This window comes from Thamnophis sirtalis, unplaced genomic scaffold, assembly GCF_051295495.1.
Source record: "Thamnophis sirtalis isolate CommonGarterSnake01/CBP01778 unplaced genomic scaffold, rThaSir2_p1.2 scaffold_5, whole genome shotgun sequence".
Lineage (NCBI taxonomy): Eukaryota > Metazoa > Chordata > Lepidosauria > Squamata > Natricidae > Thamnophis > Thamnophis sirtalis.
Genome location: NW_028261385.1, coordinates 18543978 through 18600472, shown reverse-complemented (window position 1 = coordinate 18600472; position 56495 = coordinate 18543978). Strand labels below are relative to the sequence as shown.

Below are 56495 nucleotides of genomic sequence, written 5' to 3'. Positions count from 1 at the left end.
TAATAGGATCTTTGGAGCTCAAAAACATCATCCCATCAAGATAAACGTCTTGGGTGCCCACTTTTAAGCAATCTGAATTCAATTAGGCTAATTAGAAAACAAGTAAAGAAGGATTGCATTAATGTAGCTTTACTGTGCGAAACTCAGAAATTGTTACGAGACAAGCAGGAGGAAGAAAGAGGAGGGAAGTCGTGAATTTTATAAATCACTGCAGTTTATTCACAAATGCCAGAAAACCAGCAACTTGTTTAAATGCTTGCTCTTGTTGCTAATTAGATTATTACGTCTTCAAATAACAGATCTCATTAGAAGACTCTTAACATTCAAGAAATAGCATGAATTGGATCAATAGGAATGATACTTAGTCAAATTTGTTTAGATATAACATAGACGAAGATGAAGATAAAGAGAGGAGTTAGGTATTTCTTGCTTATGCATGTTTTAATAATATGAGGATTACTCAAATTTGTCAAATGGAATAGATTAACAATACTGTTATTGTAAAGTGGAGTAATATGAATGATACTCAGAACCAACTCTATTCATACACAATACAGATGTATATTTATATTCATGTATATGTATGTTTGTGTATGTATACACACACACACACACACATATATATGTACATATATATATGTACATATATATGTACACACACACATATATACATCATATATACATATATACATATATACATATATACATATATACATATATACATATATACATATATACATATATACATATATACATATATACATATATACATATATACATATATACATATATACATATATACATATATACATATATACATATATACATATATACATATATACATATATACATATATACATATATACATATATACATATATACATATATACATATATACATATATACATATATACATATATAATATACATATATACATATATACATATATACATATATACATATATACATATATACATATATACATATATACATATATACATATATACATATATACATATATACATATATACATATATACATATATACATATATACATATATACATATATACATATATACATATATACATATGTTATATTTGTGCTGATAAATAAATAAAGGGAGACTAGTATAGATCTATTTCAAGCTATTTAGCTCTCATCAGCTAGCCATACCCTTGCTGGGAATCGAACCAGCAAGGCAACAGTAAAAAATATTGGGTTTCTGTCTGGATGGTCTCTTGTGACGAGCCGAAGGATAGAGAATGGAATTGTGACCTTCCTCCCATATTTGGGCATACCAGGGGTTGTGACTTTAAATACATACATACATACATACATACATACACACACACACACACACACACACACACACACACACACATATATTACAACCAGGGGTTGTAATATATATATATATATATATATATATATATATATATATATATATATATATATATATATATATATATATATATATATATATATATATATATATATATATATATATATATATATATATATATATATATATATATATATATATATATATATATAAGGCTCTGATGAGGACACTGTGTTGGAGACAGAGATGGGGCCAGGGCTGTCCGACAGTTATCAGTTGCTTTTAGAGTTGGAGATCAGTGGGGCAGAAGAACAGCTGGAGCCTGTTCCTGATGTGCGCATGCACAGAGCTGCCAGGAGAAGGGAACAGTTAAGGAACAGGGGTCAACTCAGGAGTAAAGGCACAAGTGGACGGTGAATAGCTCCTCCCATAGGGAATAAAGAGGAGGGAAAGGGGAGTGGAGTTTGCAGGAGGCAATTAGTTCGCTTCATTAGTGTGAAGATTTGTTCCTGATTCTCAGAGACTCCTTGCCAAATATTTTCTTGTACAGTGTTGCAGTTTGGAAGATACCAGCCTGGCAGCTCTCCAAGCCTGATAAGGTTTGTGATTGTAAATTCACTCTTGAAAGACTGTTTGCAGGGACTTTGCTGGAGGTGAATGAGAGGATTTCACATTAGCTTAATAAAAAGGGGTTTTGTGTGTGAGTGATATTGCTTGAAGATATTCCAGTACACCATTATTGCTACTTTGTCATGCTGTTGTTTATAAGCAGTCTGTGAGATCTTATGTCAGCTAACAGTGGGATCCAGTTTCTTTAGCTTCTTTGCAGAACAACATTTGCCAACTGTTGCTGTCATCTCAATTCCGGCATTTTTCTTATTATTAGTTCTGTTGCTTAACTGGGCAATATCTCTGCAAATTGATGGAGCATAAAAGAGGTGTGTGTGTTTGTGTGTGTGTGTTCCAGCATAACTCTGAAACGCCTCGAGCAATTTCAACCTAACTTTGTACACAGATGACTTACTCTCTGGAAAAATATTGTGGGGATAAGACACCCCTAACATCCATCAGGGTGTGTGTTCTGTTAAACACACACCCTGTTGTGCCATAAATGGCTTCTACTGTACAGCGCAGTGGAGTTGCCATGGTAATGGCTTCACAGTACTCCACAAGGGGGCTCCCTGTGGTAAGGGGGAAAATCCAACATTAGACATTAAGTTTGGTCCAGACATTTTCCCCGTATAAATAAATACTTGGGCAACACCAGGTTATCAACTATCAACAGCTATCAGCAAAACGATGGTAGGAACATCAACATTTCAATGGGCTTTCTTGATGTCATAATATTTCATCCATTTATATTATAAATATCTTTGTGTTTATATGTATCCATCCCCAGACTGACATACACAGTTATTATTATATGGATACTGTGTAAAAAGAACACATGGTAAAATCAGAATGTTGTTACCCCATGGCTTTTGCAGTGATCCTCAAAAAGTTTCCAGAGGTGATAAAATAATTTGTAAAAAGGAGACTGGAAAGCACTGGTTAAATTTTTGGATTAGAAGTAGAGAACTGTTTACATAGATGCAGATAGCGACATGACGATGTAGATATATGTATACACACTTGTGAATTTTTCCTTACTTTATTTATAACTAAACTTCCCTGGCTGCCCAGTTGGAAAGATTCAGAGCAGATTATATTAAGACCACCATAAAAACAGGCTTACGGACCCCAAGCTGCCCAATTAGGACCAAACGCACTCATTAGGCAGAGTGTGCTGACAATGGGGAGGGAGGGGGGGGAAGGGTGTTAAAACCTGGGAAACGGGGAACAAGCTAAGATACCTTGGAAGCCTGCTTAAACCCACTGCAGCAATGCAAAGAAACATCCCACGCTGCAAAAGTTGGTTGCAGCTTCATCTGCTCTTAAGAAAAAAACCCGAATTCTAAACCAATCCAGCTGTGCATGAATCAGAAAATCAAGAATGTTTCCTGCTTCCCACCAGAAGGAAGAAGCAAGTGGAAGCAGGAAAAAGAAAACAGGATTTTGCAGAAGCAGGAACTGAAAAAAAAGCCAACACAATCCTAAATTGCATTAACAGAGGGATACAATCAAGATCAAGTGAGGTACTAATACCACTCTATAAAGCCTTATCTATAAAGCCTTAGTAAGACCACACCTAGAGTACTGCATCCAGTTTTGGTCACCGCACTATAAAAAAGATGTTGAGACTCTAGAAAAAGTGCAGAGGAGAGCAACCAGGATGATTAGGGGACTAGAGACTAAAACATATGAAGAATGGTTACAGGAACTGGGCATGGCTAGTCTAGTGAAGAGAAGGACCAGGGGAGACGTGATAGCAGTGTTCCAATATTTGAGGGGCTGCCACAGAGAGGAAGGGGTCAAGCTATTTGCCAAAGCACCTGAAGACCAGACAAGGAATAATGGATGCAAACTGATTCAACCTAGAAATAAGGAGGAACTTTCTGACAGTGAGAACAATCCACCAATGGAACAGAAGTTGCCTTTGGAAGTTGTGGAAGCTTCATCACTTGAGGCTTTCAAGAAGAGATTGGACTGCCATCTGTCAGAAATGGTGTAGGCGGGTCTCCGGTTTGAGCGGAGGTTGGACTAGATCAGTGGTTCCCAAACGTGGCAACTTTAAGACTTGTGGACTTCAACTCCCAGAATTCTCCAGCCAGCTCTGCTGGCTGGAGAATTATGGGAGTTGAAGTCCACAAGTCTTAAAGTTGCCAATTTGGGACAGAGCTGGCTGGAGAATTCTGGGAGTTGAAGTCCACAAGTCTTAAAGTTGCCAATTTGGGACAGAGCTGGCTGGAGAATTCTGGGAGTTGAAGTCCACAAGTCTTAAAGTTGCCAATTTGGGACAGAGCTGGCTGGAGAATTCTGGGAGTTGAAGTCCACAAGTCTTAAAGTTGCCAATTTGGGACAGAGCTGGCTGGAGAATTCTGGGAGTTGAAGTCCACAAGTCTTAAAGTTGCCAATTTGGGACAGAGCTGGCTGGAGAATTCTGGGAGTTGAAGTCCACAAGTCTTAAAGTTGCCAATTTGGGACAGAGCTGGCTGGAGAATTCTGGGAGTTGAAGTCCACAAGTCTTAAAGTTGCCAATTTGGGACAGAGCTGGCTGGAGAATTATGGGAGTTGAAGTCCACAAGTCTTAAAGTTGCCAATTTGGGACAGAGCTGGCTGGAGAATTCTGGGAGTTGAAGTCCACAAGTCTTAAAGTTGCCAATTTGGGACAGAGCTGGCTGGAGAATTCTGGGAGTTGAAGTCCACAAGTCTTAAAGTTGCCAATTTGGGACAGAGCTGGCTGGAGAATTCTGGGAGTTGAAGTCCACAAGTCTTAAAGTTGCCAATTTGGGACAGAGCTGGCTGGAGAATTCTGGGAGTTGAAGTCCACAAGTCTTAAAGTTGCCAAGTTTGGGAACCACTGGACTAGATGACCTATAAAGTCCCTTCCAACTCTGTTAATCTGAATCAGATGGAGGAGACGGTGAATCTTTTTAGGAGTAGCCTAAAGAGAAAATAAAGGGGCAAGAAGAAAGGTCTGGCACAAGCAATGAAGATAGCAGGAGTTTTTCAAGTCCTTCAAATCAGGAGCTGGGTGGCATTGGTAGAACGCCTTTTTAAAAAAGGAAGAAAGAAAAAAAAAACAGAGTTGAAAAGACAACATATTAGGAACATTGTACCAGCTATTCACTAGCACTACTGGATTCCCCAAATTACACAGCAACTGGGATGGGGCACAATGCTCTCCAGCTGGAGGCTTTGAGCATCCCTGATTGCCACTACAATGTAGATGACCTGCTGTTTGAAACCAGCACAAAAGGCATCCCCAAGACTTACTGGTTCAACCCCACCCCTTTTCAAAGCAGCCAGCTCTTTTCTTTTTTTTCCCCTCCCATCATAAAAACAGACCAGCCCAGCAATACTAGGAAGAGCAGGGCAACTGGTGGGAAGAATTAATTGATGGAAACAAAGCCTATTAGTCCTTTAACCACATGTGGGCAGAAGCTTAGGGGAAACACTGCCAATCTTGGTTTAGGAGAAGATCAACCAGGCTGGGATTTTCCAGAATAAAATGACCTCCCTGCCTGCCTCCAGCAGCAGTTCGTGGTTTACATGAGTTTCACTTTATTAAGTTTACTTTTTTTTACATTCTGTTCCCCCACCCACCCAGTTTTCTTAGTTGCCCCTAGGAGAAAACTAAGATGCATATCCAATTATTTTCATCCTTTTTCCTGATAGCAAACCGGGGTCTATGAGCAAAAGCCTTTCTCTGTTACTTTCCTGCCCATCGAGATAGAGTGCCCCAAATGTGGAATCTCTATTACTTGACTTTAAAAAGAATTAGGCAGGAGTGAAATTCAGCAGGTTCTGACAGATTCTGTAGAACCGGTAGTGGAAATTGTGAGTAGTTCGGAAAACCGGCAAATACCACCTCTGGCTGGCCCCAGAGTAGGGTGGGAATGGAGATTTTGTAATATCCTTATATCTTTAGGAGTGAGGCTTAGAATCTAAACAGAGTTAGATCTAGTTGGATGGAAACTTGCCAAGGATTTCAGCTCCATGAATCAGACTAAGAGAAAGCCATGATAACTCATTTTGGTGTTTTGCAAAAAAAAAAAAAAAAAGTTATATTAAGTGTGTTTATGTAGTCGCCAGGGACGTGGTGGCTCAGTGGCTAAGAAGCTGAGCTTGTCGATCAGAAAGGTCGGCAGTTCGAATCCCTAGTGTCAGCGTAATGGAGTGAGCTCCCATTACTTGTCCCAGCTTCTGCCAACCTAGCAGTTCGAAAGCATGTAAAAATGCAAGTAGAGAAATAGGAACCACCTTTGGTGGGAAGGTAACAGCATTCCGTGCGCTTTCAGCATTTAGTCATGCCGGCCACATGACCACGTCTTCAGACAGTATACTGGCTCTTCGGCTTTGAAACGGAGATGAGCACCGCCCCCTAGAGTTTGGAACAACTAGCACATATGTGTGAGGGAAACCTTTACCTATGTAATTGGGTAAAAATTGGGTTTAATTCAAAGGAGCTGTACATCATATACAGAGACACATAATTCTGCAGCATTTTATCAATCTAGATCAGGGGTTTCCAAACTTGACAATTTTAAGACTTGTGGACTTCAACTTTCAGAATTCCTCAGCCAGCCATTAAAGTTGTCAGGTCTGGAGACCCCTATTCTAGAAGGACAGAATATGGTGCCTTATCATTTTTGAATCATGCCTGTCTCGCTGAGCAACAAAAATCGTGCCTGACCTAACATATCAGGGCTATATCCCTTTAAAAACTAATTTGGAAGGAGTGCTTCAGAGTTTTTCATCAGAGGTATAGAGTTGGAAAGAATATCCAAATCATATTTTCACCTCTATACATCCGGGAGATTTTGGGGCTGAAATCCGCACATCTTAAAGCTGCCAAGGTTAAGAAACCCAACATTAAGAGTTTCTTGAAAAATGATCATTCAGTCTTGAAGACTTCCAATGAAGAAAAGCTCATGCACCTCATGGGCCAGCTAGTTCCACCAGCTTAGATAGCTCATAGGGTGAAAGAAGTTCCTCCTGAGGTCTAGCTCCCTGCTAAACAGTAGGAGTTTGAAGCTGTAGTCCTTTAATTACATTCTCAAAGCGATCTGCCAAATAGAATAGAATAGAATAGAATAACAGAGTTGGAAGAGACCTTGGAGGACTTCTAGTCCAACCCCCTGCTTAGGCAGGAAACCCTACACCACTTCAGTCAAATGGTTATCCAACATCTTCTTAAAAACTTCCAGTGTTGGAGCATTCACAACTTCTGGAGGCAAGTTGTTCCAATGATTCACTGTTCTAACTCTCAGGAAAATTCTCCGTAGTTCTAAGTTGCTTCTCTCCTTGATTAATTTCCACCCATTGCTTTTTGTTCTGCCCTCAGGTGCTTCAGAGAATAGTTTGACTCCCTCTTCTTTGGCCCCTGACATATTGGAATACTGTTATCATGTCTCCCCTAGTCCTTCTTGTCATTAAATTAGACATACCCAGGTCCTGCAACCCTTCTTCATAGGTTTTAGCCTCCAGTCCCCTAATCCTCTTTGTTGCTCTTCTCTGCACTCTTTCAAGAGTCTCCACATCTTCTTTATATCATGGCAACCAAAACTGAATGCAGTATTCCTAGTGTGGCCTTACCGAGGCCTTATAAAATGGTATTAACACTTGACGTGATCTTAATTCTATCTACCCCCATTTAAATATTTAAATGACTTTTCAAGTCTGTCCCTATGTTTGATATTTCATAAGAAGCTCAAAAGGAAAATCTTGAAAAGAGTAGCATTCCACAATAATATGATTGTTAAAAAAAAGCAAACATAGTTTAGGTTAAGTTAATAGAAGTGTGATTTCTGGATTTCTGAATCACAAAAGAGAATAGCTCTTTTGAGAGCCAAGGTGGCGCAAGAGCCAAGGTGGCGCAAGAGCCAAGGTGGCGCAAGAGCCAAGGTGGCGCAGTGGTTAAATGCAGCACTGCAGGCTACTGCTAGATCAGCAGGTCAGCGGTTCAAATCTCACCGGCTCAGGGTTGACTCAGCCTTCCATCCTTCCGAGGTGGGTAAAATGAGGACCCAGATTGTTGGGGGCAATATGCTGACTCTCTGTAAACCGCTTAGAGAGGCCTGAAAGGCCTATGAAGCGGTATATAAGTCTACTGCTATTGCTATTGCTATTGCTTTTCTGCTTTACACTGGCTAGATCCCATCTCACATACTCTGCATGTTTAAGAAAGAATGATGTAAAGGACATGGGAAAATTGCTAGAAATGGCAAAGAGGACAGCTGGGGAGAAGACCAAATGTGGAGGAGATTATTGTACTTTTCTAATACGGGAAAGATGGAATCTCCCCCCCCCCCTCCAGAAGAAGGGCAAAGCATTCCAGAATAAAAGACATAGAATGGGGGGGGGGGGGGGTGTCACAAGGAAGGAGTAAAAAGAGACCTGTTGATATATTGGTTCCTTTTCATCCAGTTTTTAAATTCATGTTTAATTAACCTGGGGCCCTTGCTTCTCCCAGAACTTCATTGTTTGATTGCATACATTTCGTTACTAAGCTAGGTAACATCTTCAGTGCTAATTTTTAACACTGTCTGTTTTTAATGTTTTAAACTTTCTAACCTTTCTAGTTTTGTTTTATGAGGTTGTAGGCCCACCTTGAGAGTGAAATGGGTCGCATAGAAATTTAATAAATAAATAAGTCAATAAAATAAGTAAATAAATAATAAAAACAGGGTCCACAATCTCAAGCCCAACTCTTTTTTACATCCATCATGGAACAGTGAATTTAGGTAGAGAGTTAACGCTTCCCACTCCTCTATCTCTGCAGAAGTCAAAGGCTTCTGCAGAGTTAGTGGGGTGGGGGCATCTTGACCAGCCCAGATTCATCTGCCCAGCTGAGCCAAAATTGCAGAAAAACACAATCTGGCTGACTGAGAATTTTTGAATATTTTCCCATCCCTGGGCACAGAATGGCCCCGTGTGACTCAGTGATTCAATCTCTTCTCACAATTAATTACACACACACACACACACACACACACACACAGACTCTGGATCTTTTAAACTTGCATCTTTGTTATGCTGTGAGACTATGAAAGCATTTTTTTGGCTGATATAAAATGCACCGCTTTTATTAAGAACTCTTCCTTTATTTTTTTCTCCATTAGAATATTTTCTCCAATTATTTATTTCTATGGGATGCTTACATTTAATATCCTATCCCGGAACGATTAGAGAATACTGGTGTTTTTTTTTAAGTTGCACCGGGTGTAAGGGAGGGGAATTAAAATCTATAGAAAACCCGCCTGTTTAAATATATATTATTCAAATTATTCTCCTATTCCACATATTTATAACTACCCACGTGGTCTTTGTCAAGGAGTTATTATCTCCGTAGGGATTTTACACCAAAAAAAATAACATTTTTCGTTTCCACAAGGCATCTTACTGTTTTGATTGCGAATTATTCTTGCAAGCATGATTGTGGTTAATCATCGGAGCAAAAGGTAACCTAAGCTCATTAGACAAAGAAAACTAACGGATGGAAACAGCTACAATTACGTTTACCTTCTGCTTCCCGCCGGGAATAACTCTAGAACGCGCTTATCGTCTGAGCATGTGCAGAGTGTCAGGGCCACACCTCGGGTTTCACAAGCCTGCTGTAGGTTTGGAATCGTTTTTCCTTTGTGCGATTCGCTGTCCTTCCGGGATCCCGCTTGTCTGGGTGGATCCCTGCTTGTCTGGGATTCTTTGAGGATCTGGAAGGGAAGAACGGGAGATCATAAAATCCTACAACCCACAACCCGAGCTAGGAATATTCTCAACCATTTTCTGATCGGAAAAATCCGCCGGCGGTACTTTCGGAGCGCTGCAAAATTGCTGTTTTCGGGGACTCCAGTTTTGGGGGCGTCCTCCGTCCTAGCGCGCTGGGAAAATAGGGCAGAAACGGAACCCACCCAAATGTCTCATTTTTTCATTCCGAAGAAAGGACTTTCTTGGTAGGTCAGATCTTGGGGAAAGGAATCCCCAAGGAACCTTTCTTTCTTTCTTTCTTTCTTTCTTTCTTTCTTTCTTTCTTTCTTTCTTTCTTTCTATTTCTTTCATTCTCTCTCTCTCTCTCTCTCTCTTTCTTTCTTTCCATTCCTCCCTCTTTTTCTACTTTCTTTCCATTCTTCCTCCCTTTTCTTTCTTCCTCCCTCTCTCCCTCCCTTTTCTTCTTTCTTTTCATTCCTCCCTCCCTCCTTTTTCTTCTTTATTTCTTTCCATTCCTCCCTCCCTTTTCTTCTTTCTTTCTTTCTTTCTTTTTCTTTCTTTCTTTTCATTCCTCCCTCCCTTTTCTTCTTTTTTCTTTCTTTTTTTCCCTTCCTAACCTCCCTTTTCTTCTTTCTTTCTTTTTTCTTTCTTTCCATTCCTCCCTCCCTCTCTTTTCTTCTTCCTTTCTCGGTTTCTTTCTTTCCATTCCTCCCTCCCTTTTCTCATTTCTTTCTTTCTTTCTTAAAATCATTACAACCAGGCGTGGGAGCGCGTAGCGGTTAATTCGTGCGAGCAATCGATTTAACACAGATTAAGAAGTTGCCCTTTAAATGAAATTTTAAACGGAGGCTTAAGCTACATCGAACTGTGGTTTCGTCCCGAGTGGAACGGGATCAAACGGTTGTCCTCCTCACCCAAGGTCGCTCACCTAAGGACTCACCTGTCGGTTACCGGGTTTAAAATCGGCTTTAAAATCGCGCCTTCGCTCTGCTAGGCGGTCCGTGAAGTGAAGTAAACTTTACAGGATGCGCTCGTGTGAAAGAGGCAGAGGCGTGAGAAATCGTTTATTGGGGGGGGGGGGGCGAAGTGGAAGAGAAGAATAAAATATGCTTGAAAGGTCACCTTTAATTCATCCCTTCGCCCTGATTATTACTCGTTGTATTTATGTTTTATTATTTGATTTAAATAAATGGAAAACTCAGGGATTCGGCGGCCCCTTGAGTCAGGCTGTTTGAGAGTAACTTCTGGGAAAATCCTCCGCGTCGCTCCTGCCCTTCGCTTTTTTTCTTAGCTCGGTGTCGGAAACCAGCCAAAGAAAAGGTCCAGAACTGGCTGGAGCTAATTTCTCGCATTGCAAAGAGCAACTTTTTTTTAAAGCTCCCTCCCCTAAAAAATGTCCGTCAAATAACAATTTATCTTTAATGTGGTTTTTTTAAAATATAAAAGTGAGGTGTTTTTTTGGGGGGGGGCAGGAGTCCCAAATCATTTTTAAAAAAATAAAAAATAAACTCGCTCTCCTTTCTGTTAATTTTTTGGGTTTACTCTGGCCAGGATCTTTCTCTTGCCCTCTAAATCAACTTATTGTGGGTGTCCCCCTCTCCCCGGAACAATCGCAACTGGAAGATAACGGATGGCCTCGAAGGAGAGGAGGGGGAGGAGGAGGAGGAGGAGGAGGAGGAAGAAGAAGAAGAAGGAGGAGGAGGAGGAGGAGGAGGAGGAGGAGGAGGAGGAGAAGAGGGAGGAGGAGGAGAAGAAGAAGAAGAAAGAAAGAAAAGAAGAAGAAGAAGAGGGAGGAGGAGGAGAAGAAGAAGAAAGAAAAGAAGAAGAAGAAGAAGAAGAAGAAGAAGAAGAAGAAGAAGAAGAAGAAGAAGAAAGGGGGTTACTCCTCATTCCCCCCCCCCACCGACCAGTCCTCCGATCCCCCCCCCCCCGCTTTCCCGGCGACCGCTTCCTCCTTTCCTCCCCGGCTGGTCAATTTCAGCGGGTCAATTTCCCTTTAGAGCGAGGGGGCGGGGTTTCTGCGGGAGGGCGGGGCCTGTCCTCCACTCTGGGCTCTCTTGCCAGCCCTTCCCGGGGGCCAAAAAGCCTCCGAGCTCAGTTTAGCCCGCAGGACAAGACCGGCGGGGGCGGCAAAGGCAGCGTCCAGGCCCAAGGCGGCTTGAAGCCCGGCATGCGCCTGCCTGGGCGAGAGCCCGTCCCGCCGGCTGAAGCGGGTGGCCCGACTGCCCGCCGCTCTCCTGCTCTCCGGGCGCCTTCGAGCCCCTGGGCTGAAGCGGCACCGCCGACCGCGCTCGCATCGGACGCCGAGCGGAGCCTCGTCCGTCGGGGCCGAGGCTGATCCGCCACCCAGAAGAACGCATCTCCTCCCGTCCAGCGCGTCGGCCTTTCCCTGGCGCGGAGATCGGGCGGGCCGGCGTCTGGGTTGCGCCCGGAGCCGGGAGGAGGCTGCTCCGCCCCCCGGCGCTCTTCATGCACCTGCCGCTTCAGGACGCGCTCCTGAGCATGGGCGACGCCGGGGGAGGCGGCGGGGGCTTCTCGCTGGCTGGGCCCCTGCTGAGGAGCCCCGTGCCGGGAGGTCCCCCGTCTCGTCTCCACAGCATCGAGGCCATCCTGGGATTTACCAAAGAGGACCCCCGTTTGGGCGGCTTCCAAGGCCAGGAGGGCAACGGCGGGGCCAAGCCGGGCAAAGAGGCGGCCGAGAAGACGGGCGCCGGCGGGGAAGGCTTCTCCCAAATGCCCGCCCAGGAAGCGCTGAGGCAGGAGCAGGCGAGCCCCAGGACGGGACGCTTCGGAGGTGAGAGGGGATGGGAGGGGGGAGAGAAAAATCATCAGTCCGTTTTCTGGCCCCCATAAAGCTTGGATCCCAACATCCCTAATTCCCAGCCCCCAGAATTTTGGGAGGTCTCAGGTGTGAAAGTCGCATTCTTTTAAATTCCCTTCTGTAACTCTGAGAACGATTGTTTCAAGATCAGCCCCTCTTTTCTATGGCCTCAAATTTATTCGTAAAAGAAATAATAAAAGTGGGATGAGCATGAATCAGTCAATAAAATTTTGCCGCTCTAAAGCTTATTTCCGTGATTTAAGCTTAACTGTAGCAAATTTGCTAGGGCTAAACTTGAATCACTGAAATAAGCTTTAGATCAAGTAATTTATTTATTTATTTATTAACATGTGTCCTGCCTTTATGACATTAATAGGGAAATCCCTTAGGACTGAGGTGCATATTCCATTTCTCATGCTTAACAAAAGGTGACAAATATTAAGCTAGCTTTGGTTGGGACACGTTTATAATAAAGGACTTTTTCATTACCTTGGAAAATCTGTTAGCGATGCTTTCCAGTACCTGCGCAGTCCAGATACATTGGACCTTCTCATAAAGTTTCCAGCCAGGGACGCAAGAGAGTTACAGTCCCAAAGGATCTGAAGACGCCACTTTGAGAAAAGCACTGATGAAGATGGATCCCTACCAATAAAGGAGAATATTTATAATTCAGGGTTGAAATGAGGAGTTCTTGGTGCTCTCTGAGCACTGATGATGGTATCTAGTTTGGGTAACGCAAACGTCTGCGAGAAAACAACCAACCTCGGAGAATATCAAGTAACCCTCAGGTTGATCCCTATTCTGTTGGAAACATGTAATCATTTCCAAAGCAGTTTTCTGGCTAAAGACATCCTTCCATTTTCAGAATAGCCTTCATGCTTTTTTGAAACTTGCCTGGTTCTCTGCTTCTCTTCCCCTATGGGCGCTGCCCTCCAATATGTGATTTCATCCAAAATGATCTGTCAAAAGAGCACGGAGCCGGTGCTCAGTATGTGGCTGATGGATCACGTACCCCAAAAGACCTTGCAGTTTTAATCAGCGTCATTTTTAATGAGCCACTCAGTTAAAAAACGAAGTGATTTTTTTTTTGTCCTCTGAGAAGAACTTTCTGCAACTCCTTGTAGGAAGGGATTTGAGGGAGCGATATATATTAAATAAGCGCATTCTGCATGGCCTTAGAATTCCCCCTTGGAAGTAATTGGATTAATCTCTCTTAAGATGTCGGTCAGGGCCTCCTAAATCTGTGACTCTCAGATCCTTGGAAATGAATGAGACGGACATATCAGTGATCTAGGACAGTGATCACCAACCAGTGGTCCATGAGAAAATCTTGGAGGACCGCAGAAAAATCATTTGAATTTTTTATATTACACTAAATACTATTTACCTTTAAAAAAATCATATTAGTGGTCTGTGGGATTTAAAATTATGAATTTAGTGGTCCCTGAGGTCCAAAAGGTTGGTGACCTCTTACCTAGGATGCCTTGGCTTTAGAGGAACAGTCTTATGGGGAAGTCATAAGACTTAGGATTACACTTAGTTCCCAGTTCAAATACTCCTGCTGGGCAAAGCCAAGGTCTTTTCACAATTTTGTCATGCAAACCACTTCATCCTTAGGAGCATCTGATGGACGACAGCTGTGAGAACCAGAAATTGGACTAATAAAGGAGGACACTAGGAGCAAGTTCGGAGACAATGGGTCCTTATGGTAGAATGATGCTGACAATCTTTCAATCTGGGGAAAGAAAAGAAATGGCTTGTGGTGTAGAATGACTGTAGGATTCAGCCCTTCCTTGTTTGAGAGGGCTTCAGTAGAATACCCAAGCAAGACTAGTATCTACAACTCCCGTTACTTATCCAAAGTAACTGAATTCTGGGTAGACCTGAGCAAGAGTGGGCTGTAGGCATGTCCAAGATCACAGATTAAGGGAGCAGGGGGAAAATGAACATCTAGTAGTAGAATATTATTAATTCCGATCAGTTGGTTTTAACATGGATGTTACGTCTATGGAGATTCTCAATCACCCAGGTCGTGGTTGTTACAAAGCGCTTTTTCCAAAAGGTAACTGAACTGGATTGTTAGTTTTTTGTTGTTCTTTGTTTGAAAACATTTCACTTCTCGTCTAAGAAGCATCTTAGATTCTAGCTGATTGGCGGAATATGGAAGGATTTATACACATAAATCCTTCCATTCCGCACCAGTCAGTTAGAACTGAAAAAGTTTCCTAGATGAGAAGCAAAACAGTTTCAAACTGACTCCACTCCCAAGGATCCAATCTGGTCGTGGTGATTGCAGCATTGGATCCTGCAACATTATCCTGGGACGCGTATATTTTTCCTTCGTTCGTGAAAACCAAGAAAGTTTAGGTGCCTTTTAGACAAAGCACCATTGGGGGACAAGATAGAATTTCAAAATAAATGGATAAAAGAGGAAGCAAAAGCAAAGAACTTAACATTTGCCTAATAGCAGAACAGGTTCTATCAATACATATTGAGAAAATGCTTGATAAGGCTGTGCAGTGACTTGATCTGAATTTCAAAAAGAGTTTGGATAGGATAGAAAGAGCACCGGTTGGCAATCCATTAAAATAACCGCATCCATTCCCAGTATGAGACAGTTCCTGGTGGGCAGGAAAGTGTGGCTTGTTTAAGGAATTGTTGACGCTGTGTTTGGACTCCTGCATAGCTTCAAGCAACTTCTTGAATTCAAATCCAAAGCACTGCACAGTTCAGCGCTTAATAGAAAATACACAATTTCCTCTTAGAAAATCACTATTTGGCGTGTGCATCAGTAGCTAGAGACTCTCATGTAAACTCTTCATGAAAGCTGTTTCAAATAAAACAAATAAGCAACTGAAGGAACTGTCTGGAAAATAAATAAATAAAAGGATGTTGAAATCAAGAGATTTTGTGTGATTATGCTTGGCATTAATTGAATATTCTGGTGTAAATCCACTCAAAGGTCGATCAAACTTTCCCTATTTCTCACTTCTCAGATCCCTATTGTACCAAACATTCGGACAACTGCTTGAGCCCTGAGCTGGCTGCTTGTAACAGTGACGGCAAACTCTTAGATGAAGATCAGCCCAAGAAGAAGCATAGAAGGAACCGTACCACCTTCACTACTTATCAACTACATGAGCTGGAGCGAGCTTTTGAAAAATCTCACTATCCTGATGTTTACAGCCGAGAAGAGCTTGCCATGAAAGTTAATCTACCTGAAGTCAGAGTTCAGGTGAAAGACACGCCCTTCCCTTCCCTTCTAATGGTGATCTAATAGCACCATGAAATTTAGAATTACTAACCTCTTTCTTCTTCCTTCATTAGAGCATTGCAATCCCACAGCAGCCTTTATTTTACTAATCCAATTTAAAGGCACTCTCTTTCTTTCTTTGTTTCTTTCTCTCTTTTTTTTTTGTATTTTGCCCCTCTGGAGCTAATTTCAGATTTGCACCCAGGTTAAATGGTTTGTAAAGGGATTTTCTCTAATCTGGTTGGTTTTGTGTTTGTGTGTGTGTGTGTTTGTGTGTGTGTGTGTTTTCTAACATTTCAGACTGTAATTATTAGTATTTGGTTTCAGCACCTGTAACTTATGGTCCTTCCACTCATGGCATTTCGAGCCCATAAAATCACCTAAAACCACACAGGCAAAAAGGCATTCATCTCTTGTTTCCCTTTCTGTAATACTCACCTTGTCCCAAATGTAAGCTTGTTCCATATTGTTTCTGCATATATTGGGGGATAATTGTATGTATCTAGCATGCCCTTTCCCAAATTTCCACATTTCTGCAAGCACTTTTCAGGAAGATTTGCCTGATGATATAAAATTCAAGGATTTCATTACAAAATTTGGAGAGCTATCAAAGCCCATGGATAATTGGGTTCTCATTCAGTGTTAATTTGAGCAATATAAATGAGGCTGGTTTGTGTTAAAATCGGATCCAAGTGAATTTCTTCCTAGCCCTACTATAAGCTGAAGTTTATTTATTCATTGGATCCTATAAATCTGGGGATGGAAGGAGAGGTCCAAAAAATGGACGATAGATAGAAGTTTAATGAATTACTTTTTGAATTAGAATATTATACTGTAGAAGACAGCATGATTAGTTGATATTCCACTTTTGCTTTTAGTGCTTCGTTCCTTTAGCTGTTATTTTTTTCCTTTGTTATTGTTGTTAGTTGCAAAGTCATGTCCGACCCATCACGACTCCATGGACAAAATTCCTCCAGGCCTTTCTGTTCTCTACCATCCCCCAGAGTCCATTTAATCTCACACCAACTGCTTTGGTGACTCCATCCAGCCACCTCATTTTCTGTTGTCCTCTTCTTCTTTTGCCCTCAATCTTTCCCAGCATTAAGCTCTTCTCCAGTGAGTCCTTCCTTCTCATTAGGTGGCCAAAGTATTTGAGTTTCCTCTTCAGGATCTGGCCTTCTAAAGAACAGTAAAGGTTGATCTCCTCTAGGACTGACCGGTTTGATCACCTTGCAGTCCAAGGGACTCGCAGGAGTCTTCTCCAGCACCAGAGTTCAAAGGCCTCAATTCTTTGGTGCTCAGCTTTTCTTGTGGTCCAACTTTCACAGCCATACATTGCAATTGGGAAAACCGTAGCCTTGACTATACCCACTTTTGTTGGTTGTGATGTCTCTCCTTTTTAGTATGCTATCTATTTTTTCCTGCAACTTCAAAATCAGGTTGCCTCTTTCTTCCAAATAATAAATTCTTTCAAATTTGCTTGGGGTTTACTTGAAGGTAGTTATTTAGCTAAATGTGGAACTTTTGAAGCTGAAATTAAATAAAAGAAAACAAGAGTGTACTTTAATCCCTTGCTGTTATATAGTACACCTTTTCATTCATGTCTCATAAAAAACTAATTATAACATAATTAACAAAGATCAAACTATCACCGTTCCCATTCTAAAGCAAATACATTTATACCCTTAGTACGAGCCTTTTGAACTGCTTGGTCAAATCACAAATAACTCATAAGTTGAACCATTAAGTCAAGTTAGGATAGTTATTCATTGTGCTTAGCCTGTAACTGCAGTGATTTGGGACAACTGTTCCTTCTTTCCATCAAAATTGGCATTTTTATTTATCTAGGGCAGCCCACCGATTGTCAAACAGAAAGCCATCAAGTACAGAGAACTGTACTGTCCAGCTGTTAAAGCTGTAGGACAATAGACATTTATAATGCTAACAGCTATGTGTCAACAAATATTGAACAAGACTGCCTGATCTAGAGATTGGAAATTAATTTTGCATGATATACTATAAAGATGAATAGATGCCTTCTTAGAAAAAGAAATGCCTAATGAACATACAAAGACACATTATATCAGATTACTAATGCAATATAACTTTTTACTAATGTAATATGATTTGTAAACTCTTAATTTGGGGTAGAGTCGGGAATGGAGCTGAGCATTTACTAACCAGATGCCCTTTCTAATGTAATTGGGAGAGCAAAAACATGTAAGAATGAGGTCTATGTTTGCATTACACAGGACAACAAGACTGGGAGAATTTCTCTTTTTTTAAATTGTTTATTAATTATTGTAATTGCAATAGTAAAAACTAATACAATTAAAAGAAGGGGAAAAGTGTAGAAAGAGTAAAAAGTGGAAAGGAAAGGGACAAACTAGAGAATAGAAAGTAACAAGTAAGAATATAGCTTAAAAGGAGGAAAAATACATTAAAATGTGATTTCCAACTTTCATCACAAGAAGTATTAACAATTTTAGCAATTTTTCACCTCCTCTTAATTTGCAACTAATGATCTCTTGATTCCATGTTCCACCTCAAATCCACTAACAAATCCATAAAACGTCATGATTTCAGTCTTGGTATCAGCAAAAATCCATTAAGGGTTGCCTTAATAGAAATAATAGCTTATTTATTTTAAACTTGGTTAAATAAACCAATTTTATATACCTTCCTTTTACGTCGAACAATCTTTAGTCCATTCAAATCATGTAAACAAAACTTGATTTATTTTCATTACTTTTTTTTAACCACTTCTCTCAAAACTTCACCCAAACTTTAAAAAATCTGTTTTGTAAATCCAATATAAAATAATTATTCAGGTCATTCTCTTGGTTTGTTACTTGTTACTTCTACTTTATTTTTAAAGTATCAATCAATTTCTTTGTAGGCCCAATTAAATATCTTTTCCATATCGTTCTTGGAGCTTATCCTTTCTAGATCCACTTTCAATGTCAACTTTTTCTCTGCCTTGTCAGATAAATCTTGCTTCCCTTTTGCCATTTCTTCCAAAAGATCTTTTTGCTATATTGTCTCCATATCTAAATAGAAGAAACAGGATTAGAAACAGTAACAGGAATTAAAATTGGAGATCAAAACACAATTGAGAAATGTGGCTCATACCGTTTTATGAGCTAGACATACAGAAGACTTCCAAGAGCTCATTTTAAAAAGCGAAAAATCCAAGATAAGATTAAATAGTTAAGACAAAAGGAAAAACAGGAATCGTTTTACCTATTTAATGAAAGCAAAAATGGGTTTATAAACTAAGAGACATTATAAAAGAAATTATTGTGGGACAGAGGAATGGCCACTGTCAAAAAAAACCTCAAGCATAGATTTAAGTAATGTTGCTTAGAACACAAAGTAGGCTTGAAATATTTCAGCCAATATGTAATTCAGGGTGTATATTCTTATTTGTTGGGGCAATGGATATGGTGAACAATAAATGGGACAATAGTTGTCTTTCATAGATTTTATATGAAGAAGTTTTTTGGGGGGAGGGTTCCCCCCTTTTAATCTCTATTGAATTTGTTTTAGAATGACAACGTCATGAGTTTCCTGATCAAAAGTGGTAAGAAGTCTTGTGAACAATTTTCAACTGAGACTTTTACATGGTCTATTTAATTATGGGATAGTGTGTTACTTGCTCTTCCATCGGGCACTTTAGTTTTTGGTTATAGTACTAAAAGCTCATATAGCATGGATTCACTCCTTTATAAGTAAATAATTTGCTCTCTTTTAGTCCTACAGAGTAATTTTTCTGGAATGCTACCTTTGTAATAGACTTTTGTGGAACTTAGTAATTAAGCAAAATTCTTCAAATTAACTATACCTAGAATGCCAGTGGTTTAAAGCAAAGATGTACAGACTTTCTAGTCTTTGTACTTTGTACATTTATGCTAAGACATTATTTATTGTCTGTTCACAACAATGTGAAATCATAGCTGTCGGTTCTTTAGCTTGTGTTGGCCTTCATATGTCTCAAGTACTTCCTATAAACCTAAGATGCCATAATGTATCAGTATTGTATATGTTCCAGGCCAAGTCATGTAGCCTTTTGCAATTAATAGATGGAAATTTTGTCAAAAATTTCCAAATTTTAAGGGACTTTTGGAGCCCCAGGACTTTATGAATGTTAACTGCTTGTTCTATATGTATACATATGTTGCACCAACATGTTGCATTTCCTGCTTTATGGCAAATGTACTGTAACATAGGGTATTTTCCCATCAAAGGTCTGTCTCTCAAGTAATTGTTTGATTAGAGAGACCCAGGTTTCAATCATAAGCTTATGTATTTGGGACATCATTTAGGATGGCTCTTCAAAAGGGAAAAACATTGACTGTGTATTTTATTTTATTTTATTTTATTTATGGTTCATATTTCTAAACCACCCATCTCCCTCAAAGAGGGACATAATCAATGTTATTCACTAGGCACAACCGGCTAAAGCTATTGCCAATTTGTCAAATGTCTATGAAGATTCTCAATCATCCAGGTCATGGTTGTCCCAAAGGTGCTTTTTCAAGAGGCAACTGGACTTTCTGTTTTTTCTTTGAAGATACTTCGCTTCTCATCCAAGAAACTTCTTCAGCAGCTTCTTGGATGAGAAGCAAAGCGTCATCAAAGAAAAAACAGAAAGTCCAGTTGCCTCGTGAAAAAGCACCTTTGGGACGTGGCAATTCGTCAGTTTTATTTTAATGTGATGGACAATAACACTTCTTAAACCTATATTCTGTGGTGGGGGAAGACTCCTATTAACCAAAATGTAATAAGAAAAATTTAAAAATAATAAAATCTAGTCAAAATTTAAATAAAACATCAGTCTGATTGATTGAAATAAATTTAAAGCTTTTCCTTCCTAAGCTTGATCTTTTTATAGACACGCAATCCTTAGCACACTGGTCTAAGCCCAAGCATAGATTTTAAGCCTTCTAAACTTTGTTCACCCCAGTTTGGGTTCATACGTAATATTCTCTGTGGCTATCCATAACACTGCAAAATCACCCACACATATCCGATCTCCATCAGGGCGCATGGCAATTTATAAAATATAAGATGACAAGACTTTGTCCTGAAGTTTTTACACTCTAGAATTCATCCCTCGGTAGACAGCAAATAAAGAGATCAGAAATAAGGAATGAAGAAGGAAGAACATGCTTGTTTTTGTATCTTCAGTTATTTATAGTTGTGCATGTTTGCAGTGGACGTTAGGAACAAAGGATTATGATGTTCTTCTACTTTCTCTCCTCCTCCAATTAATCCAGAAACGGCATTAAATAATCCGCTCACTATCAAAAGTGATCAGTGTAATTTTTTTTTAAAAAGAGAATTACTGGAAAATTTTGATAAACTTTACCATTCCAAAACCATTGACCAAAGTTACTTACTGATGAGATGAGCATCTATAGATAGATAGATAGATAGATAGATAGATAGATAGATAGATAGATAGATAGATAGATAGATAGACAGACAGACGTAGATAGATAGATAGATAGATAGATAGATAGATAGATAGATAGATAGATAGATAGATAGATAGATAGATAGATAGATGATAGATAAATGATAGATAGATAACAAAATATTGCTCCAAAGACTTCTTCCTTGAATTTTTGGGCTGGGGGAAACTTTTCATCTATCTTCAAGGTTACCCCTAAAAGCACCAGAAGTTTTTAAAGATAGGAAAGAAGCCAACTTTCCGTAAATTACAGTCTGAACTACTAAGTGCATACAACTTAGATTATTCAGGATTTCCCTTTCCTTCAGTCCGAAAAGTTCACTAGAGAAGCTTGGATGTGTTATTGTCTCTCTCGTGATGATTCATGGATATGGCCTAAAACACTTGGGAGATGTGTTTATCAGTTGAAAGTGAAGTCTTCCTCAGGTTTAGCTCAGTTCTTGGGGCTCCGTACTGTATTTTTTTAAAAAATCCCTTTCTTCTCCCTCTTAACACAGCAGTCCCCAACCTTTTGGGCGTCATTATTTCATGAAAGATATTTTTTCCACAGACTGGGGGCAGGGGGAGTTTACAGTAGGGTTTGCATTCCTATGAGAATCTAATGCCTGATGACCTGAGGTGGAGCTGAGGCTGTGCGGACTGGTTCCCTGGTTCCTAAAGGCCATTGAGCACTGGCAATCTGAAGCCCAGGGGGTGGGGACCCCTGTTCTAACACTGGTCTGTGGACCAGTGGCGAAATCTAATTTTTCCCTCCACCAGTTCTGTGGGTGTGGCTTGTTTGGGGGGGTCATGTGACTGGGTGGGCGTGGCCAACTCTTTTTTTCACTTTCAACTCTTTTTTTTTAGCTTTTTAAAGCATTTTCCCCTGCCGGTTGGGATGAACCGACAGGAAAAAAATGCTTTAAAAAGCAGAAAAAAGGCTTCTGACGATCGCGCGGCTCACAGTTGAGCTGCGTGATCCTCAGAAGCTTTTTTTTTTTTTTTTTTACTACTGGTTCACAGGACAATCGTCCCTACCGGTTCGGCCGAACTGGGAGGATTTCACCCCTGCTGTGGGTGACCCATCCGTGAGAATACAGGCAGCCCACAAAACCATGCCCCCTCTGGTCCACGGGAAACCTCTCTCCACAGAACCTGTCCCTGGTGCCCAAAAGGTTGTGGACTGCTGTTGTAACATGCACACCGTCATAGTAACAATCATTTAATAACAGTACGTAGTACTATTTTATGACGTGAATGGCCTCCTTCTCTGGCGTGTGACTAATTCTGAATTCTGCTTCCCTAGGTTTGGTTTCAGAACCGGAGAGCGAAATGGAGGCGTCAGGAGAAGCTGGAAATGACCTCCATGAAGCTGCAGGATTCGCCCATCCTCTCCTTTAACCGCTCTCCTCAACCGTCTGCCATTGGGACTATTGGTAGCAACCTGCCCTTGGAGTCATGGCTCAACCCACCCATGTCGAACAGTAGCCCCCTCCAAACTTTGCCTGGGTTTGTGTCCTCTCCGCAGAGTCTCCCTAGCAGCTACACCCCTCCTCCTTTCCTAAACTCTCCCCCCATGGGACACACTTTGCAGCCCCTGGGGGTCATGGGGCCACCGCCACCTTATCAATGTGGGACGAACTTTGTGGATAAATTCCCATTGGAAGAAGTGGATCCCCGGAATACCAGCATTGCGTCGTTAAGGATGAAAGCAAAGGAGCACATCCAGTCCTTTGGCAAACCGTGGCAGACAATCTGAACTGTGTTTGGAAGAGATCTCTTTTCTAGCATCTTCTATTGGACGGATAAAGAGAGCCATTGTTCTCGAGAGTGAATTTCAGGGTAGAAGTAAAATGAATGTTCAACAATTAATCAGTGGAACGACTTGCTCCATCACTGGAAGTGTTTAAGGAGAGATTGGACAACCATTTGTCTGAAATGATATAGGAGTTCCTGCTTGAGCAGGAGGCTAGACTAGAAGACCTCCAAGGTCCCTTCCGATTCTGTGATTCTGACAAGCCGTCAGTTGCCTCCTTCCATTTCCCACTTGTTAGTTCTAGGTTTCCTTTGGATGGGATTGTAGGATTTTTTTTAAAAAAATGATCTCATCATTTGATATCTTGGCTGGATAAAACAAAGACAATTGTAACTTTCCTAGGTGAATTTTGTAAACATTAAAGCACAGATATTTTTGCATTATAGTCTAAAATGGTTGACTTGTGTCTGAAATCATAACTGAATCTGTTGTAATGTAATGCATTCTGCAGTTTGATAATTTCTTCAGCAACTGTTAGCCAACTAGTAAAAGATATGGGATGCTTATCAATAGGGCGTAGGATGAAAATGTGGGTAGGGTAATTACTACTCCTTTTTTTTCTCTGCATATTTTTTTAATTAGTTTATAATATAAAATACAAAAGCAAACAATAGGAAAAATAGGGGAGGTGGAAAAGGAAGGGAAAAGTGTAGAAAAGAAGGGAAAAAGAAAAAAAGGCATTGACTTCCGATTCCCTCTGGTGCAATAGAACAAGATAGTAACATCAAACATCAACTTTTTACTTTTACACAATAGCAAATCTATCTAATTGGTAAAACCAAAAATCAAAGTTTCATTTTTTTTCCATCTCAAGCACAAAGTCCAGAAGCGGTTTCCAAGTAGAAATGAAAGTCATTGTGTTTTTTTCCCTTTAATCAAAGTAGTCAATTTGGCCAACTCTGCTAACTCCATCAAATTTTGTAGCCATTAATCCATTGTGGGAATCAAAGTGTCCTTTCATTTTTGTGCATAAAGTAAATTTGCTGTTGTCAACATATATAATGTCAAAATGCCAAGAAGTTTTTCCAAGTCCTTTTCCATTAAACCCAAAAGAAAACTTTCTGGGTTTTATCTTTATATTCACTTTAAGAATCTTCTGTATTAGGATATGAATCCTACTCCAATATTTCATTGCTTTATCACATGTTCATCATAAATGATAAAAAGACCCTTCTTCACATTTACATTTCCAACATTCATTGGAAATGCCTTTAAATATTCTTGACAACTTGTCTGGTGTTAAATACCAGTGATATCATCATTTTATTAAAAAAATCTTTTAAGATTATAATTTAGTATAAACTTTCAACCTTTCGTCCACACATTCTCCCATTGTTCAAGCATTACAATATATCCAAAGTTCCTTGCTCACTGAATCATACAATGAATTTTCCAAATTCAAATGTAATAATGTTTTATAGACCTTAGCAATAATAAGTTCATCACTACCATACAGTAGGATTTCCAATTCATTTTTAACAAAGTCAAACCCATAACACTTTTTGTGTAATTTTAATCTTACTTTAATTGTAAATATGTAAACCAATGGCAGATGTGTCCTTCTGATTCTAGCTCTTAGACTTGAGGATAGGATCACCAAAATTAAAAAATACTATTTGACCATAAGTCCACCAGTCTGGCTTTACCACCATTTCTTTTCTGAAAAATGCTTCCTGGGGGACATTCAAAAGAAGCATCTTTGTAGAAAACCTTCTTTTGTGTTTATTCCAAACACTTAGAATGGCACATCTAACAAAGTAGTAGTTAAAATCAACATTTACTTTAAGCTTGTCATACAATAAATAACCGTGCTATCCAAATCTTAATTCATGACCTTCTAGATGAAGTAGCCTCTTATTCTGGAGTAGTGGGTAACTACTACTCTAGGGTAGTAGTCTCTAAAGTGGGGTCTACACACCTCAGCAAAAGACAAGCTACTTGTGTGTAGAAAGTAAACCTCATCATTATGGTTCCCTGCACCATTCCATTTTCTTGAGAAGTAACAATTCTGCTATGTTCTTACTGGGAAAACTGCACTCTGTCCAGTTCTAGGTGCTACTTTTTAAGAAAGATTCAAAGGAACTGGAACAGATGCTGAACAGAGCAACAAAAATGACTTGAAATCCAGCCTTATGAGGAGGAAATGGTTAGGAGGAAGGGGGGACGGAGGGACTAAGAGTAAGAGGGGGGAGTAAAAGGAGGTGGAGGAGACCATCATTAGTAAATAACTCATTCCCACTGCATTCAACAGTTAGGTATCTTGACATAATCCCTTCCCTTCCTTCCTTCCTTCCTTCCTTCCTTCCTTCCTTCCTTCCTTCCTTCCTTCCTTCCTTCCTTCCTTCCCTCCCTCCCTCCCTCCTTCCTTCCTTCCTTCTTTCCCTCCCTCCTTCCTTCCTTCCTTCCTTTTTTCAAATAATATAAACACCAAGCAAAATCCAGGTAGAGTTATTCTGAGCTTCTTTCTCATGTCTTCCCATTTCTCGGGAATTATTTCTCATTTTTCTTCTAACAGTTCATCCGTTTGTTCATCCCCCTCCCCATTCCTTTATACCTCCTGAAATTCCAACCCTCTCTTTCACCTTCTTCCAACGCAATCCTTCTAATCCAGAGAGGGTTGCTAAATTTTTTTACTACCGGTTTGGCCCCACTCCTGCATGCGCTCCTGCTACATTTCTGCACATGCACAGAAGTGTCCGGGCGGGATGACAGCGCCGTCACCACTACTACTGGCTCGGCTGAACCGGGCTGAACCGGCAGCAACCCACCTCTGTTCTAATCCCTAGTAAAGCACCAGACCGGAGGTTCAACTTTCCTCTCTCATCACTCAAGGATGCCTAGTGTGTAATCCTCTGTCCTCTCACCCAGAGAAAAGAGCCCTTTCTTCTTCCTTCCACAAAAGTCCAATCACTCCCCTCTTACGCCTTATTTTAATTGTGATGTTTCTGACATGAATAAACAAGCATTTCTCTCTTTTGGGGGAAATCTCCCACTCTTGCCTTCTTTTGGCTTTCCTTCTGCTTCTTCCACCATCCCACACACTATAAATATCAGCTGATACATAAAATCAATCCCAGACGAAATCTTGGGACCACCTCACCTGTAAAAAACACAAAGCGATGGTGTTCAATCACACACCCTTGGATGCAGTGGTGAATTTTTTTTTTTTTTACTACCGGTTATGTGGGCGTGGCTTGGTGGGCGTGGCAGGAGAAGGATATTGCAAAATCTCAATTCCCACCCCACTCTCAGGCCAGCCAGAGGTGGTAGTTGCCGGTTCTCCGAACTACTCAAAATTTCCACGGAACCTGTCAGAACCTGCTGAATTTCACCCCTGCATGGATGCCATTTTTTTTTCTAATCCCATCTCCACAGATGTTCCTAATGCAAGTGATTCTTAGCTGTTCAAATCCAAGAGCCTGCTTTCAGATTTCCAAATGAATCTTGAAATGTATATTAAAAGTAACTCCCAGATATGAAAAATCCACATTTATAACCTGTCATTGTCAGATTGGAATAAAAACATTGGTGTGCTGGGAAGTGGTCTATCACAGGGACTAAGGTCAGCGCAATTAATAAAGGTAAAGTGATAAGGGGATTCTTTTTAAAAATGTGTAATTAAGACAGGGACATGGTGGCTCAGTGGCTAAGATGCTGAGCTTGTTGATCAGAAAGGTCGGCAGTTTGAATCCCTAGCACCATGTAACAGAGTGAGCTCCTGTTACTTGTCCCAGCTTCTGCCAACCTAGCAGTTCGAAATCATTTAAAAATGCAAGTAGAAAAATAGGGACCACCTTTGGTGGGAAGGTAACAGCGTCCGTGTGCCTTCGGCATTTAGTCATGCTGGTCACATGACCACAGAGACGTCTTTGGACAGCGCTGACTCTTCGGCTTTGAAATGGAGATGAGCACTATCCCCTAGAGTCGGGAACGACGAGCACATATGTGTGAGGGGAACCTTTACCTTTAATTAATGCAGGCCTTTGACTCCAAACTTTTAATCTCCTATAACTGGCATTCTAAGGAATTAAAGAAGTAGCATTTGGCTGACCACAGAAAGTTGTTTTGAAAAAAAAAGTTTGGAGACAAAAACAACTTTTATTGGAACTAGTTGGGCTGACTTAAATCAGGGATGTTTAATGCCATGTGCCTTCAGCTATACCTACAATTTTAATTAAAGACATTTTAAAAATGTTAATTTTGCACTCAATCTTGGCCTGTAAGAACAGGCAGAGGTTACATTAGACTTTAGAGCATCTTAATAATATTCAACCGATAATAATAATAATAATAATAATAATAATAATAATAATAACAACAACACTTGTTCCCAAGAGAAATTCCTAAAAATCCAGAAACAGGAGTCACTTCTCCCAAAGCCATCACAATTTGTTCAACAAAATGTTTTGCATTTTTTAAAAAGGAAAACACATACATACACATACACATACACATACATATACATACATATACATATATACACACACAGGTGTGTGTGTGTGTGTGTGTGTGTGTGTGCTGATAAATAAATAAAGGGAGACTAGTATAGATCTATTTCAAGCTATTTAGCTCTCATCCGCTAGCCGTACCCTTACTGGGATTTGAACCTGGGCTGTTTTACATGTTAGGCAGTTATATTAGCCTCTAAGCCACAAGCTCTCCTCCCTTATCTATATATTTACCCTTTTCCTATCTCCCATTTGGTCAACGTCCCACTTGGTTCAGCACCCCAAAACAGCTCTATTTTAAGAAGAAGAATCAGGCTGCACCCCAGAGGAGAACAATGTGAGTCCCAAATTTTCAATTTTTTTCAAAAAATTTTAGAACCTCTTCTTTGGTGTTGCCTGCTTTGTGAGAGTGGCTTGCCGGCCATGTGACTGTGTGGGCATGGCCAACTTGTAAAATGTGATGAAACTCACTTAACAACACTCTTGCTTAGCAACCAAAATATTGGTTCAGAAACTCTGGCATTGAAGAGTGCAAGTCTTAAAGCTGTCAAGTTACAAGACCCTTGCACCCCTAACCCTTTAGAAAAAAAACCCAGGGGTGTTCAAACTTGACAGCTTTAAGACTTGTGGACTTCAACTCCTAGAATTTCTCCTCTCATTCTTCACCTTGATGATGTGCGGACGGACGGGGGGAGGGAACTGGAACCGGTTCTAAACGGCACTGTAGATTTGTGGAATCTCTTCTATAGAAGAGGTTAAAACTGGCAGGAACCCACCCCTGCCCACCACCCACCCCCGCCTAGCATTTTGGAGACAAGAATCTGCATTTTGTATTTTAACTCTTTGAATAAAAATAAAAATTGGGGGGGGGGGGGAATTAAGAGAATCTGCCATAGATAAACCCTGACTGCCTGCCTTCTCCCGTAGGCCCATCCTTGTGATTTAGAAACTGTGTTTTACAATCCCAAGCCCATTATCTCTGTTACCACATTTAATGGGTCCAGAACCCTTTTAACTCAAACCTTCCCCTGCATTGCCCATCCATCCATCCTTCTCTCTCTCTCTTTCTCTCTCTCTCTCTCTCTGTGTCTTTTTTTTTTTTCAAACGAAGGGTACTTTGCAGGCATTCTGGAAATTGTGGCAATTAACGCTTCTCATTAAGGGAGAGAAGCTGAGCTCACAAGGCCCTGCATTGTTTCTCAGGGGTGGGGAGGGCTCCATAAAGAGTGGTGGGGGGACCTCCCCATTCAGCATTTCCCACTCATTGTGGTCAGACAAAGGAAGGCTTCTAATTATATTTTCACAATCTGTGCGTATCTTGAAGGGCCCCTGTCAAAAACAAGCCCGTCATCTTTGTTCAACTTTCATTCAGGGACCTTCTTAACCTTAGCAGTTTCTCTCAACATCCCTGCCTAAAAGGGGCCTGGAAACAATGGGGCTTCCATTTGTCGATTAGAGAACTTCTCGGGGCCCATCATTATGAGAACCACTGTATTTTGAAAACAGTCCCCTTCGCTGCCCTTCCTCTCCCAAGCCACTTCTCCCTTCTCCTTTCTCCCTGTAACCAAGTCGACCGGCTCAAGCCGCGGGCAGACAATGCATTATTTGGGATGGTTTGGAAACACACAAGGGGGGACGACAACAACAACAACAACAACCCGGTGAAGGACTTGAGAAAGGAGTGTAAGTGCCTTGCGAAATGGAGATGCAGGGAAGCCTAGTGGTTAAGGAAATCCTGGGCTCAACTCCTCACTTGACCTCAAAGCTCATGTTCAGCCAGACTCTTTTCATCCTTCCAAGATCTTAAATGCAAGATCTTGGAACAGCTTGTCTCCAGGAGTTGTGAATGCACCAACACTGGAAATCTTTAAGAAGATGTTGGATAGCCATTTGGCTGAAACGGTATAAGGTTTCCTGCCTAGGCAAGGGGTTGGACTAGAAGACCTCCAAGGTCCCTTCCAACTCTGCTATTGTATTGTATTGTATCTTGCGTTTAAAAAAAGAGAACGCAATCAGACTGCGAATGAGATGGGTGGTACCTAAATTTGGCAAACAAATAAATAAATAAAATGTTGGTCACACAGCTGCCGAGGCCCTGTTGACTTACTGTTGACTCTCTCAGAGGACATACCTCAAAGCAGTTAAGGGGGGGAAACTCATTGAGATTCTGGCGTTCTCGGCAACATAGCAGCCTAATAATTTTAGGCAAAGCTACAAGGACTCGAAAAAGGAAAAAAAACCACAATGTACAGTATGCTTCCAAAGAAGAGCAACTGGGCCGTGGCCTATTTGCAACCAGGCCGTGCGAGCGGTGGGCTGGTGTGCATGCACACAAACACACACACACACACACACAAACACAAACACAGTTCAACCTGTGCAAGTGGAGCTGCCCACTGCCCACATAAATTGAGTGGTGTACCCAAATGCGTGCCGGCCCACTGCTTGCATGTTCCACTCTTCCCCCACACTTTGCCGATCCGCCAAGCCACAAAAGTTGGGGACCACTACTTTAGAGAACAGGTTTTGTAAAATCTCAAAGTAAACTGGTTTGTCCAGCATCTCCCATCCATCCACACATAAAAGGCAGGAGGGGGAAGATGTAGCCTTGAAGGTAGAGGACCATCTGGGACTTCCTCTCAAATGCCCCACTGAATGTCCTATTTAATGAGATGACGGAGGGGGGGGGAGGACTAAATTAAGGGGCAATATTTGATTAACCTTCATTTAATTACGTTTTTATTACAGCACAATACACTCTAATGTTTGTCCTCATCTTATTTCCTCTTCTAATAGACATCTCATCTTTAAACACTTGTGTTCACATTAAGGGCAGGCTTTTAAAAGTGACATTAGCTTCATTGTTACCCTGATTTGCTTTTGTGTGGAAACACAAGTTCAAGGGCTTTTACCAGAATATCAATTAAATAAATGAATTACATGACATTAAATAAACCAGGTGATAAATAATTGACCTCAGGGTACTGGTAGGAAGTGAGCAGATTGGATCCTTTTGTAGCAAAAATCTTGCTTGTTGCCTGCCTTGGCTTGTTAATTACCTGTATGTAATGCAATAATTATATAATATACTGACCCCTTAGTGATTAATTTCTTCTGCATTTTCTAGCTGTTCATTGTTACACCATTAAAGGGTTATGTGGCTCCTTATCTACTTTATTGGAAACTCCCCCAAATGCTAAAAATTTTGGACATCAGCAACAACAGAAATTCAGAATGATTATTGTACTTGTTTTATTTAATTCAACATACCTCTTTGACTTGAAAAAGATTTTTTTAATCTTTCATATGATATGTGAAACTGTGTTCTAATGTTTTATTAAGTTCATTTTCCTTTGTAAATTGCTTTCAGAATCTTTCATCATTTTAGATATCTTGTAAACCATTCAAAGAATTTATAGCGTTGAACAAACAATAACACTAATTTGGAAAAAGCGAAGAAAAAAATATTTAAAAGGAACAATACAGAATTGTGAAAGTGAGCTTTTTTTTTTCTAGGTTTCCATTTTATTATTTATTAAAATAAATTTCATCCAGGACACACCACAAATAATAAAGGATTAACTTGTAGAAAAATTCTGGACCATCCTTGGAATGGTAAGAACAATGTGGCCTGAAAGAGAAAAATGAATTATATTTCTGGAATAAAAGACATTCCCCTTCCTTCCTTCCTTCCTTCCTTCCTTCCTTCCTTCCTCCCTCCCTCCCTCCCTCCCTCCCCTCCCCCCTCCCTCCCTCCCTCCCTCCCCTCCCTTCCTATCATAGGAAATAATCCTAGAGGTCATCTAATCCAACTCCCTCTTCAATAGCAATAGCAATAGCAGTTAGACTTATATACCGCTTCATAGGGCTTTCAGCCCTCTCTAAGCGGTTTACAGAGTCAGCATATCGCCCTCACAGTCTGGGTCCTCATTTCACCCACCTCGGAAGGATGGAAGGCTGAGTCAACCTTGAGCCGGTGAGATTAGAACCGCTGAACTGCAGATAACAGTCAGCTGAAGTGGCCTGCAGTACTGCACCCTAACCACTGCGCCACCTCGGCTCCCTCTTCAGAGCAGCATCCATTGATTAGAGCATTTCTGACAGAGATGCAGACCCTTTCTGAGGACCTTTATACCTTCATCTGGTGGCCTGTTCCACTGACTGAATCTCCTTCTTTAGCCACTTCTCCTAGCTTTCTATCACCTGAAAACCTGATAAAAATGTTAAGAGTCCTGTGGCATGTACTCTACTCAATATTTCTCTCCCAGTTGTGTAAATATTTTTATTCCTAACTTGCTGACCTTTCTTGATAGGTTTTAGGTTTATACTCTAAGGTGCCTTTTCCTCTTCTGATACTTTATTTCCGCTTATGATTCTTGTCTTAAAACATCATCACTTTTACCTTGCATCTGAATTATGGATATAACTGATATAGAGCCTTGGTGGCACAGTGGCTAGAATGCAGCACTGCAGGCTACTTCTGCTGACTGCCGGCTGACTGTGGTTCGGCAGTTCGATTCTCACCGGCTCAAGATGCAGCCTTCCATCCTTCCTAGGTGGGTAAAATGAGGACCCAGATTATTGGGGGCAATAGGCTGACTCTGTTAACCACTTAGCGAGGGCTGTAAAAGCACTGTAAAGTGGTATATAAGTCTAACTGCTAGTGCTATTCTGTATATATTGCTATATACAGAAGACATTGTCATATCTGAAATTGTAGGAGGCCTGGAAGAGATTCAGTTGTATTCCAGACTCTGGAAAGAGCAGCGAAGAGCAACAAAGATGATTAGGGAGCTAGAAGCTAAAACATATGAAGAACTGTTGCAGGAATTGGGTACATCTACTTTAGTGAAAAGAAAGATTAGGGGTGACATGATAGCAATGTTCCAATATTTGAGGGGCTGTCACAGAGAGGAGGAGGTCAACCTGTTTTCCAAAACATCAGAAGGCAATACAAGAAGAATAGTTGAAAACTAATCAAGGAGAGAACCAATCTAGAACTAAGGAGAAACTTAGGACAACTTGCCTTCAGAAGTTATGGGTGGCCCATCACTTGAGGCTTTCAAGAAGAGATTGGATTGCCATTTGTCAGAAAAGGTGTAGGGTCTCCTGCTTGAGTGGCAGGTTGGACTAGATGACCTACAAGGTCCCTTCCAACTCTGTTAAGTCTGTTAAAATCTGTTAAATTTTGGAGATTGTTCTGAGATCAATTTTCTGCAATCATACTGCCTGGAAACTTGGGAAGTTCATCACTTCCAGAGAAGGCTTTTGAAGACCATCAGAGTAGCTGATATAAGAACTAAGCTGGCCAAGAGCCCAAAGAATGAGTTGATAGGAATGGACAGTGTGGAAGAGGCAAACTATCTACGGTAGCCAAAGGAAGTCAAATAGAAACATTTAATGGCTAACAATTTTTATTAAAAGGCACAAGCTTTCACGAGCATTGGTTTTAGGATTAGATAGAAGGAGCATTCCTCTTCCCCCCCTTCCAAAATGTTATTAAATTACAAAAAAAAGTACAAAATACATTAAAGCAAAGAAAAAAAATTAAAAAGAAAGAAAGTGAACGGATGGAGAAAAACAGGATTGGGGAGTGCAAACAAAAGAAACAAAAGCTATAGAAGGAAGGAATTTCCAACTTTATTCAATGCAGATAAAAGTCTTTAATCAGTGACCTTCTGAACCAGAATAAACTATAACAAATAGTCCTTCTATCATCATAAACAAAACTAATAATCAAAACCCAATGTTACAATTTCATTTCTTTCTATTTCAAACAAAAAATATCCAGGAGTAATTTCCAAGTAGAATGAAACTGGACGAAGTCTTTTCTTTAATCAAAGCAGACAATTTCACCATCTCTTCCAATTACATTAATTTCACCATCCATTCTTCCATTGCGGGTATACATGAGTCATTCCATCTCCGCGCATATATAAGCTTTGCTGCTATTGTCATATATAAAAACAAAGTTCCACAAGGTGTTTTTTCCCCCAATCTGTTTGTTCAATGAACCTTAAAAAAAATCCTCTGGCTTCAACTCAGTTTAAGAATTCTCTGAGTTAAAATACATATCTGATTCCAGTAGATGGACCAATCCTTTGAGTTCAACTTCATATTTTTAATTTATTTGTATTCCGCCTTTATTATTTTTACAAATAACTTCACTGTGGTGAACATATCCAACACAAATTCCTCCTATTTTCCCCACAACAACAACCCTGTGAGGTGAGAATTGGGCTATAAGCCTTCAAACTTGAAATTTGGCATGTATGTTCCTCTTGGCTTCTAGGTGCTTACTAAGAAAAAGGATTTTTCAAAATGACTATCAGATCATTAGTATTTCTTATACAGTAATTAACACACTTGGATACTAAGGAGTTCTACTCCCCCTCCCCACCTGAAAAGAACTCTGTTCCAACTGCCAGTTGCCTCACATTCCGTTACCTCAGTTCAAACTGGCAGATGTTCGACTCTTTCACTCAGGAGCAGTCTGGTGCTCCTTACAGTAGTAAATGGCAGTATCTCACCAAAATGTCTACGCCTTCCACCTATGAAACTGCTTCCGGACTGAAGGCGGCAGGAGTAACATTCCCTTATGTGTTTCAATCACCGACCATCACTGAGCCAATGGATTGTGAACAGAATTTCTCCTGCGTACCTGATCACATACCATATTTTTCAGAGTATAAGATACACCAGAGTATGAGACGCACCAAGATTTTAAAGAGGCAAATAAAAAATTTTTTTTTGCACTCTGCAGACTTCCCAAAAATGGACCGTTTTTCAAGAAAATGGGCCCTTTTTTCAAAAAAAGAGGCATGCATAGCTTTTAGGAGGCTTATAGAGTGCTCCTGGGGGCTAGGGGGGCAAAAATGAGCAAAAGCAGCCCATTTTTTGCTCACTTTTGCCCTCCCCAGCCTCCAGGAGCCCTCTGGAAGCCTCCTAAAGGCTATGCATGGCCATTTTTGCAAAGGGGGTGGGGTTTCGGGATTACAAAAATGCTGTATTCACTGTATCAGACACACCCAGATTTTCACCCTCTTTTTTCAGGGAAAAAGGTGCATCTTATACTCTGAATAATACATTAGTTTCATCTCAAAGCACGGGCTAGTTATATATAATGATGTAAGTTCTCTCATTTTTCCATGTCATAGAAAGCTAAGGCTACAAAGCTGGAGGAGGTACACTGAATTTATACCCCAGAAAATTAATCTTCCAGGAGATTCTCCTTCTGCCTCTTGATTGTTTATGTCTAATCTCCCTTACATTATTTTCCAATTCTCCCCACAACCTCCCACATGTGGTAAGGTTGGCAAATAATCTGATATCCTGAATCCCTAGGAAGAAGTGGATAATCTAAGATGATACATATATACCTGAGAAAATATGTTAACTACAATACAGTTACTGGATTTTCCTTGGCAGGAATGAAGTTTGATACACATGATTGTGCCATTTAGCAATTTGGTCATTATTATTATTATTATTATTATTATCATCACCACCACCAGCCTGCTCCTTTTGCACAGTTTACTCAACTGTATTTACACAACATACCAGAATCAGTTAAAATGGGATCGACTCCCTTGTGATTTATACTGTTGTGTGAACCCACCTTAAACATACGTTGCAGAATTTGCAATAGTTTGGCGCTATATAAATGCCAGCCAATACATAAATAAGACACTTTTATATCACAATAATGTTTGTCTCCAAAGTGCTTTTTGAAAAGGCAACTCTCGGAGCTGAAGAAGCTTCTTAGATGAGAAGAGAAACATCTTCAAGGAGAAGAAGAAAAACAAAGTCCAGTTGGCTTTTGAAAAAGCACTTTTTGGAACGACCATCACCTGGATGACTGAGAATCTCCATAGACAATTAGATGTAGGGTTTGGTTTAGCTTTTTCCACTTGTGTGTGTGTGTGCAAAAAGGATGTGTTAGCCGAGAGTGCCATCTGGTGGAATCCCAGAGACTGACAGAACACATGGAAGGGCCATGTTCAAACTAGCTCCATAAAATCATGATTTTCCTTCATTATTGCTGAGTGTTACACAAAAATAGTGCCTTACCTGTAAACGAACTGAACTGATTGAAAATGGGAATAAATTGCGGTTCCTGCCATTATTTTCCAGACTACATTCATCTGAGTTAGCTGTCCACCATCTTAGTTTTGCCAAGGTCCTAGGTGATGTTTCTTTTCAGAGGTATCTACAATGAGAATGGGGCAAATCAGTGGTGGGTTTTCACACATGTGCAGAGGCGTCCGGGCATCACCGCTACTACCGATTCGCCCGACTAGGCTGAACCAGGAGTAACCCACCTCTGTGGCAAATCTTTCTGCCAAAGGGGGGCAATTTGCCTTTGAAATGTTTTATCTGGGGTTTGGGGGGGCACCATTGCTTGAACCAGAGGTGGGTTCCTGCCAGTTCTAACCTCTTCTATAGAAGAGGTTCCACAAATCTACAGTGCCGTTTAGAACCTATTCCAGCTCCCTCCCTCCGCCCGTCAGCACATCATCAAGATGAAGAGGGAGAGGAGGAATTCTGGGAGTTGAAGTCCACAAGTCTTAAAGCTGTCAAGTTTGAACACCCCTGGGGTTTTTTTATCTAAAGGGTTAGGGGTGCAAGGGTCTTGTAACTTGACAGCTTTAAGACTTGCACACTTCAATGTCAGAGTTTCTGAGCCAACATTTTGGTTGCTAAGCAAGAGCGTTGTTAAGTGAGTTTCACCACATTTTATAAGTTGGCCACCCTCACCCGGTCACATGGCTGGCAAGCCACTCCCACCCAGTCACATGGCCAGCAAGCCACTCCCACAAAGGCCACACCTACAGAAGAGGTTGTAAAAAATTTGGAAACCACCACTGTCTTGAACCGAAGGTTCAGCTCAAATTAATGGAACTTTTTAATATTTGTTTTAGCTCTGGCCAATGTAGATATGTTGTGAAGTTGTCCTGAGACTAATTTGTTCCTTCCTCGTTAGGCAAGGACCAACCACACACTGAACATTTTCAATTCGGAATGCAAGTGTATCTCATGGGCATAGCATAGGGATCACAGTACATAGACACTTACTAATTTTTATTCTGATTAATGACTGATATTGACTCTTTGCTAATTATTGATTACTGATTTTGACACTAATTATAAAGCACTAAATGGATACTTGATCACATAATATGACCTTGAAAATTGTATACTATACTATTTCATGGAGCTGCTACAGGTAGTTCTTGACTTATGTCTAGTAGTGGGTTTCACCCCCGCACCCACCCGTTTTGCACACATGCACATTCACAGGCGCATGTGTCTTTTCCATGCATTCGCCCAGCCTTCCATGCACTTTGATTGCATGCACTTGCACCCGGCACATGTGTGTGCGGTCCGCACATGTGCCAGGCTTCAAAAATGTGGGCTTTTACACATGCGCCCGGCCTCAAAAATATGCCTAAGTAGGATGGCATAGAGCCGGGCCGGGTGGGCGATTTATGCTACCAGTTTGGGTGAACCTGTCTGAACCAGCTGAATACCACATCTGCTTGCGACCTTAATTGACCCTGCCAATTATGGTCATAAGCCACAAAATATGGCCATAAAATTGAGTTATTTGACATGATGGTTGTCATTTCCCCCTATGTGGTAGAAGTAAAATGGCCCCAGTTGAAAGAGCTGATCTTCTACATGCCGATCCAAAAGGAAGTCTCAATTCAATCCAGTTTATTTCCTGAAAAAACATTCATTTGAGTTTAATCTTACATTGGTAGGGAGAGACCAATCTGGACAGATTGCTTTTTGACATAGTACAATCCTGTATGTTCCTTTTCAGTTTGATTGGCGTCAGTGAAGTTTATTCCCAAGACTGCAATCCTCTTGAAGCAGAATCAGACAACCTAAACACCATTGTTCCACCTGTGACTAAAACAAACTTCAGTCCAAATTCAGTGATGCTCCTTGCATTGCTTAATTGTTTTATTTTTGACATTTTAAAACCCACATGTGCTTATTTTGGAGAATTGACACCTCATAGCATTCCTGTAACGAATCCTCTTCCTCTCTCTCTCTCTCTCTCTCTCATATTTTAAAATCTACTCCCAATCACATGTTCTCACTGAGTTCAGAATTGCAGAATCATAGAGTTGGAACTTGGAAGGGACCTAGGAGGTCTTCTAGTCCAACCCTCTGCCCTCTATCGTTTCAGACAAATGGTTATCCAATCTCTTCTTAAAAGCCTCCAGTGATGGAGCATTCACAACTTCTGGAGGCAAGTTGTTCCACCGGTTAACTGTTCTCACTATTAGGAAATTTCTCCTTAGTTCTACATTGCTTCTCTCCTTGATTGTCCTCTGGTGCTTTGGAAAATAGGTTGACCCTTATTTTCATATCAATATAACTATATCAATGAGAATAAATTAGGATGGAAGTGAGGCCCCAATGCACTGTTGCCCGATAAAACTGGTGGTCGGGTATGGAATAGACTTAAGAACCAGATGCTCCCCATTCCCAGTCTAGTAATATACAGATGTGAGTCTCGGATCATCGGGTTTTTTTAATTGATATACCACCCAACTCACTCAACGTGATTCCAGGTGGCTTACAGAAATAAATACAAAACCTAATAAACCCCTGACCCCCCAAGTGACAATAATCAAACGAGTCACCATATCAGCCTAGTATCCAGTCCCACTGGCAAAACCATGTCTTTGGGGTCTATGGAAAGAGTATCACAGTGGGAGCCCATCTTATTTCTGCAGGGATGAAGTTCCTCAGGGAGAAAGCTACCAAGAAGGCAGCTTTTCTTCTTGCTACAAGATGGATCTCCTTAGGAGTGGGGTCCCGTAACATCCCCTGCCTCCCAGTGGTAGGATTCAACCGGTTCGGATCAATTCAGATGAACTGGTAGTGGCAACCTGTGGGTGGGGTCCAGAGGTGGGTTCCTACCAGTTCGCACCTATTCGGTAGAACCGGTTTGTCAAATCTACCGAACCGGTTAGAAGAGGTTCCACCAGTGGACCCAGAAAGCAGGCCACACCTACAGAAGAGGTTCCAAAAATTTTTGAAACCCACCACTGGTCCTTGGATATGATTATTCTACACTATCATGCTCATATTTATAGAACTCAGTGCCTCTGTGAAAGGTAAGGATGACTACTGCGTTTGTGGTGCAATCAGAACATTGCATGTGTTGAAGTTGTTTTAATGCAAACCAAAGATGCCTTTTAAAAAACAAGTTTACATCATATTCTTATGCATGCCAGTGCTGTGTGTGAGGTAATTTAAGGTGGTTCTGACAAGTGTCGTCGGCATCTTCATATCCGGCCACATGGGTGGCAAGCCACTCCCATCCGGTCACATGGGCAGCAAGCCACTCCCACAAAGGAGGCCACACCCACAGAATAGGTTCGAACAATTTTTGAAACCCACCACTGGTGGGGCCCCAGCTCTATGTTGTCCTATTTTGCCACGTTTTCTAAGCCATGCACATGCATGTTAGCCGCACACACAAGCAAATTGCACATGTGGAAGGCCATGCGTGCTCACAAAGTGAGCATGCACACTCACACTCAGTTTCAGTGCACAGTGGTGGTAAAATTATGTAAAACCCACCTCTGCTGCCTCCCCTCTCTTGACGGACCAGGTAGATGTACCGGGGTAAAGAAGGCCCTTCAAATAACTAGCCTCAGGCCATGTAGGGCTTTCAGGGTGACAACCAGCATCTTGAACTGGGCTTGAAAGCAAATCAGCTATCAATACAGCTCTAACAAGAGAGGAGACACAGGTGCAAATCTAGACTTGCACAAAACCATGTGGGCTGCTGCATTTTGCACCAACTGAAGCTTCTGGAGACTACATGTTTTATATGTTGTTCCTTAAGTATTTCTCCAACGTGAGCCCCATCATGGAACTTGTGTCCCAGTGTGCTGAATGTAAGGTAAAGGTAAAGGTTCCTCTTGCGCATACAGTATGTGCTAGTTGTTCCTGACTCTAGGGGGCATTGCTCATCTCCATTTCAAAGCTGACGAGCCAGCGCTGTCCAAAGACATCTCCATGGCCATGTGGCCAGCATGACTAAATGCTGAAGACATGCCGAACCCTGTTACCTTCCCACCAAAGCTGGTCCCTATTTTTCTACTTGCATTTTTACATGCTTTCAAACTGCTAGGTTGGCTATAAAGCTGGGACAAGTAACGGGAGCTCACTCCATTATGCAGCGCTAGGGATTTGAACCGCCGAACTGGCAACCTTTCTGACTGACAAGCTCAGCGTCTTAGCCACTGCATCCCTGTGCTGAGTGTAGCAAGCTTTAATTTCAACTGCATTGTCTTCTCCCAGACCAATAAAAATGAACATCTTTTTTTTAAATATATATATTTATTTATTGTGGATATTGAAATGCAGGATGATCGCAAGGTAAAAGATTGCGGGGATTGAAGAGAGAAATGGCAAAGTATTGTCAGAGAATTGGAAGACCCTTCATTGACAATTCTGTACAACAAAGCAATTCACGCAAGAAAAACCCCGTTTGGAAAGAAGGGGGAAAGCCGTCGGACAAGTGTAGCCACTGTTAGGAGAAACAAGTAAATAGGTGTTCTTCGATACTGACGGGACGGAGGGTTCTTGTTTTAACAGAAAAGATAATTATTTAGTTGTACAATAAAATGCTTATGAAACAACAGTCTCTTAAAGACATTATTCTATGTTTTCAGCGCTGGATGGCAGTCATTTCAACTTGGAGTGCTTTCCTTTTTATCCAGTATTTGCAACAGGAGCTCCACCATCTGAGAGAAGAGGGAGGAAAAAAAGAATTGTTGAAGCACCATCATTTCTAAAACAGCTTTTTGCTTCATTCAAATGGATATTTGCAACAGGTCTTTTTCTACACGCTATTTCACGCTCTTTCATGTGGGGCGGGCAAACGCGGATGGCAAAGAACCCTCAACCCCAAAAGGAGTAGACTCTGAAGACCACATTTGTGTTTGTCAGATGGTCAGGTAAACATGGTGAGTCAGGATATGGAAGGGCCAAGGTGGCGCAGTGGTTAAATGCAGCACTGCAGGCTACTGCTAGATCAGCAGGTCAGCGGTTCAAATCTCACCGGCGCAGGGTTGACTCAGCCTTCCATCCTTCCGAGGTGGGTAAAATGAGGACCCAGATTGTTGGGGGCAATATGCTGACTCTCTGTAAACCGCTTAGAGAGGCCTGAAAGCCCTATGAAGCGGTATATAAGTCTACTGCTATTGCTATTGCTATATCATCCCCGGCCCTTGGAGCGGAACTGAGCAATGCAGCGTCGAGCAGCATCTAACAATGGAAAGCACCTTCTTTACATCCAGAGAATCAAGCTAGTTGAGGAGGCTTAGGACGTGCACAACACTGTCCACCAGGCAGGCAAGCACTGGACACTCTTGTTCCTAGCTTCTGCTGCCTAATTCCTTGGCTGGGAATGGATTGCCGATGAGCAAATGTACTAGGATCTACCATATTTTTCAGAGTATAAGATGCGCCAAGATTTTGAAGAGGCAAATTAAAAAACATTTTTTTGCACTCTGCAGACCTCCCAAAAATGTCCGTTTTTTGTGAAAACTGGCCCGTTTTTTGTTTTTTTTTAAAAAAAGGCCTTGCATAGCCTTTAGGAGGCTTATAGAGTGCTCCTGAGGGCTGGGAAAAAGGTGTCTTATACTCTGAAAAATACGGTATGTTTTCTGAATTCAAGAATGAGCAGTCTTCTTGAGGTTTCACTTGTTGCAGAGTTATGAACACCTTTCCCCACCTAATACACACACCCACACACACACACACACACACACACACACACACACACACACACAATCCCAGGATGTTAAATTTATGTCTTACTGACAAATAAAAATAAAGGGAGACTAGTATATATCTATTTCAAGCTACCATATTTTTTGGAGTATAAAACGCAGTATCCCACCCCCCTAAAAGAGGCTGAAAATTTGGGTGCATCTTATACTCCGAATGTAGCTTTTTTGAAGCTATTTTTCAGCACTAATGAGGCGCTAACAAGGTGCTTTGCCTGCTTTCCTCATTGCTTCTCTCTCTGATGATCAGCTATGCTTTAGAAGCTGTTTTTTATCCCCAACCAGGAGATAAAAAGCATGTATACGCGCGCTCAAAACCAGCAAACCTATGTGCTGAAGCTGACCAGACTAAGGGCGCTAGCCTAATGAATACCTGGTAGGCAGAATTATTTCTCCTGTTTTTCTCCCAAAAATCTAAGGTGCATCTTATACTCCGAAAAATATGGTATTTAGCTCTCATCAGCTAGCCATTGGATCCAGAAGGGTATGGCTAGCTAATGAGAACTAAATAGCTTGAAATAGAGCTATACTAGTTCCCTTTTATTTTTCCTTGCTGGTAAAACATAAATTTAACACAAAAATTGTTTGTCGCGAAATCGACTGCCCGCGAAGGCCCCTGGATTGGGGCTGAAAGACGAAAACAGAAGCAATATGCTCCATCCCATAATTGGGTAGACCAGGTTGCCCTGATAGACCAGTCCCACTGGAGAAAAAACACTATACCAGAATGTGTAGGATGTTTAAAGAAACCACAACTCTCCCTTTTCCCAGTGATGTGTTTGAGACTTGCTGGTTTCCTATTTCAGCAATGAATGCTAGTCAGATGTCCTCAAAACATCTCAAATCTAGAAGAAAGGAGGAAGATAAGGTGCTCCCTTTCAGCCAATGTGTTACTACGATTAGCAGAAAATATCATCTCTCAACTCCTCACTATCCTTCCCATGTTCCGATCATAGATTGTCTTTGTTGTGGAACAAACTAAGAGATAACTTAATAAAATGGAGATGTGTATGTGTTTATAAATTAGAAGGAGGCTGAGATCACCTTTTCACGCTAACACATTTTATTAAAAAGCTCACAAACAGTCTGTGCCTTTCAACAACAGTCACTCGGGCCCTTGTGACCTCTAGGCTGGAATACTGCAATGTGCTCTACATGGGGCTGCCCTTGAAGAGCATCCGGCGACTTCAGCTAGTCCAGAACGCAGCCGCGCGAGTGATTGTGGGTGCACCTCGGTTCACCCACATGACACCTATCCTCCGCGAGCTGCACTGGCTACCTGTTGATCTCCAGGTGCACTTCAAGGTGCTACTTATCACTCATAAAGCCCTTCATGGTAGTGGGTCTGCGTACTTGAGAGACCGCCTCCTGCCAATTACCTCCCTGCGACCAATTAGATCACATAGATTAGGCCTCCTCCGAGTTCCATCTGCCAGTCAGTGCCGACTGGCAACTACACGGAGAAGAGACTTTTCAGTAGTAGCTCCGACCCTTTAGAACGATCTCCCCATGGAGATTCGTACCCTCACCACCGTCCAGACCTTCCGCACAGCCCTTAAGACCTGGCTAGCCCGTCAGGCCTGCGGACAAAGATAACTGTCCCCACCCGAATGATGAATGAATGTTGCTTACTATTTTACTTCTATGTATTGTTTGTGTCTATTGTCTGTATAACCCCCCCCCCCTTATTTTATGTAAGCCGCCCTGAGTCCCCTCAGGGAAAAGGGCGGCCTATAAGCATTAATAAAAATAAAATAAATAAATAAAAATAAATAAAACCTTTTAGTTTGAAAAAAGTGTTCCCTGACTCCTTCTGATTTTTGGATAGGACAGAGTAACACAGTTCTCCTCCTGCAAAATGTCATACAGTAGACCCTCTGGTCGTGAACGATTCTGACCACCACCAAATCAGGTGTTTTTTGTAAGCGTCAAATTTCCTGTTTACAAACAACAGGGACCCTGCATTAATTTTGGTTAGGATCACGTCATGACCGAATTGGGTTGTGACCAAAGTTATGGAATAAATTATGGTTGTGACCAGAGGTTTTGCTGTGTTTATTTATGTATCTCTATACATCCCACCATCAAAAATCACTTTGATTTGAAAGCAATTGGCTTATATATAAGAATATAGCTCTGTTTTTTCAATCCATTCTCCTAGCATTTACCCTAAATGACTTCCTAGATTTCGTATTATTTCATGATATAAGAAAGATCCTCAGGTAGTTAAGAAAATATGAGACCCCATCAGAGATTCAGCATGAGGTCTGAGAAGAGCAATTTTTATGCACAGGAACTTCCAATGAATGTCAAAGAAATCCTAGAGCAAAGTCAGATAAAGGAAGGAAGGAAGGAAGGAAGGAGGGAGGGAGGGAGGGAGGGAGGGAGGGAAGGAAGGAAGGAAGGAAGGAAGGAAGGAAGGAAGGAAGGAAGGAAGGAAGGAAGGAAGGAAGCAAGCAAGCAAGCAAGCAAGCAAGCAAGCAAGCAAGCAAGCAAGCAAGCTAATAGAGGGAAAAGTAGAAATGTTTGTGGGTGGGGAATACACACAGTTCATACAAATGCACAAGACTTGCCTTATAATGAATCTAAAAGTTTCCCCCTGGCCAAATCTTGTCTGTAGTACCAAAGAGAAGGTCCTTTATATTTATGACATGTCTCTTGCAGAAGGCTGATCTAACTCTTTTCTAACAAGGCATCTATCTACATCAGAGGTTATTGAAAGAAGAGTAGTGATAAACCTCTGATGTACTTCATGCAGCATTTCAAGAGCCTTTTTATCTTTGTTCAGTGTTGCAACTATGCCTCAGTGACTCCATTGCAGGTGCTTGCATTGCCCACCACAGTTCCTTTAGCAATAGGAATGATGTAGCTTCATGATGCCCCTATTTAAATATGTACTCATGGAAGAATTCTAATACAAATGTCAAATATTAGGTTTTGTTTTTAAACAGATGTCCCTTATTGGGTGTTAACATTAACTGGATGGAACTACCGTATTTTTCGGAGTATAAGACGCACCGGAGTTTAAGACCCACCAAGATTTTGAAGAGGCAAATTTAAAAAAAAGTGTTTGCATTCTGCAAACTTCCCAAAAACAGCCCGTTTTTCACAAAAAAGGCCCTGTTTTTTTTTTCAAAAAAAGGGCATGAATAGCCTTTAAGAGGCTTGTAGAGTGCTCCGGAGAGGGGCAAAAACAAGCAAAAAAAGGCCCATTTTTCATTAAAAAAGGGCATGGATAGCCTTTAGGAGGCTTATAGAATACTCCTGGGGGCTGGGAGGGGGGCAAAATTGAGCAAAAAAAAATGGCCTGTTTTTTGCTTGTTTCTGCCTTTCCCAGCCCCCAGGAGCTCTCTGAAAGCCTCCTAAAAGCTATGCATGGCCATTTTGGTGAAGGGAGTGGGGTTTTGGGAGGCAAAAAATGCTGTATTCAGTGTATAAGATGCACCCAGAGTTTCAGCCTCTTTTTTGAGGGAAAAAGGTGTGTCTTATAGTTCAAAAAATAAGGTAACTAGGGAAGACTGGCCTCTCCATTCTATCTCCAGTTCAAATGCTCTCAAACTGGAACTCAATTTGATATCCTGGAGATGATGCTGAATCAGTATTCAATCATCCAGGCAAAGCATTTTTACAGCTTTCCCTCTTTATAGAGTATTTCAGATTAATCCCCGACTTTTTTGGTTATTTTTTTTTTACAGACAAATAGGACATTTGGAAATCTAATGGCAAAGGTTGATATCTCGATCTAATCCTGCTTTTAGATAAAGCCAAAGCAGCAGTTATGTCACACAATTCCAACCTGTTGAGCTACTAGAGAATATATGTCTGAAATTTCTTTCTCTAACAGGGAATGCCTCTGACAAGAGGTATCTATTTTTATATGGGAATTCTTTAGGATTTTGATTTCATTGGCATGTGGGAAGCCAATGAGAATGGCGCAACGAAAAAAAAAAGACTGTGCGAAGTCCTTGGGGCTCTCTGAGCTTAGCTGTTTGCTTGCAGACGTTTCATTATCTAATTAGGTAATGTCATCAGTGCAGTAAAATCATCAAGAAAGGACATTTATAAGTCTTGGTCACCTTGCCAGTAAGTAAGTAGATATAGGACACTTTTCCTAGGTCACTCTTCCCATGAAGATTTCTTTGAAATCTGTCTCCTTTAAGAATCCCCAAAGCAAATTTTTTGTCCTACTAGTGATACCATAATAAAATCATATCATCAGCATAAAGCAAGCTGTTACAGTAAGTATTTAGGATCATCAGCATGTATATCATGGGGTCCTTCACTAACCCTGGCAAGTCATTGATATATAAACTAAATAACAATGAGGCCAGGATACACCCTTGCCTTACCCCCTTTATTTGTGTGAATCCTGTTAGTCAGAGCCCCATTAACCCCATGCCACACCCTCAAACAGGTACTTGTGTAAAGGGCTTTAATTAAAGCCAGCAATCTAGGTTCTATTTTAAGAGATGTCAGTTTACTCCATAGTACTTCTCTATTTACCATATCAAATGTTGCTGTAAGGCCTATAAAAGCAGCAAACAGGGCTCTCCTTTTATAGGCATATTTGGCAATTACATGGTTCAAGACCAATTTTTATCAATTTGAATGTGGATTGGTAGGGGAGGGGGAAGAGCAGGTATTTCATTGCCCAATTAGTTAATGTCATCAGTGCAGTAATTTCCGTGGCACGACAAAACCGCGCTCGTCAAAATCACGGTGATAAAATCGCGGCGCTAAAGCCGCAACGTCATCACCGCACGTCATCACCGCCGCGACAACAGCGCGGCAACAGAAGGGCGCTTTAAAACGGCGCCGCGGCAGAAAGCCGACTTCAATTAAGGTAAGGGTTAGGATTAGGTTTAGGGGTTTGTTTTAGGGTTAGGTTTAGGGTTAGGGTTAGGTTTAGCGTTAATTTTAGGGTTAGGTTTAGGTTTAGGGTTAGGGTTAGGGTACTGAGTGCTTGGGAATGCGCGAATTTGCCCTCCGCGATTATGTCATCGCGGTAGGGTCGCGTTTTTCCTTAGCGCTTAGAACAGCGCGAATTAGTCTTCGCGCTTATGTCTCCACAGATAAGGGCTTCGCGGATTTGTGGTGGAACCGTAATTTCATTTCTTTGAAATCTTTGTCTCCTAAAAAAGGAATCCCTAAAGCGAATTCTTATTCATCTGAATGAGGGCAGACAGGAATGAAAGAGAGGAGGTTTCTGCCTGCCACGCACATTTTCACAGCAAGCAAACTGAACAGAAGAAGGTTAAAGCATCCGATAACGAGAACGCAAAGAGTAACAGGTGGGGTTATGGAAACCTCACTTACATCTTTGAAGCTGCTGCTTTCCTCTGTCCCCCAGACATTCTTGGAAGAAAAAGGCAACTCTTCCCGGAGAACCGGAGTATTTTGATCTTCATCTTCTTCCATGCGTTTGAGCAGCGCCTTGAAGGATTCGTCCTGTTGCAAATAGCTGGCCGGCTGTTTGGCATTATCTGGCAGCAAAGGGAAGGGCATCTCTTGCCGGTCTTCATATAGGTAAGGAAAATCTCCAGTGCTCTTTTTCCCCATGAAGTGCCCTGCGAGAAGAAAATAATGTGCCGTGAAATTAGTGTCAATGGGGGCATCTTTTGGGGGTCTGAAGACCATGACATCCACGTTGATTGGCTTGGAACATTTCAGGAGAATTATTGAAGCTCTCCTGATGTCTTCTCTATTCTGTTCTTCTGTGCCAAATGTCAAATATGGTGAAGGACACAGTCATCTGTCTGGCAATAACCACGCTTTCCTTGAAGTAAGGAAAAACTTTTTAGACCTCACAAAACACCCATATGGGCATGGGTGGTGCTCAGCAGCCAAAACAGAGGCTCGTATGTTCTACACAGCTCGCTGGAACTTTCCATGACAAACAGAAGAGGAACACAATTATTATGAAGAGGCAGCATTCAATTGATTATGACTGCCATCGAATTCATCTTTTCTTGATCTGTTTTCATGGACAATAGGTTTGTGGTCTTTGCTTTAATATAGGCAAATGATGCTTCGAATCTCAATTGGATTTGCCAGTGAAATAAATTCCTAGTGGAAAATTTCTGATCCTTATGCAGAAGAGGGAAATAAAGGGTAGCTCTAACAATATTTAGAGAACAGGATATCTCTTTCTCTAGCTTATAGCTCATTTTCCCCCCTGAGTTCTTCTTTCTTACTTTACTTCTTCCCAGCCTACCGCCTTTCCCTAAAACACTTTTTTTTACAAACAATTTAAATTAGCAACTGAAAAGAGTAAGTATTTTACTGGAGAATTTGCTTCCCAATCTCCAGGAATTCGGTCCAGCTCTCATTTATTTTATATATTTTTTGAATTAATTTCATCGTTGGAGGCAGCAGAGTGTGCCACCACTGACAGATTTCTGATGTGCATCTTTATGTGGCGGCTTTCTGTTGTGTTCCTTTTCATCCTTTGGATGCCTCCTTATCTGCCCATCCTTTTAAAAGCCCAAGGGACAAGCTCTTCCATGACATTTTCCTTTGGGATTTAAAAGAAAACTGGGACACCAAAAGGAGTCATGGATGTGGAGTTTTACAAGATGGGGGACGGAGAAACTGGAAGGAAATGGAAAGCCGTGGCATGGAAGTTCTCTAAGGTAAGTCACTGGGGGTGGGGGCAGAGAAGCCCCCTTTTCGAAGATACACAAAGCTACTCTAGTCTATCTACTTTAATGAAAAGAAGGACTAGGGGGTGACGTGATAGCAGTGTTCCAATATCTCAGGGGCTGCCACAAAGAAGAGGGAGTCAAGCTATTCTCCAAAGCACCCGAAGGCAGAAGAAGCAGCAATGGGTGGAAACTAATCAAGGAGAGGAGCAACTTAGAACCAAGGAGAAATTTCCTCACAGTTACAGCAATTAACCTAGTGGCACAACTTGCCTCCAAAAGTTGTGAATGCTCCAACACTGGAAGTTTTTAAGAAGATGTTGGATAACCATTTGTTTGAAGTGGTGTAGAGTTTCCTGCCTAAGCAGGGGGTTGGACTAGATTCAGAAGACCTCCAAGATCCCTTCCAACTCTGCTGTTGTTCTATTCTATTTGGCAGATCTCTTTCCATTGAGAATGTAATTAAAGGACCACAGCTTCAAACTCCTACTGTTTAGCAGAGAAACTAATCAAGGAGAGAAGCAACCTAGAACCAAGGAGAAATTTTCTCACAGGTAGAACAATTAACCAGTGGAACAACTTGCCTCCAGAAGCTGTGAATGCTCCAACACTGGACGTTTTTAAGAAGATGTTGGATAACCATTTGTCTGAAACGGTATAGGGTTTCCTACCTAAGCAGGGGGTTGGACTAGAAGACCTCCAATATCCCTTAGAATTTTGTTATTCTGGCCGGTATCCTGGCTAGTTTTCCCAACCAGGAGCTGATTGTGGGGAAAAGTAGGGTTCCAGCCCACCTGCTGGCAACTCCAGGTCCGGCGAGCAAAATCAATCCCTGTGCTGAAACCTACTTCTGCTAGATGCCCAGGTTGATTTCCTACCCCTCTGCCCAACGAAGGCTATAAGTAAGGAAACGAGCGCCCGGTTCGCGGGTTCCTGGCCAAGTCAGCCTCCCGGGGAAGCCCAGGTGGGGACTCTGACTCACCCACTGCCCAGTGGCTGCCTCGGGGGTAGATCTTAGCCATCGGGGGCGCTCCGTCGACGCCCTGGAAAGAAGCCGCCCGCCCGCCGAGCCCTTGCAGGAGCAGCGCGACGGCGACGAGAGCCAGGAGCGGGAAGGGTTGCCCGCGGGGCTTCGGCAGGAGCGGCAAGGTCTCCGGGCGGGCCATCGCAGGGCTGGGTTGGAGGCGTCGGAAAGGTGTCGCGGGGCAGAGTCCGCCGAGGGCTCGGTCGAGAGAGGCGAGACAAGCACGGAGAGGTCCGAGCCTTGCGGAGCCTGAGCGCGGCGCTGCTCCGAATCGCCGGCTGACCCGCTTTTATATGCCGGCATGGGGGAGAAGTGTCAGCAAAGGTCAGGCACGTGACGCTGCTCCCCCCCTTTATCCTCCCCCCCGGGGAGGCCAACTCGAAGTTCGTGGGGGGGGGCGCGTGGCGCGTCTCCCTCTTCCTGACTGGCTGGCCCGGCGAGCGGCAGCCGAACACCCCCCCCTCCCCGCCCCATGCGCGCGCCCTCTACTTCGACATTCCGCCCCCGCCCACCAGCCGTCGTTTATTCCAGTCTGGCTCTGAGCCTTTCTCTGGAGGACGCTTCTGCCGTCAGGCGAAGTCTCCCCCTCGACGAGCAGAGTGAGGGAAAGAATGTGGGCAGGCTTTCCTGAACTCCCGTCCAGCCGCGGCGCCGACGGCGCTTCTTGGCAGCTCAGGCTGCCAACCTGCCGTGTTTGCAGCCCTTGGGCGGAAGCTAAGCGGGCTCCAAGGAGCCCTCCAGGCCAGGGAGAGGATAGAGCCTCCCCCCCCCCCCAGTTGGGTTCCAAAATCAGGGCGAAGAGGGTGCCTGAAGCCTCAGCCCAGCCCAGGAGAATTGCAGTTAGAGGAAGCCTAAGGAAACCTGTGGGACAGAGTGGCTCAGTGACTAAAACTCTGAGCTTGGCCGCATAACGGACGGAGTGAGCTCTCCCCATTACTTGTCCCAGCTTCTGCCAACCTAGCAGTTCAAAAGCATATAAAAAAAGGAGTAGAAAAATAGGTACCACCTTTGGTGGGAAGGTAACAGTATTCCAGTCATGCTGGCCACATGACCAGCGAGATGTCTTCGGACAGCACTGTCTCTTCGGCTTTGAAACAGAAAGACATATGTGTGAGGGGAACCTTTACCTTTAAGGAAACCTGTAGCCCTGGAATCCTGGTTAACCAGAACGCTACATCTTAAGATGGACAGTGCCTTTGAAGAAGTGCCAAGTGGGGTATCCCACAATCATCTATACATGAACAGTAATAGTGCATTATTATTTATGCACTTAAATGTAGGTATTATTTAAATGAGAGATGTAGAGAGACTGGGAAGAGTGCAGAGAAGATCAGCAAAAATAATGAGGGAATTGGAGGCTAAAACATATGAAGAACAGTTGCAGGAATTGGGGATGTCTAGTGAAAAGGTGGACTAAGGATGACATGATAGAGTGTTCCAATATTTTCATGAAGAAAAGAGGGTCAACCTATTCTCCAAAGCACCTGAAGGCAGGACAAGAAGCAATGGATTGAAACTAATGAAGGAGAAAGGCAACCTAGGATTAAGGAGAAATTTCTTCCCAATGAAAACAATAATCAGTAGAACAACTTGCCTTCAGAGGTTGTGTGGGTGCTCCAACACTGCATTTTTTTAAAGAAGAAATTGGACAACCAGTTGTCTGAAGTGGTATAGGGTTTTCTGCTTCAGCATGGGGTTGGACTAGAAGACCTCCAAGATCCCTTCCAACTCTGTTATTCATTATACCCACCTTCTCCCATAGATTCTGGCATGCTCATCAATACCAGTTCATAATAGTTGAAAACATACAACACGTTAAGAGCTGCAGACACAACTTGACCTCCTTTCCACCCTCAGACATTTCATATTGGCAGCAAACATTAAGTGGTGTCCCCAGATGGCAGAACTACCAAGGGGAAGGACTCCCTGGATGAAGTTCCAGACATGTGTTATCAGGCGTTGTGCTGGTGAAACCACAATCTTGACTCACCTCAAGACAATTTCATTCATTCCTGGAAAGATGCTTGTTCCAGCCCACTTGTCTGTCCTACAGTAGCGTTTCTCCTCGGGGTTATTCTCGCCCTGAACGTTTCGCTCTTATGTTTGCCAAGGATGTGCCCTATTGAATTGCTACCTTTCAAAATAATTTATTTGAACCAGGCACCAATTTGGACTGCAATCTGCATTTCATGATAGCATCTTCCTTGCCCGTTCCCTTCCTCCATCTCCAGTTAGAAGCCCCTGATACTTTCTGATTAGAAATACAGACGGTGTATTCCCCCGCCACCTGTCCTTCATTCATATCCCCTGTTTTCATTCAACAAAGCTGGTTCTACAAAGCAGGGATCTCTGAAAGTGAAACGTGGCTGACGGTGTCTAAAGGAAAGTCCCTTCTCCCCCACCCCACCCCCCCTGCGTTTCAGAAGCCTCTCCCTCCATGAATGAAGTGGGAATCTTTGTTTTCCCCCTGTGGTTGGTGAGACTTGATAAGACCTGGGACAGCCGTCCCCTTATCAAAGCAGGGGGGCTTTTTATTTGTGGAGTTTCTGGCACTGATAACTAGATATTCTTACCTCTGATTGATGGAGCCCTCTGACTCTCTTATTGTAGTGGGCAACTTTAGATATGCCTGCAGCCCCGGTGAGATAGTGGGGAACACTCCGGCAATCACCCACCAAGCGGTCTGTTGATACTCAACACTATCCAGTTTTCTAAACGCATCTTTTATTTTTATGGTCCCCTTCCCCCACACTGGCACATGCATCTTTCTGCACACAAACCCACCGCACTTTGCTCTGAAAAAGAATGGAGGAGAGAGCCCGACTATCTTTGCAACACACATTGTTTTCCCTTCTTAAATCTGCACTGCCAGCTTCTGATCTGAACGTGGCTATGCTCCAAAGTTCTTCAAAGTGGATACCCAGGACATCCATTCCAGTCTAGGGTGGATGGTTGTGCCTGCAACTTTGAAAATGGCCTAGGAACATAAAACAACTTACCGTATTTTTCAGAGTATAAGACACACCCGAGTATAAGACGCACCAAGATTTTGAAGAGAAATTTTTTAAAAAAAAGATTTTGCACTTTGCAGATTTCCCCAAAAGGGCCAATTTTTTGTCAAAAAAAGTGCATGCATAGCCTTTAGGACGCTTATAGAGTGCTCCTAGGGACTGGGCGGGGAAAATTGAGCAAAAAATGCTCCATCTTTTGCTCATTTCTGCCCTCCCCAGCCCCCAGGAGCTCTCTGAAAGCCTTCCACAGGCTCTGTACGGTCATTTTGCGAAGTGGGCGGAGTCTTGGGAGGCAAAAAATGCTGTATTCAGTGTATAAGACGCACCCAGATTTTCAGCCTCTTTTTTGAGGGAAAAAGGTGCATCCTATACTCCAAAAAATATGGTATTTAAGAGAGTTGTAAGGGACCTTGGCAGGTCTCCTTGTCCAATCCCCTGCTCAAGCAGGAAACCTTATAACATTTCAGAGAAATGGTTGTCCAATCTATTCTAAAAAACCTTCGTTTATCCCAACAGTGCAGAGGTGGGTTCTTGCTGGTTCGGACCAGTTCGGCCGAGTAGATAGTAACTTGGTCTGCCATGCCCCCGAACCATTTCTATCAGCCGCGCCATAGACCACCATCTGTTTTTTGCTTCTGCTTATGCACAGAAGCATTTTCAAAATACTGTGCATGCACGCATAGTGCGCATCAAGCACGTGCGCAAAGTGTCCCTGAGCGAACTGGCAGTAGCAGCAGCCAGAACTGACCCTTGCAACAGTGCCTGTAGTTTCCTCACTACTAGAGCTGCAAAGTATATTGCACCTATTTCTGGTTGCAGAGGGGATTAGATTTTTTCCTTCCAAATTCTGGAAGCTATGAGGATTTTCATTCCCTTTTCCCATCATGTTATTCAGTACATGTCTCCATAGATGCAACTTCAGCTTGATTAACACTACCCAATTATGGGTAACATATTCATAAATTAATAATAAACAAACAAATAAACATCTTAAATCTAAGATTTACAAGACAACCATCCGCCCTGTTGCATTGCATGGCACTGAATGCTGGGCAGCAACAACAGGGACTGAAAGCTCTCTCCATGCCATGGAAGTGTGAATGCTCCGTTGGGTATCAGGCATCTCCCTTCTTGTCCACATCACACATGGCACCATTCGACAGCATTTTGGTGTGGCACCAATTATAGAGAAGATGAGAGAAGGCTAGATCCACTGGTGTGGGAAGTTATCATCCAGCCCTCTCACAGAAAAATGAAATATCCTAGGAAATATTGAAAAGGCAGAATATTTCTCTGGATATGAAAAGAAAGAAACATGTTTTAAAAGACAGAATAGTAGCCTGTAGCTTCCTGCCCATCCCCACTGTTAATGGGCCATTAAGAAGGCCAAGCTAGTCCCTTTTACATAATAAAGACTTCTCCACTGCAGCCCCAGGGGGGATGGGAGTAAAGGCATGATAATATTGGCCCTTTACTCAACTGACCACATGGCATCTGAGAACTCAACTAAACCTGGATTCAAAACACAGCCCAGAGAGTTGCCCCTGCATGGCCCTATGGGAGTCTGACAACCAATCAGAATACATTTCTTACACAGGAACAGGAAACAGAGAGGTGGGACTGAACAGGTTATAAAAAGCCTAGCAAGCCCCTCCCTCAGCCCTTCTCTTCTTCTCCACCAACATTGAAGCATGTGATCACCTTTTCTGTTCAGGGCTCAAGCCATATGGTCCTGTCCACCAATAAACCATCTTTCCAAGCAGCATCCATGTCTCCAGTGTCTTTTTCCCCACTTGGAGCCAAACCCAGAAGGACATTTCTTTCATCACTGGTATGGACATATCCTGAGAGCAGCACCTTCCGCCGTGGCCAAGACTGCCTACCAACTGGAACTCAATGGCTGGCAACCTTGCAGGCACCCAAAACAGAGATGGCAAGATATCATCAACAAAGATATGCAAGCCATGGGCCTACACTCTGGAAACACAGCTGACTGTGCAAAGTGGTGTTCAATGATCCAAAAAGTGAACCCTGCACCTGTGGGAATACGCTAGGCAGAAGAAGAATTATGGGTAACATATAGGATACTATCCTGATGCCATGTTAGGATGTCAGTTTTACAGTTTGCAGATAGATAATGTATTTCTTCTGCCATTTCTACCTCTATCTTTTAAAGTAAAGGTAAAGATTCTGCTCACACATATGTGATAGCCGTTCCTGACTCTAGGGGGCGGTGCTCATCTCCGTTTCAAAGCTGAAGAGCCAGTGCTGTCCAAAGACGTCTCCGTGGTCATGTGGCCAGCATAACTAAAAGCAGAAGGTGCACAGAATACTGTTACCTTCCCACCAAAAGTGGTCCCTATTTTTCTACTTGCATTTCTACATGCTTTCGAACTGCTAGGTTGGCAGAAGCTGGGATAAGTAATGGGAGCTCACTCCATTATGCGGCACTAAGGATTCGAACCGCCGAACTGCCAACCTTTCTGATTGACAAGCTCAGCGTCTTAGCCGCTGAGCCACTGCGTCCCTTCTACCTCTATCTTTTATTCACCTCCAAATATGCTTCAAAACATTGGGGTTCCTCAGAATCCAATTTGGGACACAAAGACATTCTCTTCCTAGATTAAACATTTTGGAAGTTAAAGTACTCTTTAAATACAAAAGCCTATAATAAATGTTGTTTTTCTACCCTGAACAAATCATGGGTAGATGGGTATGCAAAATTACTTTTTATTTATCACCGTCATTCATTTCCTCTTAGAAAGCTTATGTGCAGTATATAGAATCAAGTCAACAAAACATATTAGTGCATTGTCAAAAATGTATCTGTGTTCATTTGTGACAATTGTTCAAAATGTGTTCATATCCAAAGGCAAGCACTCTGAATTTTGACAGAATTTAATCCCTAGTTTTAATAATATGTCACAGCAGCTGCATGGATCAGGAAGACATTGATCTGTTTAAATATCTGTAATCACATTGCCTCTAAATACTTTCATTCTTTCCCTTTATATTTCAAATAAATAAGATTTGTCTGCTGTTAAAGGAAAGCTTTAAAAGTACGATAAAATATCAACTTTTTATACATGTATAATATTTTAAATTTATCCAGTAAAATGTTTCTGGTAGCTTTAAGCTAAAATAATATAAAGACAAAAAATAACAGCAATAATTAGTGCACTTTCTGTGTCTTTCTCACATGGAGGGCTGCATACAAATATTTAAAGGTGTCTATATCTCCCACTGGTATTTGACTGTTTACATTATTGAAATAAATGTTGAATCTATAATGTAAAATTGTAGATATACTGTGACTTTAGGCTACACCATCAGAAGTACTGATTCCATGTCATGAATCCATTCTGTATTCAAATTTCATTCACCAGATTTTAAGGAGGTTTTTAAGAAAGATTCATAGAAATTGGAACTGATGAAGGGAAGGTCAAGGAAGGTGACCAGAAAGTTAGAAGCAAATTTTTGTAAGGAGAGGAGGGGAGGGGAGGAATTTAGGTTTAAAAATTTGCCAAAAATTTAGAAAGTGATTCATTTCTTTAACTAGACAATAGATTTGTTGAGGAGGCGCTAATGCTGGAAAAAGTGGAAGGAAAGAAAAGAAGAGGATGACCAACAGCATGTTGGATGGACTCAGTTACCATGGTGATGGGCTCACCATTGGGAGATTTGAAAGAACAAGTTAATTAAACAAGCCAACTACGGTAAAACCCTCCAAAACATCCTAAGCAAACCAAAAGACCCAGCATCCCCAGAAGGAAAAACAGGAGTGATCTACATTCTACAACATACAATGTAAGAATTGTAACAACCATGTAGGACAAACAGTTCAGCAGAATGCATCAACACTAACAGGCAGTCAGAAGACTAATGAAACTTCTTTGATTTCACAACATATAGACAGATTTAACCATAGTTTCAATTGGGAGAATGTGACAATCCTAGACCAAAAATCCAAAAATGCCAGGGAATTTCTAGACACATAGATTTTAACAACATCTATAGACTATGCAAAAGAGACAATTAACCAGCCCCAAAAGAGAAAAGGACTCCAGTACCTCCCCACCAGTAATCAGCACCCAAACCAGCATAGATTAACTCCAAGGTTAACTTTGGACCAACACTCAAATAAGCAATACTCCAATCAAGAAACTGCCAAAGAGCCATCAATAAACAATCAAAGGAAAGAATCTCTAAGACCGTCTCCACCCGCACAGGCAGGCAAGACACCAGAACATAAATGGACAGCAAAGAGCACTCCTCACTCGCCCTAGTACTGAGGATGAAACCCTGTTTTGCAAATGAAACGTCTGCAAGACAAGAAGCAAGCTCAGAGAGCACCAAGGATCCTCTCATTTAATCCCTGAGTTACAAATATTCTTCTTTATTGGAACAAGAATAGACCGTTATGGAGAAAAAATTATCTGGTCACAAAAGTATAAAATAAGAATGGAATGGAATGGAATAGAATAGAAATATGGAATGGAATAGAATAGACTAAAACATGGAATGGAATAGAATGGAATAGAATAGAATAG

At 41.7% G+C, this 56495-nt stretch overlaps 2 protein-coding genes across 2 annotated transcripts; one reads left to right on the top strand and one right to left on the bottom strand.

Annotated features, from left to right (window-relative positions):
• The first annotated feature begins 11776 nt into the window (after positions 1 to 11776).
• Positions 11777 to 23376, top strand: RAX (retina and anterior neural fold homeobox). Its single transcript, XM_087717073.1, has 3 exons — positions 11777 to 12447; positions 15471 to 15709; positions 22489 to 23376. The coding sequence occupies exons 1-3, from the start codon at positions 12123 to 12125 to the stop codon at positions 22939 to 22941; spliced, it is 1017 nt and encodes a 338-aa protein (XP_087573199.1). The 5' UTR covers positions 11777 to 12122; the 3' UTR covers positions 22942 to 23376.
• A 16437-nt stretch (positions 23377 to 39813) lies between these two features.
• On the bottom strand, positions 39814 to 49221 carry GRP (gastrin releasing peptide). The gene is made up of 3 exons (XM_014063939.2): positions 48893 to 49221; positions 46586 to 46836; positions 39814 to 40222 (listed from the first exon to the last, which is right to left on the bottom strand). Exons 1-3 carry the CDS (start codon positions 49074 to 49076, stop codon positions 40169 to 40171), a joined length of 489 nt encoding a protein of 162 aa, XP_013919414.2. The 5' UTR covers positions 49077 to 49221; the 3' UTR covers positions 39814 to 40168.
• Between the last annotated feature and the right edge of the window lie 7274 nt (positions 49222 to 56495).

What these genes read in the sequence shown, in the direction of transcription:
- GRP (XM_014063939.2), bottom strand. Translation starts at nt 49,076, where the DNA reads ATGGCCCGCCCGGAGACCTTGCCGCTCCTGCCGAAGCCCCGCGGGCAA. An exon ending in AGGCAGCCACTGGGCAGTGG is followed by an intron (nt 46,837 to 48,892) that starts GTGAGTCAGAGT and finishes TTCTTCTCGCAG; the next exon opens with GGCACTTCATGGGGAAAAAG. An exon ending in AAAGCAGCAGCTTCAAAGAT is followed by an intron (nt 40,223 to 46,585) that starts GTAAGTGAGGTT and finishes CTCTTCTCTCAG; the next exon opens with ATGGTGGAGCTCCTGTTGCA.
- RAX (XM_087717073.1), top strand. Translation starts at nt 12,123, where the DNA reads ATGCACCTGCCGCTTCAGGACGCGCTCCTGAGCATGGGCGACGCCGGG. An exon ending in CAGGACGGGACGCTTCGGAG is followed by an intron (nt 12,448 to 15,470) that starts GTGAGAGGGGAT and finishes CTCACTTCTCAG; the next exon opens with ATCCCTATTGTACCAAACAT. An exon ending in TACCTGAAGTCAGAGTTCAG is followed by an intron (nt 15,710 to 22,488) that starts GTGAAAGACACG and finishes CTGCTTCCCTAG; the next exon opens with GTTTGGTTTCAGAACCGGAG.